Source organism: Myripristis murdjan, chromosome 21 (genome assembly GCF_902150065.1).
Source record: "Myripristis murdjan chromosome 21, fMyrMur1.1, whole genome shotgun sequence".
Lineage (NCBI taxonomy): Eukaryota > Metazoa > Chordata > Actinopteri > Holocentriformes > Holocentridae > Myripristis > Myripristis murdjan.
The window spans coordinates 13770848-13842936 of record NC_044000.1 but is presented as its reverse complement, the minus strand read 5'-3'; the positions used below and the strand labels follow the sequence as shown (position 1 = coordinate 13842936).

Sequence of the window (72089 nt, the reverse complement as noted above, 5' to 3'; positions counted from 1 at the left end):
ATAGTGTTATTTGCTTCAAAAAATCTTTTAAAACAGGTGACAGTATCTTGACATAGATCACACCACCAGTATTGATATTGCACGACTTGATATAAGGACCAAGATTTAAGAAACAAGCTGGAACAAACCGAGCACCCCAACCATCCCACCTGGAGATGTTTTTGCCGGTTTTTGTTAAAATGAGGTTAAATTGCTAAGACTGATGGTTTTTGCAGACCCGTTGCAATAAAGACAGTGTTAGGTCCAGGGTGAGAGCACGATGCAATGATTGTCTGAGTTATTTCACAACTCTTGAGGCAAAAATGACTCCACTCTTGTGTGTGCAACATCACTGACAGGGGTTCTATTGTTCAAAATATTCCCTGAGCTATTTTTCCAATCTGTTGCCATGACAACTGAACAATGGCAAAAACGGTCTTCCCACCTCCCCAATCTTATGGCCCATTGCACATGCTGTCAATTTGGTTCAGGTGAAAAATGGAATGAGAGGAAATAAAAGGAATCACTTCATGCATTTTCTTTAATTGCTTGTGCAGGAGTCGGGTTTTTTATGGCAATAAAGTGAGCAGACACCGTGCACCCATGAGAGGAGAATAAACTTAAAACTTTAATGAGACTCATTTTTAATGGGTGAGACTCCAACTTCGATAAAAGGTGAAAAAAAGGGAAGAGTAAGGGAGGTGGGAGAGGTGTGTTTCTGTATCGCTGCGAGGTCTCCCTCAGGCTACCCAGCAACTCACAGGGCAGCTCCCCGCAGGCCAGTCAAACTGCATTTCATAACACAGGTAAAGAAGACCATAAAAACATCCCCTTAATGTATGTACAACAGTGTTCCCACTCTTCCTTTAAATGTTTATGTGTGCTCTGAGTTAGGTGAAAAATCTAGCCTAAACTCACTGAAAAACTGAGGTATGTTAACACATCACATTCTTAAAGGCCCTTTCATGTGTGCCAAAACTTTTATATGTGCAAAAACCTTGACATAATCCCTGATTATTGCAGAACGCTGTCTTCAACAACAAGTCCCACTGCTGACTGTAACCACTGCAAGTTTTAGTGCACAGTAATAGTTTTAAAAATCTGAGCTGTGTTACTTTTCTAGATACCTTTAAAACCTGCTACGCTGAAAAACAACACAATATTTCAATCAAGAGACACATAGACGAATCAAGAATGAAAGTGGTTTATTATAACGGATGAGCAATTATTAAATGACAAGACTTTGGCGCTTAGACTCTACAGGGAGATTTAACCGAAGGGCGACAGCCTTGAGCGGCATCTAAATAAATCCCCCCATGGAGTCCAGACACTGGTGGTGGTGGGGTGGCGACTGATGGGGCTGAAGATGAGCTGAACTGATGAATCTGGGAAGACCAGGAGGCGATGGGGAGGTGGAGGGGCGCACGACAGCAGCATGAATCTAGAGGCACAGAGAGAGGCATATTTAAAAAAGCCGCGGTAAGCTGATAGGCTAACGAGGAAGGTGAGGCGCTAGGCCATTGGAAGATGAGAACAGCTGACGAGAACAGCTGATCGAGCTCAGTTGACAGCCCCACAGTGACAGCCGGGAAATTATGAGTGCGCATGCGAGAGAAGAGTGAATGGCATAATAACAGAGGAATAGAATTATTGATGAAAACAGGCAAAAGATGGTCTTCTTGATTGAACTTACGCTAAGCTCCATTTCAATCAAGAGACACATAGACGAATCAAGAATGAAAGTGGTTTATTATAACGGATGAGCAATTATTAAATGACAAGACTTTGGCGCTTAGACTCTACAGGGAGATTTAACCGAAGGGCGACAGCCTTGAGCGGCATCTAAATAAATCCCCCCAAAATAAAGGGGCGCGAGCCCCCTAAACACAGCCCGACACTTTACCCCCAAGAATGCTAGGTTACTTACCAACCGGGATGAAACAGGCTCAAAATTCATACAAGATGGCTTAATCTGATAAAAGATAAAACAAGATAATGAGCATAACGCAGAAAATTATAAAGCTTGACTGAGGTCAGCATTGACCAAATTAGGAGCATAGCCAGCAGTGGCTAAGGTCAGCAATGACCGGCTTGCAATGAATGGGCTTTAGCCAGCAATGGCAGTGGACGACCATGACCTGCTTGCAATGAATGGGCTTTAGCCAGCAATGGCTAATGGACAGCGATGATCTGCTTGCAATGAATGGCTTTAGCCAGCAATGGCTAGTGGACGGCGATGATCTGCTTGCAATGAATGGCTTTAGCCAGCAATGGCTAATGGACAGCGATGATCTGCTTGCAATGAATGGCTTTAGCCAGCAATGGCTGTTAGACGGCTATGATCTGCTTGCAATGAATGGCTTTAGCCAGCAATGGCTATTAGACAGTGATGCCCTGCTTGAAATGAGAGGGACTAACCGGCAGTATAGGGGACTTGGAAAAGACTGAATGATAAAGCTTGGACAAAACACACCAAAAGCGATTCAGCAATTATGAACGGCATACATGGAATTGTTAGTTAAAGGCCGTGTTATCTAGGAGAAACAATCACCACCACCAGCCACCAGTTATATGCAATTGCTTACCATAAGCTGTTATGGCTTTAGGGATCTTTGAGCTGAAATGATTGAAGAGGCATCGGGACGGACATAGGAAGCGTAGGCAGAAGACGACCATCGGCCCAGTTGTTGGAGGGATGCTGATGGGAGACCTTGCATGGCTGCAGAGGTTGCCGCGCCTATTCTAAATGAATGACCTGAATAATGCTTTGGAGAAATGTTACACCTGAGAAGAACCTGCTTTAAGTGATAACTAAACCAAGATTTGGACATGGGATTGGAATCTGGAGTCAGAAAAAGAGGAGCGCTAGGGTCAGAGAAAGGCCGTTTTTTTAGAAATTTACACATTGATTTATATGGGCAATACTGAGAATCGATGCGTGCAATGACAACGGAGCAAGCGCCGCCAGTCTTAGAGTGCTTAAGGAATAGACTGAAAAAATCGGGGTGGAAAGTTAAATCTGAAAATGAAACATCTCTTGTTGGGTCAAATGAATTTGAAGAAGTAGTGAACTCGCCACTCCTTAAAAACCCATAAAAAGCTACTAAAAATGAGCAATCCAGCAGGGAGTCAACGTAAGGAGAGAAATAACCCTGTCTCAGAACGCATAGCATTTTATGCAAAATGGAAAGAGTAATGGGACGTTTGTTATCAAGGCTGGAGGGGGAAACTTTTGAAATGCCTCTGAGTAATAGTTTAATGGATGGATTGGAGAAAAGGCTGGGGAAAGAGGGATCAGAACATCTTGCATTAAACTGGATACCGGCAACCAGACCTCTTATATATTGGGGCTTGAACTGACGTACATCCATGCAATGACAAATGAAAGCACAAACAGCACTGATTGTAACGGGTTTTAGTGGCAGATGAAGAGAAGCACAAAACATAGCAAAAATCTTCCAAGCAAAATCATAGGATTTCAGGGTAGAGGCCGCTATACCTTTCCTCATATAAAACCTAGCTGAATCTAAATATGGCTGCAAGGAGAGAGGGTTTAGTGGAGGGCTAGTGCCTCTAGAGGAGGAACTGCAGTGGGTGTCGGGCTGGCTTCTGGGCAAAGAGTCTTGAAAACCTGGAAATTAAAACGGGATAGGGAGTCAGCAATGACGTTAGCACGGCCTGGCACGTGACGGGCAGTAATAATGAAATTGTGGGTGACGGACAGCCAGGTAATGGATCTCATGAATGGCATGATTTCGCGACTGGCTGAACGGCCTTTATTGATGATGCCTACTACTGCCTCGTTGTCGCACTGAACAGCGATGCGTTTGCGTTTCCAGGATTTCCCCCACACGTGGCATGCTACCGCAATGGGATAGATTTCATACAGGGCTGAAGAGGAATCGACCTTAGGGAAGGACTTGGGCCATCTGCTGGCAAACCACTGGCCCTGAAAATAGCCCCCAAAACCCACGGAGGGCGCGGCATCTGTGAAGAATTTGAGCGAGTCAGATGAATATACTAAATCATCATAGAAGAATGACACGCCGTTCCAGTGGTTCAGCAAATGCGACCAAAATTTCAAATCGGAGCGGCAACCATCATCCAATAGGATTTTGTCACGCAGATTTGGCACGGACGCAGCCATGTCCAGCAGTCTGGAAATGAACGAGCGACCCTGAGGGACCACGCGCATCGCGAAATTTAGGTGGCCGAGGAGAGAGAGCATTTGCTGTTTTGTTATTTCTTGATATGCCGTGACTGAGTGGGTTATTTCGCGAATGCGTTCGAGTTTCTCAGCTGGAAGAGAAGCTTTCATTTCCACTGTATCTAGAGTAATGCCTAAGAACTCGAGGCGCGTAGCTGGACCACTGGTTTTCTCGTCGGAGAGGGGGACGCCCAGATATTGGAACAGGAGTTTCAATTTGGACAGCGAGGAGCCGGAATTGTCATGCGGGGGATCTAATAGCAGAAAATCGTCCAGGAAGTGAAGCAAAGAGGGAACTCTGACTCGGTTTAAAAATATCCAGCAGAGGGCTTCGGAAACCTGATTGAAAATGGAAGGACTGCTCCTACAACCGAACGTGAGGCGCACTGCAAAATACAGCTTGGATTCCCACTTGAGACCGAACAGATGCCACTGCGAGGGATGGATTGGGCAGATTTTGAAAGCATCGGTGATGTCGGCTTTTGAAAGCCATGCGCCCTGGCCGGATAGCTTGATAAGCTTGATAGCATTGTCAACAGTGGAGTAGTGAAGAGAGAAAGATGCGGGAGGAATGAGACTGTTAATGCTTGGGACTGGACCGGAGCGAGGAGCCGAGAGGTCGACTATTAGACGTTTTTTGCCGGAGTATTTTCTCGTGGCTATTCCCACTGGGCTAGTGCGAAACACGGGAAACGGAGACGAGTTGAATGGGCCAATTAGATAACCTTTATCGAGCTCTTTCTTAAGTAACTGAGATACTAAGTCTGGCTCTTGGATCGCGGACTGAAGATTTTTGGAGACGTATGAGGAGGAAAGGGACGAGACGACCCCCACCCGGAACCCTTGGGACAAACCAGAGAGCAAATGATCAACAAACACAGAATCAGGATGCGAGGACAATTCTGATGCAAGAGCTGGGACATTTATTGGAGTTGATGGGTGGATTTTTAATAAGTCTTTGAACCACGGCGATTCTGCTGCGGAGGGCGAAACCTGCGAGGGCACACAGAGCGGGGGTGCGCGTCCTTGCAATTGCTGCAGATGTGAAGGAAAATGCAATTGGGGTAAGAGCACACATTTTCATTGAAATTGTTGCAAATGGGCTGATTGTTGAACATATGCACCTTTCGGCCGCGGCTGTCGGTTTTCTCTTTCTGAAGAGAAGATGGTTCGTTGTTAGCTGCTGGGAAGGCTGAGCGCTCTTGGGGGAAAAAGGGGACCAGAGGGCAGAGAGATTCGGAATGGCCGGTGTTGCCGCAGTTTTTGCATGCCACGGCCTGCGCGCCACCCACCAGCATAACCAGGAGCTCCGTATCCAAAACGGACCAGTTCAGCCGAATGTTCGCTTGGGCAATGTAAAGCGCTGCTTTGCTGGAGAAGCCTTTGTGATACTGGTAGAAAATGTTTTTCCCATATCTCAAATTTAAATCCCCTATCAGTGCCAAATAGGAGTCCAGTTCCTGTCTGCGCTCCGGGTAGACTGAGCATATTACGTCCCGGTAAATCCCGAAGGCTACAACAAATTCACCGATAGACAAATCTCTCGCCAGTCTGGGGTCGGCGGATTTTATGACTGCTGTGAAATTTTCGCCCGAGGAAATTTTGTTACCGCACTCTGGAGATGGGAGAATTAGGCTGATGAGATTTATGTCTTTCCCCTGCAAGATTTTTGACCTTAGTCGAGGAGAGATGTTTGCCCCAAATGGAACGTAAGGCCTACCTATTGTCGGTGCGGGGACAGCGGAGGCCAGGGAATGCTGAGGCACGTCAGGGGCTGTTGCGAAGGATGAGGATGGCTGAGGAACCGGTGCCGGATCCATTACCGGCGCCGGTGGGTGCAGCAATGGCGGGACAGAAAACATGGCAGAGGAGGAGGATGAGGCTTGGGCGTTCTCCAGGCACTGGAGGCGGGCATCAATTGCATTCATGCTGTTTACCAGAGACTGAAGGGTAGATGTGAGGGCGACATCTGGTGCATGGAGAGCAGCATCTGGATGGTCAGGAGGAGCAGAGACAGCCGAGGCTCGCTTACGCTTGGCTTGAGGAGCAAGATGGTGTGTTTTCCTCGTGCGTTTCCGACCCGGAGCAGCTGCGGGGCCAGAGGATGCGGGGCGTTGAACCCGAACCGGAGTTTCGCAGACCACGCCGTTGCTGGCCAGATCTTGGAGCTGCGAAAGCTCCAGGCCCGGGGCCGGAGTAATTCCCCTAGCCCTTAGCGTCTCCCTGATCTGAGAGGCGGACTCACTCTGGGCTGCGATTCGGTTGCTGCGCCGGGAGGTTGAAGCAGCAGGAGTCGCATCCAGTAACTCGGCACTACCTGACTCCGATTCCGACGCTGACATCATGAGGTAAGATGACAGCCCGAGAACCACGAAAAATGCAAAATACGAACTCGCCATACACAACTGCACATAGACTGATGAGCGCGCACGACAGCAGCATGAATCTAGAGGCACAGAGAGAGGCATATTTAAAAAAGCCGCGGTAAGCTGATAGGCTAACGAGGAAGGTGAGGCGCTAGGCCATTGGAAGATGAGAACAGCTGACGAGAACAGCTGATCGAGCTCAGTTGACAGCCCCACAGTGACAGCCGGGAAATTATGAGTGCGCATGCGAGAGAAGAGTGAATGGCATAATAACAGAGGAATAGAATTATTGATGAAAACAGGCAAAAGATGGTCTTCTTGATTGAACTTACGCTAAGCTCCATGTGAACGGAAAGTAAATATGGCCAGGAATTCATGGTTTATATGGGTATTCATCATCTTTGGCTTTTAATCCAAATTGTTGCATTCACGCTCCATTGATTTGTGTTGCTGTTATGCTGTGTATGGGATGTGGAAAAGCCTCCAGTTTGATAGTCATCCATAGTAGAAAAAGTAATTTGTGCCTTGTGGGCTTCAGGAAAAGGTTTCGCCCTAGCCACTGCCACTTGCTTTTATTTCAGTTATACTTTGTATGTATGTTGTATGTTATCCCCTAAGCTGAGTAACACAAATAAAAACACCCGACAGACCACTGACCCCTGCTGATAACCGAGGGTCACATATTATTCAGTTTTCATGATTTTCTTATGTCCTGTGATGATAATAGACTTCCCAAAGGAGCACATAGTGATTCCCATAGTCTTCTTGGTGTTCTACTCCAATCACTATGTGCACAACTGCATATCAGCACAGCCCTCACTAGGTCTGTATGGCGTCAGTCAGGCTCACTTGATGACAAAACTGTCAGTTGTCATTTTTGATGCTCAAGAGGTTGAAATCATAAATAAGTTACTTGTAATGATCGAGTTTTATGCTTCTCTGCTCTTTTTCTGTGTTCCATTTACGCCAATCTAGTGGTTAGGGGTGAGCCAGATACTCGGCAAATCCGATTTTCTGTTACGGATAATGTGTTTTGTCCGACTGTGACTTCTGGTTGACTAATGTGGACCCAGTATCTGTATTGGGAAAACAACACAATTTTAGCTGCCTTTAAGAACAATATAGCCCATAGAAGCGCAATCAATTGAAAAAATAGAAAAAAGGTAAGAGCAGGAGGGAACAATAGGCTACTTGCATGCTGCTGTGACAGAGCAGCACACTGTCCGTCTGCTTTTTGTTTACTGCACTGTTCGTCCGGTGCTGCAAATATTTATTATGTCCGATGTCAAATCAAATGCCAAACTCTGATGATGGGTGGAAGAAAAGAGGAGAAGTGCCTCTTTAGGGATGCCTGCCTGTCGTCACCTACATTTATTAGTATCAGCTGAGCTCAGCTGCACCACAAAACAAGCTGGTGTTTTGTCTGCTCCCCATTAGCACCGCCTGGAAACAGCCTCTCATCTCCACCGGATTTCCTTTATATCTCATGATAAACTCACAAAAAACTTTGAATCTTTGTCTCATGTGAGATGTACATTATTTAAAAGATATTTAAGGAGACACTGTACATTGTGTGTGTTATTTTTTCACGCTGCCCTTTGGTATTCAAGAAAATGCAGATTTCTCAACGGTAAAATAATCCCAGTCATGGACCTGGAGTACCCAAGGACAGCTGTTCCTCCAACTCTCATGAGGCAAACCTGCATCTGTTTAGTGTTGGAAGCCAATCAAAGCCAAGTCCACTCCTGAGGTACTGACTAGATCCAACGTACATGGAGAAGGTACAAAACTACAATTTTTGTTAAATGTAAACTGTAATTTTTTTTAAAAATGTAATAACATTGAAGTTAATCAAACAAAGTAAAATTTAAACATTCTTCAGTAAATACTCTTTATTCATATATGCACATATTACCAATGTATCTTTTGGAGTTCCAGAATTAAAGCCACTGATTCTGAAACAATGTATCATTGCATGTTCCATTCTTCTATTCTCCGAACCAAATTAAAGACTTCCCCGCACTAAAATATGTGTGATATTCTGACTTGGCATAAATATGTCAGTATGTAAATGATATTTAAAGTTAAACTAAGCAATATTACATACATTTTTTTTTTTTTTTTTTTTGCTGTAAAATGACCCCTTGCAATGTGAGAGTCATATCTGTGGGTCTTCTCTCCACGTTACAATTTACAGCCTGTTGTTATTTCCTGATCTTAGCTTTCTAAATTTCAGCATTAGCCTGAGAATATGAGAATAAGCTCCTCCACTTTGACTGCTCGCTGCTTCAGCATCATTCAAAGCATCTGTGAAATTGCACATTCTAGAGATACACACTTCTAAATTTCAGATCAGTCATGTGAGTGCTTCTATCGCTGCAGCACTGTGGCAAAAAGTTCATTCAAAGCTGCTTACCTTGTAGCTGAAAGTCTGCAGTTTCATGACATTTTTCAGTTGGAGGTCAGAGATAGACTAATCTAAGTAAGTGAGCAGGGCAATGAAATGTATCACGTTCATTTACGATCACTGGTGAAAAAAAAGGCAGGAGTGATTATTTACAATTAGAGTTTGTACTCCTGACGCCCTCTAGTGGTTGCAAACCGCTTCAGCTGCGGCTTTGACATGTATTGTCATGTTAGTGTGCCCTTTATAGGCAAGGCAAAGCGTACAATCAAGATTACACACAAAGAGAGATCATTAACCAAAAATGATTTATTTGTAAGAGATCTAATGTTAAGAGCAGGTAGTTTTGCAGTGCACGCAGTGGGTATTATAGTTTTACATTGGTAACATTACATTACATTGGTTACATTTACATTGGTAATGTTAATTAGATAGATCAACAGCATTCCTTGGGTAACGCTTAGTGATTTTGGGGCCAATTAAGAGAATTCCAGCAGCCGCTCTTGGTCCTGGCTTGGCTCACTGTACTTTGAGCTTTCTGTACAGTGGGTTTCCCTCTTTCATGGAGGGGATTTCTTGTGGGGAGCTGTAGACAATTATTATAATTGCACCTCCAATCTAAGACAGTTAAATGATTTTGCATTAAAGTTGTATGATCTACCCACAACCATGGTAAGCCATTCTGCCCAAACCCCATGCCAGCCCTTTTCCACCCCATGTAGAAATGTTTAGATCTACCACAAAAAAGTGCCCTTTAAGTTTTACAAGTGTAAGGACTGGTTAACAAATTTAAAATAGTTCTTGTTATTAGGACATATTTGAAGTCTTCTAAATTCATTGCTCTTGTAGAAATATCTGTTAGTTAAATCTGGAGCTGTGTTTTAAATTCGTACATCTCTGTGTGGGTCCAAAAATGAAAAGGGACTGCCAAGTGAAGGTTAGAAACTCATGGATGTGGACGGATACTTTCTCGGCTCTAAACAGTCCAACAAAACCGTGACCTTAGTTGTCCTTCCCTTTGTGGAGGATGGTTTGAGTGAAGCTCCCTGCTGTTAAACTAGTTAGCGGTGAACTCTACGCCGAAGACATGCCAGCTTTTTCCTATTCAATCTTCTCTCTCTGTCAAACACACACTATTGGACTAACTACCCCCCCGCCACCGCCCACCCCACCCACCCTATCCCTCTCTCTCTCTCTCTCTCTCTCTCACATGCGCAAAACAGTCTTTTCTCTCCCAGTTTAATGACTCTCATATTCCGCCCTTCTGGGACAAACATCCAATCCAATGATAAAATTGAGAAATATAATGATCATAATTATGATGATCATAAGAAATGTGAAAGGGCTGAAGGGTTTTCAGTCCAATCCAGGATTAAGCACAGAGTAGCAGATACTGTAGTGGGCATACAGAGCATTTTTAACGCCCCCTCTGCTCTCCCCCAGCACACACACTTATAAACACACAAACACACACTCACACACCACCAGAGACGCATTCCAATGTGCTCCCATTATCACTGACAAACAGGTGTGCTCTTAAGCCTAAATCACCACAGAGAGAGAAAGAGAGGGGGAGAGTAAAAGAGGGTGACCTACATATGTTTAATTATAATAAAAGTATGACCTCACCCCCACCACTCCCTACATCTCTCTCTTTCGGTCCTGCCTGCATCTCTCCATTCCTCCTCTCCGTCCTCATTTCCCTGCCCCCTCTTCTCTTCCTCCAGCCCCTTTATCTCTCTTTCTCCCGCCTCACCCTTGGTCATTACCTCTATTTCCTCCCACTGTAGTGACTCAGCACTTTTATCCGCCATCATCTCCCTCTTGTTCCTCTGTTTCTCCCTCTATCCATTCCTCCTGAGAGGAAAAGTGACCCCTCTGACACAGAGTCCCCCTCTAGCTTTCTCCCTCTCACAGCGCATACTGGCATTTCTCTCCCTCTTCCCTCTAACACATAACTAAATCAATCATGCCTTTTCTTATTCGTCTCCCCGCAGACTCTCTCACCCCCTACAGAAACTCTAGCTTTGCTGCAGACTGAATTGCACCATTTTGCCAGCACTTCAAAGAACTACCACCACGCGCAGGGCGCCATGCTCTCATCGGATTGTCTCGATCATTCCTTTCAAACATTCCTCTCTCGCTGCCTTCATCCCTGTCTCCTGCGACGGCGCTTTTGCTCAGTTTCCTCTCCGGTTCTTGTTATTTCCCTCCCTTCCTCCATCTTCATCCCTGTCTCCTTCAGAGCCCCGAGGCCCTTTGTCTCTCTTCATCTCCCTGCTTCCTCCTCCCATCCATTGATATCCCTCAGTCTGTATTGAGTAGTGACCCTTGCCTCTATCATTCTACTGTCATTCCTCCATCTCTGGACCCTTCACCGACTCCCTCTCTCTTTCTCTCCTGTGGGTAAACATGACCCATGCTTCGATCATCCTCTTGTCATTTTGTCATTATGATGCCCCTGAACCTCTTGCTATATCTCTCCCCGTGTCCCTATTCTCACGTTCATCCCTCTCTTTATCTTATACCCTCTTCTCATCACTCCACAATGACGGATGCTTCTATCAGTCTCCCGCCATTTCTCTGCTTCAGGACACCCCTCACCCCTCTGCCTTTCTCCCTCTTTCAATCTTCTCGCCATCTCTGCCTCTCCTTCAAGACACAGCATCCCCTCTCCCCAATATCCATCCCTCCTCTCGTCCTTCCATCTCTCTCAATCTGCTCAACTCTCTTAGACAGAATGACCTACACATCTATCATTCAGCTTTTTTTTGCTGCAAAACCTCCCTCTATCACTCTCTCTCTCCATCCTTCACTCCTTATCTTTATCACTCGCTTTCTTCCTCCACCCGCCTCTCTCTGTGCTTCCCACCCTCGTCTCCTCGTTCCTCTTTCCTGCGAGACAGAATCACTGAAGTTGCTCTGTGTCTTGCCTCTTTTCCGAAACAACCTTTTCTTGCTTTCCCACCAAGGCGTATTCTTGTCTTGATCTTGACTTATTTTTCCTCCCTCTCCTCTAGCTCACCTTCCCACCATCCATCCATCCAAAACTTTGGTTCTTGGAGCCCTAGAAGCAAAGTTTTGCTCAGTATCTTGCACTTATTTTCTTTCCCATCGAAACTTTTGCCTCTGTCTCCATCTGTTCTTCTCCCAATCATTACACTATGAGTGTTTTTCTCAATTCCCCCATCCTTTCATCTCTCACCCCATCTCTGTACTATGAAAAGGTGTAAAAGTTCATTTCTCTCCCTCCTGGTCACTCTCTCTCCATGTAACTTTCCAACGAAAAAAAAAAATCTTTTTTGGTTCACTTTGTCATCAGCCAGTCTGTATCTTGTTGGTCACACCTCAACCACCTCTCCTATTACTATGCCTCCATTCTCTGTCCTTCATTCCCGCTGCAATTCAGGACCAACACGCAGTCGTTCCATTATTCATTCACACCCTTTGTCCTATTCTCTCTTCTTTTCAAGAGCTCGGACACTGTCATGATGAGTGATAGAGAGCATATTAGGGCACAGCTGTTATCAAGTGTTTTCAGCTTGATAAACATATTGAGGCACTATAGGTTATAAATGTGATATGTCATGGCTGTCACGGAAAAGCCACGTGGATTTTATTTTTCTGGGTTTTGGCACTGTTTTAATAGCCAAGAAGAGAACTGATCACTGCTATTTGCTACCAGAAAATTGGATTTTGATAATCAGTTTCAGTGTAAAGACTCATTCTACACAATATGGAATGATAGGATTACCGTGGCCTAAATATTAGCCCTCTGTCAAGTTTGGATCAGTGAGGACAAATTTACTTTAGCTCAGAGCAAAAAGTACCAGTCACAGACCAGCAGAAGGGTCAGTATTAAAATATTAGTGTATTCTATACTTAAAAAAAGTCACAAGATGCTCAAGAGCAATGTGGAAAATCAAGCATTTTTGAGTCATTTTAGATTTACAAGAAAACCTGCTTTGTCTTAACGAAGGCACAGAAGTGTGAGATGGTGAAATGCAAAATCAGTTGCTTCCCAAACCCTACAATCTGTTGCAAAACAACTGAAAAACAACCGAACAGGGTGACTGACATGCAGCCCATCTTTATTATACTTGTACACAATTTTCATGTGCCCATCATCATGTTCTGTACTAACGTCACTGTGACGTCTGGACTGTGTTGAAATGCTGTAACGTTGCAGTATGTGTGTATGTAGGTCGAGGTGTCGGATGTGGGAGTGGGCTGCTCTTGCAAAACCTGTAATTCTCCCTAATTATGCACACTGCTCTGATGCTGTTCCAGTAACAGGGTGCAATTTAGCATTTTGCTGCAGTGTATATTTTTTGCCTGTGAATCAAAGCGTGCCTCGGCACCAAAAAGGTTGAGTGCTAAGCTGAAAAATGGATAAGAGTGTGAGGGCCAAATCCTGTCAATTTGCAAAGGAAGATAGGGAGGGAAAGGTTAGGCACAGAGTCTGCGTGTGTGTGCCAAGCTGCTGTGTGTATTTGTATGTGTGTGTGCAGGATTATAGCATTGCCCCATTAGCCTAGTTATTTAGTTATCTGTTCCTCATCAGACCCCACCTCCCTAAACGCTTCCTGTCAACAAGAATGGGCTGACTGTAATGGGACAGAAGCCAGCAGGAGAGTGTGTGTCTCTGACAGTGTGTGTGTTTCTGTGTCTGTGTGACTGTCACTGAGAGACTATTTGCATGTTTTGTCACTAATAGGTACATCTATCTTGTGTGTTAAAATGAGTGTGTGTGTGTGTGTGTGTGTGTGTGTGTGTGTGTGTGTGTGTGTGTGTGTGTGTGTGTGTTTGTGTGTGTGTATGTGTATGCCAGCCTTAGTGCCTTAGTCTCGGCTTGAAGCGATGTCCCTGGTGAAGAGTAATCTTGACCAGATGGTGCCCAACATGACACACGCTTAAATTAAACTTACTGTTCCCCAATGTGTGAACACGCACACACACATACACACACACACGCACACATGCACACACATAATGCACCCCCTACACTGAAACATAACATGGCCTTTGCAGTACACTTCCCCCAAGTTCTTTGAGATCAGAATGGGATCTACATTACGATGCAAAGCCAAAGGAAAGCCATGGAGGGAGGATGACAGAAGGGGACTTAGTGTGTGTGTGCGTGTGTGTGTGGAGTGAAAGCTCCCCAGCGGAGACAACAATTGAGCCCCTGGAGTCCTCTTGCACAGTAAGAACCAGTACTCCTGCAAATACACATGCATGTATATACTGTACACATGCGCACATCCACACACACACACACACAGAGACACACACACACATAGCCTGTAGAACTAAGCACCACACAGGACACAATTATCTTTTTGGGTTTCTTGTATTTGTAAATACATAAGCAGTTATGTGCAACTGGACAGAGGGCCAAAAGAAAACTTTATCATCTACAACGACCAGATTTACAAACATGATTCCATCAAAACATGCAGCTACAGCACCAACGTGGCTTCGAGGTTCACTCCAAACACAGGTTCTTGAATAGTAAAAGGAGCAGACAAAAAACTTTAAACACCAAACATATACAGCTGTGGGCTTTAGGGGCACTGACATAGAAAAATAAATCAATATAAGTATGGATTTACGGTAAATTCAGGAATTACTCTGAAATGTACAATTTGACTTAGACAATACTTACACTGCAAAATACAGACTGCAAAACGCTTCATTGGGAAGCAAACAGCTTCAGCCGCTTGACACACAGATGTCTAAGTAAAATAAAAGTAAGCAGTTGTTCTGTTTCACCATTAACCACGAACAATAGCATAGGCAAGTCATTCTGCATGCTGATGACATCTTGCTAACACACGGTAACATATGATCCAGGTACATACTTTAACCTTTTAACATACATGTTAAAATACATACCAGCTATTGCAATATTTACCAGCTTATATCACAAGATGCACTCTGGTATTCTCGGTAGCCCCAAAGAGGAAAGAGAAAGCCCATAAAGGTGCACTAACTACACAACGCGCAACAGAAACCTTGTGTCCAAAATAATTAACTAAAAATGGACCCTCTAACTGCAGACTAATAAACATGAACACATATGTCTTCATATTTAAAGCATTTGAATTGAATACAAGAACAGACAGAAATTATATAGTGTAGACCTGGATGACTGTATAACCTATTTCAACCCTAAGTGGCGGGGGTGTTACATCAAATTCACCACCCAGCTACACACACAAATCCAATTCACACTGATGGCAGCGTAAATTCCTTCATCCTGGTCTCTAAAAGCCTCATTTGTTAATGTACCTGACACACTCTCTCTCCCTCTCTCTCTCTTTTGCTTTCTCTGTCTCTCTTTCTCTCTCTCCCTCACACACACCCACACCCACACCCACACCCACACTTCTACTTTCAGTGCTTCTTTACGTAATAGTGTTGTAATGGTGTGTAATTTCCCCTTCACCACAGCAATCCATTGTGGTGGGTGACACAAGAAGAGGCTGGCACTGGCAATAGACAAACAGATTATCTATTGTTTTCAGTAGATAGATCCATAGATAGACAAAAAGACAGATAGACTGGACGGATCAATGAATAGATTTATATTGACTGGTCTTTTTTGGCTGGAGAGGAACATTGGAGTCCTGATGATGGCTGTCACTGTTGTGTGTTAGTTAATTTTCCTGCAGTTGTGCAAAATGTTGGCTTTTCTCCTATTTCCTCTGTTACACAAGGCAAAATTTCATGTTCTTTATTTCTTTCTTTATTTTTTTTTTATCCCTGGGTCATGGATGCTTTATACCCACTGGAGAAATGGTGGCTTTCATTTTCAGTAAAAAAAAAAATAGACAAAAATGGAGATATGAGGACATAGAGTGCACGCTACATTTAGCATTGGCTGTAGATTGTAATGGTATGTGACTGCTTCACCACAGAGGGTCAGTTGTGGTTTTTAACAAAACCTCAGCTGAGCATTACGGAATGAATATGGCTACCGACTCGCCACAGAACCCTTGTCCATATTTTCATTCTGTTTTTTTTTTTTTTTTTTTTTTTTTTTTTTTTTGCTCTCCCCCCCCCCACTTCCAGCAGCCTCGCTGTTTACCGGTCTCCAGTTTTCTCATGACTCCTCAGACACTCAGACTGTTATTGATGAGAGAGGCACACGCTGTACTCTTGAGGGGGGAAGGAGGTTAAGATTAGAGTTTAAAGAACCATTTTAACTGGTTGAGTGCTGCCAGTTTTCAGCACACACCTCACTGTGGAAGAGGAGAAGTCAAGGTGCAATGTTACCATCAGCATTCAATTTGATGATTGTAGACAGTCAAAAATCTTAGTTTACTTTACCTTGTTCACATAGGGAGCTAGCCAGCCCAATCCATAGCAGCCTTGTCTGAAACAAATGAAGTCAGTGGGTGCTGCTTCATAGAGTGACGACAAGGGCAAAAAGGTCCTCTGACACCAAACAGTCACATCCTGGCTGGGAAAGACTTTATGTTTAAATAACTGTTTAATGCACATCTTCACAAGAATATTTCATAGCGAGGCAATTCTTGGTACCATGCGCCCAAGCCCCATGCATCCACATTCTGATGGCTGCTGTTCCCTATGTGTTGCATGGACAAAGATGCCTGTGTTTCTGGCATTGGTGTCATGGGGGGGTTATATGAGACGATACAATGCAATGATATTTTATAGTCTGAATCACGCAGAAGGCAATAGGTTAATGGATTGAAATGAAGCTTATTCTCTCTCTCTCTCTCTCTCTCTCTCTCTCTCTCTCTCCACAACAGCACACAATCTGACAGGTAGTGATAGTTGGATATGTGTGCAAGTGTATATAATGGACATTATCTGAAATGTTTTTAAGATTGTGAAATAAACTTTAAATATTGCACAGCAGTTAAAAAAAAAATATTTCCCATGCTTGACATTCATTGAATTCAGGTGGCAGCAATAGCTAATTGCCTTTATGAAAAACAGATTTTACAGAACAAAGTAATTCTGCCAGAGTTGGCTGACAATGATCACTTGCAAAGGTTCACTGGACTATAATGAGCTCTATTCTTAAGATGTTTCGAACTATAAAGCATAAAACCATAAGCGAATGGAAAAAACCGCCACAAATAGCCTCACAGCTGTTAGGGTGTATAACATGAGAGCATATGAGAGCAATTCTGAGTGTGCAGGCAATGTTCCTATCTCTAGCTGTGCGTGTGTGTGTGCGTGTGTGTGTGTGTGTATGAGGGTAAACAGCAGCCAATAAAGATGCTTTATGGCTTTTCCTGAAACACTGACCTTTACAGAAACCCACTGATCTGTTCAAAACGACATGATATACTGTGTGCATGGGTCTCAACACACATTTGTGTGCATTTACGCCTGTGTGCGCTTGGTGTGTGATGTGATATACTTACTGTATTGCCCAGCACGTTCTGTCCCACCAACCGTCATTAAGTTTGATGTACAGCCAAATGTCATTATGTATGGCTGACCGCATGATTTACTGTTAGAGATATGATAGACTAGCTATGGTAATGAACTCACTGAATGTTTGATATAATGCTCTGCTGGAAGGAGAGAGGTAGATACTATGATGAGGATGATGAAATTTTCTCCCTCACTTGCACATGCATGTAACACTTTTGGAGCAGGAGGGCATAAAGAGGGGAGGATGGGAGGACAGTGAGGAGGAGATGACAGAGAGGAAATAGAAAAGAAGATGGGAGAGGAGCAATTAAGGACTGCTTTTCATGTTCTGACATAAAATACAGGCACTGCTGGAGGGAGGCATGGTGATCATACTGTAAATAATGGATTTTGATGATGGGGAACCCTTTCCCTCTCTAAACACCCCTTTTATCGAAAACCTTTTGGGGCGGCAGGGTGTCCTGGTGTTCAAATGGATTATTTCGACCAGAAGACCATGGTGCAAGCCCCTCTGTTGGTTCACATTCTCCCTGCTTCACTGTACTTGAGCAAGTCATTGACTCCCTAGCAGCTTCCCGGCTGCTATTCTGCAGCTGACCCTGCGCTTGGACCTTCTTAGAGGGAAGCAAATGAAAAGAGAATTTCCCTTCGGGGATCAAAAAGTATCATATTTGTTGAGGGTGAAGAGGAATAAAAGGAGGAGGAGGGGATGAGGAGGATTTTTTTTTTTATTGAAGATGGGCAAAAGAAGGGGAGGAAGAAGAAATGAAGAGATGGAGAAGGTGAAAAAAGGCTGGAGGGAAAAGAAGGCAGGAGAAGGAGGGGGAGACTGAGGTGTTTTTTTTTTTTTTCTGTGGCAACAAAACCTAAACCCCTGACTACTGGTGCAATGAAACACTAAATGGAGCAATACATAATCTTTATATTCTTAGAAATATTTACAGAAATAATTATACAGTTATTTACATACCATTTATGTAAATATTTATACACTTGCAAATGTGCATCTGTTTGTTTTGCACTGCTGCTATGCACAATATTGAAATCTTTTTTAATACCACACAGCACACTGATTTTCTTTTTAGAGATAATAGCCTAAAGTTACTGAACTGAGATGAAGTCACTCCTCCGCATTCTCCCTCTCCCTTACACACACACACACACACACACACACACACACACACACACACAGCTGAGAGGAAAACCCAGTCTGACTGTGCCCCCTGATGGCAGACAGTATGAACTACAGATGCTGCTGGGTTCATGTGCACGATGCAAGAAAAACATCCTGGTGCAGCTGCAGCATGGATAACAAACTGAACTATTGCGCAAAATCGACTCTACAATATCCAAGAAGCAGAAAATCACCATCATGGAGTTTTCATCGGGTTGAGTTCATCTGGATGACCTCAGTTTGAACTTACAAAGTCAGCTCATTTGGAGCCAAACAAAATGACTCCAATTCATTCACTGTCAGTCTGTGCATGACCACAGTTTAAGGGTGAAATGGTCAAAGTAAAATTTATTTTCATTAATGTCATAAAATAGTGGTGATCATTGTGCATGAGCAACCTTTCTACACCCACCATGTGTGTAAAAAATGCATCCTCTTTTAACTTCAAGTTCAAATTTATTTAAAGCCCAATATCACTGTTTACAGCTTCAAAGGGCTTTACATGCCCACAAGTTTACAACAGGATGACAGCACCTGACATAATCCTCATGGTGAGCAAGCCCCCCCCCCAAAAAACAAAAACAAAAAACAAAAAACAAAAAACAAACAACAGACACGTCATACACCATTCAGTGTGTATACAGTAATAAGGCATGGTACAGTCAATTGCATAATTTCATAATAAAACGCTTTCCTGAGTACTGCTGACAAGAAGGTAACATGAAATTCCAATGTTTTACTTTTTTTTTAAAATCAGGAGTTAATCAGATCATGGCTGTATGATCTGGTGATCTGATTACAACATATACATATACACGTATCCTTACAAATAAACACGACAAAGTCCTACAGTGTCTCATCTGGAAGACAACAGTAAATTTGTACTGCTATTTAAATATCAAGTACAAAAATCGCAAAAGCATTTTCTTATTTACTGTTTCTACAGTACTTCTCTTTGGTCCAACAAGGTCCCCGCAGGGTTCAGCGTTGTACTGCATGGAAAATAATAATTACAAAACTTCAACAGAATCACATCAGTCACATCCCTTCTTCATGTTTTCTATTGTTCACATCTGAAAGTTTTTTTCTGCTTTTCACCACAAGAGACACAGCCTTCGTATGTATGTATGTGTGTATGTGTGTGTGAGAGAGAAAACTGTGTGTATTGCACAAACTTCACGGTCTGGTGCAATGAGAAGCACATTGTCCAGTCTTATTGTCTGACAGAGGGTACAGTAGTGTAAAGTTGATCAAAATAATGTAAGTAGTCAGTGTTGTGGACATTTGCCTCATGGTCTTTGAGAAACTTTTCCTTAAGTTATGAATACAATTAAACCCATTTCGATGGCCTCGATGGTCTCGGTGAAAATACTGCCAAATAAACCCAGATTTTAAGGAATGATCTGATTGCTCAACACTGTGCGTAGCTAGAGGTCCCGGCTGTTTTGAATGTGGCTTGGTATGCTTCTCATCACTCTTTATTTTCTATATCTGACACCCTTCTTGTCCTTTCTGCTGTGTGTGTGAATTGTATGATGGGAGTCTCCCGAGTGCATGTGGAGTCTGTCCTCCTGCATGGTCTTGGTGGTGACGTGGCTCGGGTCGTGGCTAGGATAGTACATCACATACATGCTGTGCTGCACACACAACAAATCCACCTGACTTAATTTACATGTCTGTTGTTGCTGTTGTGCCTTCTGTCCAAAATGTAAATGTAGTCCAGTAAATAAACCAAAATGTTGCAAAAGGCCTTTTTTTTTCTGACCACTAGAGGGAGACAGTGGCAACAGAAACCAGCAAGGAAAGCGTGTTTGCTCCCTTGCTTCATGGATTCGGCCACAGTGTTTAGGAAATGGGAGGGGGAGAGGGACTCTGTTTAGCCAGTAAGCAAGTGTTACATATAGCCTACGAAGTTAGCCGGCTGTTTGGCTGAACGTTTCCTCGCTAGCGAGTTAGGTGGCATTTTCACAAACCATTTCATTAACAGTTTATATCACGTTATCAGCAGGCAAACACTAGCTCAAATAATCTTACTCAACCAAAACCCCACTCGCTGTCATTAAAGATGGCAAAATCAGTAGCCAGATTAGCATGTGACAGGGGTCACATTTTAGGTTAGAAAATCTAGAATTCATCTGGAAAAATGTCAAATCCTAATGTTGATGGAAAAAAATCTTATCTCTGCTTTTGGAAGATGGATTTCTCCGTATAGGATTGTTGTCAGTGACAAAGGATGAGTCTAGAGAGAAACCCTAATTCTGAGGGACTGACAGCAGAAATCTGATGCATGTAAATTCAAGATTTTCTGCCATCAAACTCAACTGTAGCTGTCCTGCACTTACAAATGGAATTTGTGCTCTTGACACCCTCTACTGGTCAGAAAACTACTTAGCGCAGCGTTAAGTGTGTGTTGTGTCTTCTTTACAGCCACAGAATGGAAAGGTCCCACAGCAAGGCTGGAGCCAGGGTCTCCACAGGATCTTCTCCCAGCTCATCTGGTTTGGAACGCTGGCCGTGTGTGAGTCGCCCGCCTGATTCTGTGGGAGTGTACTTCGATGCCTCTCCACGGCCTTGGCAGTCTGTTCGAGGATTTCAGCAAATCGTGGCTCAGTATCGCGGGTCAGTGGGCGGGACTCCGAGGGGTCGTGGAAAAGGTCATAGACTAGCGGGGGGTTGTGGTGTGTCACGTAGTCTCCATGGCACAAGCAGACCTTGGTCTCATAGCAACCGCCGGCTCCCGGGGGAGTGAAGTTGGGAGTGAAAAAGTGCACTTTGAAGATGGAGTCACCTGGGGACACACACACATGACCAGGCAATGAACTGTCTACACTATGCACACACATACATAAAGGCAGGGTCCAGAAAAAAAAAACGTTTTAATCTTACCTAAATTCTGCTTTTTTTTATCCCCATTGTCAGATTTTTCAAATTTACTCCTCTAGCATTTGGGGTTTTACTAATATGTTTTTCATATATGTTTATGTCCTTTAGGAAATTTTCAAGACATTATAGTGTACATTTATTAATATCTGTCAAGATATTTTTCCCATGAGCACCATATTAACTTCTGACTCACATTAGTTAATATTTAACAGCATATTATTATTATATGGCAGACAGTGATTAGAATGATTTTTGCACTTTTAGGTTGTCATCTAGGCATCCAAACCCATCAAAAATAGGCAGAGCATAATGCATGTCATAATGTTATTGGACTGAAGACATGATTCAAGCAAATAATAGAAACAGTCAAAAATATGTGCCAGGTTGTGTCAAAGTCTTTGTGTTTTGTCGAGTTCAACCTCACTGTGGCGTCAAAAGATTCCAAAAATGAGAGAGAGGAAGTGTAACACTCCTTCAAAAGAGCAACAGCTATTTGTTTATGCTGCACTCACACACATACACACACATTTTATGCAGCCTTTCCGAGATACAGTCTCACTCCCTTTACTGAAATACTGAGTCACTGTTGAAGTACAGATGACTATTGATCGCATTGTGAGCCCTGCTTCCCCCAGTGTCTCTGTTTCCTCAAATGCTGACTAAAAAGTTTTTAACCTTCTTTTTAGAAACAATTAAGGACATTAGGATTAAGGTCTGGGATTTCCTGCCCTATTGTCTGTACTGATGTATGTTGTCCTTGTCTATCCTTTCAGCCCATGGACTGCATACCAACTACTTTTCTCAGGAGTGCCCATCTTGGTTTCCATTTTAACAGCTCTCTGTCCTCTCTGAAGCCTTTGAAGCTGCCTTTGTTCAGACTCTTCTGCTCTTCTGTGTCTCTTCTGCTCTTACAAACAACAGGATTCTTTTGAAATCACCTTTCTGTCCTACAGGAGGTTGTTACAAGGCAGTCCCTGGAGGCTTTGGAAAAAGTAAGATATTTGAGAAATTTCTGGTTTCAATCAGCACTGCATTAGAAGAGCTCTTGACAATGCTGTAAACAAAATCTTGATGAATGGGGGTGAGCGTTCATTGTTAGTGGTGCCTGCAACATGAAACACTGCAGACCAAAGTATTCTGATAGATCGACTGAGGCAGCAGGTATTTCAGGGTCTGCTCTAGACTGTTTCTCTTCTATTGGACTGTCAGTCTGGGTAAAAATATTGATATTCCGATTGATCACAATCTTCATTTGAACAATCTGAAAGAATCCTAAGATTGATCTTTTATTTCTGCCTTTTTTCAGTGGATGTGTCAAGAATTTTGCTAAATGTTCACTTGTGGCCGTCTCCTGAACTACTAGCCTGTGGAAACTACGTTGACCAGATTAAATGTTTTCAATGAATGACTGAGCAATGGCAGCAGCTGTCCTCCTAAAGCCAGCACCACCAAGCCTAAAGGCAGACATTTTGATGCATTTGGGATTTAATAACCAAGATGGAAAAGAAGAGTTGGACAAAAGCAAAGCTATACCGTATGCAAGCTACAAAACTGGCACAGTGACTGAAATATCCCTCACAGAATCAATATGAAATCAAATCAGAATTTTGTCAACAGGAGTCAACTTAAATTAAAGTTAAATTTAGAAAAAGGTCTGCTAAATAATCATATTTAGCCTTCCTGCTTCTCATGAGCTTCATAATTATGACTGGCATATTAGGAGTAATATAATAAAATGTTTGCCTCATCATGTTTAGCCCATCTGAGGAACACTAGAAAAATTACACAGATCTTTAATTTTAGCAATACAAAGGCTCGCCTTGACTGCTGTAATGCCCTGTTTATCTGCCTTAATCGAACAGAGGCAGAGCGGCTCCAGCGTGTTCAACTCTGCAGCAAGGCTTTTAACTAAAGCTAAAAGATGGGACCACATCTTTGCACTTTGAGTATCTCTTCACTGGTTTCCCTTTTGCTTTACAATTAATTTTAAGATTTTATTGATCCCTCAGGAGCCTGCAGGCAGCCTGAAATACTCCCGCAGGAACCTCCTGACTCTCCCAGTGTTACTAAAGGTAACAGACCTTTGCCATTGGGGCTCTGAGGCCTTGGGACAACCTACATGGCCTACAACCCACAATGTGTTCTTATATTCAAGGACCTTTTAAAATCTTTGATTTCTAACCTTTTTTTTTCTTTTATCCCTGTTGCCTTATATGTCATTTATTAATTCCTTTTGTTTTATCCCTAAGGCTAGGTCTATTCATTTTATTTTATTTGACAAACTGATAACTATAGGTCATTCTACTTTTGGTTACTGATCTGTCCCTTCTTTGGCTTTTATCTCCCTTGGTTGTGAAATACTTTGTAGCTGTGTTTTGAAAAGTGCTACATCCATTTTTTTTTTTTTTTAAAAATCATCTAACCTCCTAATTTTGTGTTGTTCTGCATATGTGAAAGATTTAATGTTTGTTTTTGAACCATAAAATCATGAATATGTCTGTTTTTTTTTTTTTGTTTTTTTTTGTTGTTGTTTTGTGTGTTTTTTTTTTTTTTTTTTTTTTTTTTTTTTTTAGCATAATAGAAAACATTGGACCCTGATGTATAAAAGTCAACAAAATTTTTGTGTTTTTGCGTGTGCATGTGTGTGTACTCACTCCCCGGTGGGTGCCAGCGCACTGCGTTCAAGTAGATGCCACAATAGTGGAGCATGAATTCGTGCTCTGATCGCTCAGCCGCTCCCTCCAACAATGGCATGAGGTTGTAGCCATCTAATAGTCTGGGAGAGGATAAAATAAGATAAGTGGATATGATGAGATAAGCATGTGCTACAAGATCAAGGGTCAAGAGAGAGCATGAATACAATGGTGAATTCAGTGAGAGAGAGACAGGAGCAAAAGAGAAACTTGACTTGAGTTCTTTAATGACAAATCTCACAAAAAACACAAGGATTAATAAATAACTAAAAATCTCCACATCTTCAAACACAAGAATGAACTTGTTAAAAGAATTTCATCAGTAAGTCTCAGGGGCGAGGTTTGGTGTCCCATCATCTACAGTAAATACTGTTCTAGAAGTTTTTAAAATATTCCAATAAAAAAGTTCTGGAGGAACCACTGACACCCACACATCTCAGCAACAATAAGAAAACAGCATATACCAATATCTACAGTCCTGGCAGCTCATGCAAGCACAGTAGACATTTAAATCATAAACTCTTCCTACACAGATTTAACTCTGCAGCCTCACAATGTTCATGAATGTGACTGCAACCTTTTGCATGAGAAAAAGCAAGCAGAGAGTGAGGGAGAGAAAGAGAGAGCGAGCGCCCCCTTACCTGTCCGGTTGTGTGTCCTGGGCCAGATATTTGAGTGTAGGGTACAGATCCATGAGGCTGGTAGGTTCGTCCACCACCCTCCCAGCCGGCAGCCTGCCAGGCCAGCGGAAGATACCGGGAACTCTGATCCCACCCTCCCAGCCCCCCATAGCCTTCCCACCTGCAGGGGAGAGGAAAGGAGAAATGACACATCATAATTTCTTCATTCCTAATAATAAAATACATTGAAAAATGTAGCTGTACATATCTCCAAAAAGACATCCACTTGATTAAACTATTGTAATCAAACCGTCATGAAACTGTAGTTTGTAGCATTCATACAGCGGAAAATATCTTTATCCTTTAGCCGGATATTCATTTATTTTTTTCATTCTGCACCGTCTTCTTAATCAGTTGTTTCTTTTTTTTTTTTTTTGGGCCAATGTCGGGGAAATCTTTAAGTCATTAAAAAGTGCTGAAACACTCACAGACTTTTTATTATTTTTCAATGCAGGCATTATTACTTAGAGGAGAGGAGGGGAGAACAGAACAAAAGAGCAAAGAAACTGCAGGGCAGGCATTTGTATTTAAAGGCTTCTTATGAAAAAGTGTCCTGAGAGTCAAAGCAAATCTTTTTATAAAAATACATTAGAGGTCCCTCACTAGAAATACAAATAATATAAATGCTGCCTCATCCACTGTGTTTTATAAAAGCTGCATTGGATTTGGGGACTTAAAACCTTTGTTATAACATACTTGTGGGCCTGAAGATGTGGCAGCACCATGTGACAGTCTACCTTTATAGATACCATTCCAGCCTCCCTTCTGGCCACGGGCGTCAGCATCCTCTATGTGGCCGCCATGGTCTGACGTAAAGTACATTAGAGTGTTATTGGCTAGACCGAGGGAATCCACAGTCTCTGTTACTTTGCCTAGAAACATAACAGAAATACAGCAGTATTAGATGGTGAAGTACATATGGTGACACATCATCTGAGATACCACATCAAGTGCTACTTATAAGGTATCATAGGAAAATTATAAACACAACTTGACTGAACTGGAATCACTGGAATCAGTACATGGTTTGCTCAGCATATCTTATAGTACATGCACTGCACCAAAAACGTCAGTAGTTGAAGAAAATAACAGCAAATAGTAACAATGCCATGACAGCATGCATGCTACGATGCATTATCATATTAATTAATATGATTCTTATGTAGGAGTATAGTATCAACACTTAAAACAGGGGGATTCATAGCCTTGAGAAAAGCAAATGAAAGAACAAGACAGAACTGTCAGAGCCTTAAGGGCCCGACATGACAGTCCAATTACATCTGAGGCTCATTAGCACATTCCTTCCCAAAGCCCTCCCTCACCTATAATCCAGTCCATTTCTTCCATGTTGTCACCATAGCGACCATGGCGACTTCTGCCAGCAAAGCCGGGGGTTTCGAAGAGGGGTACGTGGACGTGAAGCAACGAAAAGATGAGGAGGAATGGGCGATCAGCATTCCTAAAGAGGAGAGGAGAGTGGATGTGAGCCAATGATAGAGAGAATTATAATGGAAGACAAGCTTATTAGCCATGTCCGCATTAATCATGTAAATTGTTTTAGAAAAAAAATATTAGCATTGCAAATTAGATTTGAAAATTTTCTGGGCACGATATTCAGTTCAGCTTCCTATTGGAATGGATGGTCTGTGTTCTTCTACGCATCTGTAGTGATTAACTGTATGGATGAAATATTTTACCACATGTCCACTGCTTAATATTGTCAAAACAATTCATAGAATATTACAGCCTGTAAAATCTATGCTTCACATTTGTAATTAGGCTAATAATTTAAATATCATTCAAAAAAGTTTTAGTTTCAAATCAGCAGTTAAAAAAAATATTTGCCATTTTTCAAAAGGCTTTGCAGCGCCACTCTTCAAATACAAGGACAAAAAGGAAAACAATTACAGTCAGTCTATTCATGGAAAAAGAACATTACACCGGTTACAGTCAACTGCACATATTTCATTTAAGAGAAGTACAACTCCATTTAAGAATCTCTGGGTTCTAGAAAAGTTCAGTCAATGAAGAAAAGAAAATATGGAAGTGCTTTTAGAAAGATGGAAAAGGTGTGGACAACCAGGGGGGCATTTAGTGATATGGCTACATTTTCTGTTCTATTTCGTCCCTTCTGACCGCCAGAGGCGGTGCTTTAAGCACTGAATAGTCCCTTCGCGCATGCGCAGTTCGAGTATGTATACCAAAAAGGTCACCTGTGACACCTGGATGACCCGGAAAGGGTATAAGTTCCGGGGTCAACCGGCACATCATTTCCTGTTTTCTTCTCGCGTGCGAGTCGCAGGCAGTAGCAGCTCAGGCTAAGCGTTTTTTTTTCTGAAACTATAATATACCGTTGCTGGTAGCCCTGTGATCTTTATAGGTCGGAGCTGCGGAGCATTCGCCCTCCAAGGGCTGCAACGGAACCACATTCCTATTGGGATTGTTTGACGGTTTGTTGTGTTTCTTCACTCACAACCGGATTCGAGGTATGTTTGTTTGATTTATATTTATATCGCTACATTGTGGTGAGGCTGGCGTGTGCGCTTTGCCCCCCAGTATTGCATGCTTGCAAAAATATAAGTTTACTACCGAGTTAACTTTGCTTCGGTCGTTGTTTTGATTGTAATATCATTTGTTGGTGACGGCAGCGTTCGCGCTTTCCGCTCCCATTGTAAGTTCATTTCGTTCCATAATATAGTTTTATTATTACCTAAGAGGGAATTCGCCGAAGTCTTTTGCTTCGGGTGTCTTTTGTTTAGCATTGAACAGTTTTTGTTGGTGAAGGCAGCGTTTGCGCAGCCCGCTCCCGCTTGCTGATAATTGTTTGTTGCGCACTGTTGCGCTGTGATTAGTTTGTGACTACAACGGTGAACGTCTTGCAGCAGTGAGGTTAGCGTCTGTGCTCACCTCCGCTGTTGCAGATTAGCTTCCCGCTGGGCGCCTTGTAGCGGTGAAGGTTGTGTTCACGCCCCCGCTCCTGCTACAGGCTCACCACCAACGTAGGCGCTTGCGGCAGTGAAGGCAGCGTTTGCGCTCCCCTCTCCTGCTACGAGCCAGCTTCCTGCCGGTTGCATTACAGCGGTAAGTGCGGTGTTTTCACCCTCGCTCCCGCTGCAAGCCTGCACCTCCTAGAACCCCTCTGCTGTGCAGGTTGTGTGTTCGCATCTTTCCCTCAGCTTAGGTGGTTGGACCAGAGCTCTGATGATGGAGAATGCACATTATTGTGTTGACTGTGGGACTGCTTTGTCGGAAGATGACGGCCACGACCTCTGTCCGGTGTGCCTCGGCCCAGACCACCTTCGAGAAGGACTCTCTGACAACGCCTGCATGAACTGCAGCTGTATGTCGTTTGCGTCAAGGGCTGCTAGGTTGGCTCAGGTAGACCATTCAATAGGTGGAGACGACCTCCCACCATCTGGTAAGTTGCCTCCAGCCCAGTCTACTCGTTCAAAGCGCAGGAGAGAGGTATCAACTGCAGCTGCTCCAACTGAAAAGAAAAGGAAGTCGGATAGCAGGCTTGCTGAGCAGGTACAGAAGCTTTCTGCTGAACTTGCGGAGATGAGGTCCCTTTTCCAGACTCGTCAGTCTGATGCTCCCCCAGTAGACACAGAGATGTCATTACAGACCCCACCTATGCCCTTGCTGCTTCCGGAGGAGGATGTACTTTCTCTTGCGGCCTCAGCCACTGACTTTGGTATGCAAGAGGATGAACACTCCCATGCTTCAGAACTGGGTTCCCATTCTTCAGTTCAAAGCCCGCAGAGTATGCTTGGGGAGTCGGACGCCTCCATGTCCGACATACTACGCATGGCCGTGGATCGCCTACAGGTACAGATCCCACAGCCAGCCCAATCAACACCAGGGACCGCCTTCTTTAGGCGGGGCGGCGCTTCCACTTCCTTCACTGTCCCTCCTTCGAGGGATTATCTCCAGGAACTGCATTCATGTTGGCGAGACACTGGAGCCTGTTCTTGTCTCACTTCTGACGGCCGGGCACTGGCAGCTATGCATGATGCGGCAGCGGTTGGCCTCGACCGGATGCCTTCTATCGAACCGACTATTGCGTCCCTCATTGTGTCTCCCGATGAGGCAATGCGGGCAGCTGCCAGATGTCCTCGACCTCAGTGCCGGGTCACAGATGACCTGATATCAAGGGCATATAATGCCGGAGCACGGGCTGGTCGCATTGGTAACTCGCTTTCCCATCTCTTGCTGGCCCTGTCTGCATCACTACAGGACAGCAGTGCTGATGTCTCCACAGCTAATTTCAGTGATGCGTCACTACAGGCGTTTGCCTTATTGTCGAGGGAACTGGGGAGGATGATGTCATTCTTGGTGCAAGCTCGCAGGCAAGTGTGGCTTGCGCAGGCGCCCTTGACGGAGGCATGCAGGAGGGCCCTCCGTGATGTTCCAGTGGAGCCCGGGGAGATGTTTGGCTCAGCCGCTCAGGAGGTGCTGGAGCGCACACTGAAGGCTCGGCAGACCAGGGAAGAGTTCTCAACCCTGGTTAGAAGCATGCCTCCCCCCAACAGACCCAGCAGGTCCAGGGTCCCCATGTCCCGACCCTCGGCCTCTTCCCGGGTTCGCTTACCGCCACCGACTGACTCAAGTCTGCGCCGTAGTCCTCGTCGTCCCACTCAGAGGCCAGCCAGGGACTCTCGCACCACGGCCCGTTGGCCCTCTGCACGACGTGGAGCTCAGGACCCTGGTCGGCGCCCCCCCACGGCCCCTAGAGGTCAGGGGGGCAGTAAATGAGGCATCGGGGCCGGCTGTCGGATATTTCTCCCATCAGCAGCTCGGTTACTGGGCTGCTCACGCTTCGGACCCCTGGGTGATTGCCACCTTAACCCACGGGTACAAGCTTCAATTCCGACGCCGGCCCCCTCCCTCCAGCCGGGTGACGATGACCACCATCAGCGACCCGGCAAAAGCTCAAGCGCTGGACCAGGAGTTGTCCGCCCTCCTGGCCAAGGGCGCGATCGAGGCCGTAGACCCTCTGCAACAGCCCGGAGGATTCTACTCAAAGTACTTCCTCGTTACAAAGAAGACTGGCGGATTCCGTCCGATTCTGGACTTAAGAGGGCTCAACAAATATTTGAAGGTAATAAAATTTCATATGCTGGCCACAGCACATGTGTTACAAACTGTCACCCAAGGAGAATGGTTTACATCTGTGGACCTGAAAGATGCTTACTTTCACATCCCCATCGCTCCTCACCACAGGAAATTCCTACGGTTTGCCTATCGAGGCCGTCACTGGCAGTTCAGGGTCCTCCCTTTCGGACTCTCCCTCTCCCCGAGGGTGTTCACCAGGTGCATGGCAGCGGCCCTGGCACCCCTGCAGTCTCAAGGGGTAAAGGTTCTGCCATACTTGGACGACTGGCTGGTTTGTGCTCCATCCAGAACTCAAGTGGTTCAGGACACGGATCACCTTCTCTTTCACATTTCCCAACTAGGCCTGAAAGTGAACGCAGAAAAGAGTTGCCTGGAGCCCTCTCAGTCTACGGTCTTCATCGGTGTGGCATTAAACACACTGACCATGAAGGCTTGCCCGTCCCCTCAACGTGTGGACGACATTCTTCACCTGCTCTCTCTGTTCCGCAGAGGCAGATCATTGCCCCTTGTCATGTTCCAACGCCTCTTGGGCAAACTAACGTCAGTATCGGCCGTTGTTCCGTTGGGCTTGCTGTCGCTACGCCCTCTGCAGAAATGGCTGAACAGCTTCCACCTGGACATAAGGCGACACAGACACAGAAAAATCAGGGTGTCTCGGCAATGCATCCTTGCCTTAGCTCCATGGAGGGACAGGGCCTATCTGTCCAAGGGTGTTCCCATGGGCTCTATTCCCTCTCGGCGAGAGGTTGTTGCCACAGATGCCTGCCCCTTAGGATGGGGTGCAGTGTGGAAAGGCCGAATAGCTCAAGGTCAGTGGCCCGTACGAGATCAAGCCAGACATATCAATGTGCTAGAGCTGCGAGCAGTGCATCTGGGCTTGAAGCACTTTCTGCCGTATCTGAGAGGACGACATGTACTCATACGGTCGGACAACACCTCGGCAGTTTATCATATAAATCACCAGGGCGGCACCAAGTCTGCACAGCTTCTGCAGGTGTCACAGGAGCTCCTGACGTGGGCAGCCCCCCGACTGACCAGTCTGCGGGCAGTATATGTCCCAGGGGAGCAAAACCAGTTGGCGGATTTCCTGTCACGTCACAAGCCTCCACCTGGAGAGTGGCGCCTTCATCCAGAGGTGGTACGCACTATCTGGGGTCTCTTCGGCAGAGCAGAAGTGGATGTCTTCGCCTCAGAAGCGACGACCCACTGTCCCCTCTGGTTTTCTCTGATGGAGACAACCAGCCCTCTTGGCCAGGATGCGCTGGCTCACCCCTGGCCAAAGACCCTGTTATATGCATTCCCTCCACTTCCTCTGATTTGGCCGACACTTCAGAGGGTCCTTCAGGATGGTCACAGACTCTTACTGGTGGCCCCTTTCTGGCCAGCAAGGACATGGTTCCCTCTCATTCACAGACTGTGCTGCGGTACACCCTGGCGCCTCCCCTACAGGAAAGACCTGCTGTCTCAATTGGGGGGGCAGATTTGGCATCCCAATCCTCAGAACCTCCAGCTGTGGTTATGGCCACTGGAGGGCCCGAGTCGTTGCTGAGCGGCTGTCCCGATGCTGTTCGGGAAACCATCTTGAATGCCAGGGCATCATCCACCCGTCTGCAGTATGACAATAGGTGGAAGCTATTCAGTAACTGGTGTGCAGGTCGGAAGGCGGACCCAGTTAATTGCTCAATACCGACGGTCCTGGAGTTCCTGCAGTCTCTCTTGGACAAGGGCAGGTCTCCTTCAACTCTTAAGGTGTATGTAGCTGCTATTTCGTGTCATCATGCCAGAGTGGACAATAACACTGTGGGGGGTCACAGTCTGGTGTCCCTTTTTCTGAAGGGGGCCTGGAGGCTGCATCCCCCAATATCCCCGAGAGTTCCAGCATGGGACCTCTCCCTGGTGCTCCATGCCTTATGCCAGCCTCCGTTTGAGCCTCTGGCTCAAGCGGAGTTGAAATGGGTGGCTTACAAGACTGCTTTCTTGCTGGCCATCACGTCAGCAAAGCGCGTTGGTGAGCTGCACGCTCTATCGGTAAGTGCTTCGTGTTTACGATGGAACCATGATGATTCGAGTGTCACTCTTTGGCCAAATATGTCATTTCTCCCGAAGGTGCTGTCTCGGTCATATTTGAATCAGCCTATAAGGCTCACGCGGTTCAACCCCCCAGTAGGGGATGGAGGGGACGAACCGGAACTGTTGTGCCCGGTACGGGCACTCAAAACCTACATTGCTGCTACTGCAAGTGTTCGTCAGTCCGAACAACTCTTTATTTGTCATGGTGGGCCTCAGAAGGGTTCTGCTCTCTCTAAGCAGCGTCTCTCCCATTGGGTCGTGGACGTCATCACTCACGCTTACATGTTGGCTAATCGCTCTCTGCCACCTGCTGTGAAGTGTCATTCAACAAGGAGCATATCCACATCATGGGCGGCCCTGAGAGGGGTACCTCTAGGGACCATCTGTGCGGCTGCCTCATGGTCATCACCAAGCACATTCTGCAGGTTCTACAGGGTGAACGTGGCCACTCCTCCTCCATTAGGAGTTGTTCTCCAGCCAGAATCCTCAGGTTCTGCGCAGTGAGGTATTCTTTTTCGATTATGGTCCCGGTCCTCGACCTTGTTTCTGTAGCTACCAGGGCCCACAGGGTATTGCGGCTATTACCCCATCCACTGGGTGTAGCCTCCCTACTGGAGTCCTTGATTCTGCTCAATGAGTTTGTAGTTTGTTGCTTAAAGCACCGCCTCTGGCGGTCATTCGGGACTCATAGAACCGTAGTTACATTCGTAACTCATCGTTTTATGCTTAATGACAATACCACATAACAAAGTTCATTCAAATATTGTCTCTAAAAGTAACCAACAAAATCTGTCCCTCATTCACTGCTTCTTTTGTTCCTCATTATTCTAATTGTGCACGTCCTACCTCTTAATAAAGTTTTGTGCCTCTCCCAGTAGCCTCTGCGGCAGCGTCTCCACAGTCATTGGCTGTTCAACCACTTCCTGGTTCCTCATGATGATGCAATTCCAGGTTGGAAGGAGTACAAAGGGAACATACCACACAGTAATGGCTAAGACGCTGAGACAAGTCAGCGCTGCCAGGTGGCGCAGGCTGATTTCAAGAAGGCCACACACATGGACACACACCTGGAAATCCACAGCATACAGTGAGGTTATAAAGAAATGATGCACACAACAACAGAAACCTGAGACGCATCCAGGCAGTCTGTGATGCATTACTTAACCAGACTAATAAAAACAAAATCACTCTTACCAACGTGACGAGTCCCAGTCCAAGCATCAGTGACAGGTTTCTGAGCGTGTGCTGGAGGTCTGCCAGCACATCTGTCCCCTCTCCAGACACACAGTCATTGAAAAGGGTGAAAGGCATACCATAGAAGTAGCTGAAGCCATGCTGGTTGGGGTGGTGACAGTGGTCCCCTCTGCGTTCACAGTTCACACCCAAGTGCCACTTACCTGCAGACATGATGACAATGACGATATACAAACATATAAAAAGGAAGAAACATGATAAGACAATATGATGAAACAAATGGGACAGGTACACATATATACAAATTAACAACAACAAAAGAGCCATGTATTTGTTGGCACTTAGATTAGTAAAAAATTAAGCTGACTGCTTGAAGTTTAGCCATCAGGGTGAAGGCTAGGGCAAATTCTCTGCATATTGATGAAGGGAAACCAGATTGTATTATATTTTTAAAGTGAGCACCTTACGGTGAATTTCACTTTCTCTATTTGCAGATACTCGATAACCTCCGTAAAGCACTGCATAAAGGAGGGAGGGTTTGCAGATTTTCATGTCTATAATATTAGTTGCTGAGCTGAGAGTGAGGTGAATGCTTTCTCATCAGCTTGATTTGAGGTGATCTTGTGTTCTAGTGAAGGAACTGCAACTGCATATTTGACAACCACACTGACCTCAGCTGACATGCAATCAAACTGCAATTTGGATTTGTAGACAGACTGTTCAATTTTGAGTTATGTGCTTTTTTGATGTGTGCAATGTGTCTTTTTGAATGAAAGATACCAAAATTATTGTCTCACTAAAACATGTAGAATATTAATGTAATTAAAGGAGCACTTCTACCATGTCGATTTCTCGTATATCTGAATACGCTTTTTGCACCTGCCCTTCGCCCAGTATCTGGTCTTTCTTATGTGTGAATGAGCGAACATGGAAATGTTCAGAGAATTTACTGAGTGTCTGAACAGTGAGAATGATTAACCTTTCCAGACATGTTGATCTGTGCTGAAGTGCTGAACCTGCAAGCTGACCACTTTGAGAAGCGGTGCAAAAGAACTGAGATTTTTCCCAGTGGAGATCAAAAAACTCTCACATGACGTTATCTTACCCACAAGGCCAGTGGTGTATCCTTGCTGCTGCAGCCTCTTAGCGAAGGTGGTCTCATTGGGGGGTAGCCCTCCTGAACCTCCCAGGAATAGCAGCACCTGCACACGACCTGTACTGCCCATGCCTGGCATGCACACGCACATGTATGCACAGACACACGTGCATGCACACATACAGGACACAAATATATGCATAGTTAGATGTGCAATCACAAGTTAATAACATTACAAGGATGAATGCATTTATACTGTCTGCATGTGCAAATCAGAGACACAGACAATACGTCTGGGGAGTATATTGATATTATATAAATATGTCATGTCACCATATATGTCATGATATCATGATGTGACTAGATCGGGATTTCGTGTTCTCTTTTCCTGGTTTTAAAGACTACATTAGAGGATGCAAAGTGATGCAATATTCTGAACTGTTCTAGCTGTTCTATAATTTGCCTCTGCCTGCTTGTTTGTCATAACCACATTACTAATCAGTGTTTATCAAAACTCTAATATGTTATTAATGCACCAGTTGTCATCCCCATAATATTGTCACAACATCGATACTGAGGTATTCAGTCACAGATGTTGTGGTATTTGATTTTCCATATTGCCTAGCCCAAATAAAAAAATGCCCCATGCAAGCCTGTGTGTGTCTGAGCGTGTTTGTTGGTGACTCGAGTATGAGTTAAGTGTGTGTGCTACCTGAGCGAAGCGCATAGCGCCCCGTAAGGAAAGCGGCCCTGCTGGGGGTGCAGAGAGGAGCAGCGGCAATGTGCTGATTGAGCTTGACCCCCTCTGAAGCCAGTCTGTCTATGTTAGGAGTCCTGGAGGGACAGAGTACATATATTAGACAAGCAGAGTGAACAGAGGCAGAGTTAAGAAAGACATGCACTTAACATTTAACAGCATTAAATCAAACACATTTGGTTGCTAGGGATTACCTGATGGTATCATTGCCATAGCAACCCACATCACCAATGCCCATGTCATCCACTATCATCAGGATGAAGTTGGGCTTCCTGTCCACCTCTGTTCCTGTGACATCACTTCCTGCTGTCAGGAGCAGGGACAGGAGAAGTGTGGCCAGTGGCAGGGGCCTAATGGGGAAAAAAACAAAATAATAATAAAAAAAAAGATTGTAAAATCTGCATTGCATTTCCTTGGGGAGTAAAATAGGACATAATGTAACACGCTGTTGTTCCTTAACCCTGTAGACAGCACCGGTCATGTTCACTGTAGAGCGCTGCTTGTCAGTATGACACAGGGTGCAATTAGGGGATTTATTTTGTACAAATCAGTGGAGGGGTTCCAGTGCTGTACCTCGGGGCGTGCAGCAACTTGCTCAAGGAAGGACTCCTAAATTGCTAGGCCTTACAGAAAGTGTGTCTTCATTATAACAGGTGCCTCAAAACTCAAAACCCACTGGAAAGGTTTTCTACAGGTCACAGGCTCTATTTTATTTCCTTCACTCTTAAAGGTCAGGAGTAGTAATACAGCTTTGATTGCTGTGGCAAGACAAACACAAGGTCTGCATATATGGGATAAAATATACCTTTGTGCTAAATCAAAAGCCAGGATAAGACACCCGAGTTAGACCCCCTTCACTGTGGGAGAGAAGCACTCAGACCTGTGGACTTTTCACATATACACAGGACATCTGGCTGTATGACAGATTCCCTCTGCTCAGTAAGCCACCAACTACGCTCTTTGCACAACTTCACCGAATTTTTAGATGCTTTACTGTCCACAGCTGCACACACTTAATTATGTCTCCTCTCTTTGATGCCACACCAATGTAGTCCCTTACACAATGCACATTTCTCAAAGTCACTGAGATCTCTTTTGGCCAAAATAATGGACAAGAGTGGGTCAGTGATGTGTGACCCTAAGTAAGAGGGGTTAATTATTTTAAGGGCAATGCAAAGAATGCCTGGTATTCCTCATTTCCTCAACTGTCTGCTTTATTTGGGGGCTTACCTAGATATTTAGCTTGAGCGAAATACAAGAGAAGTGGGCAAACATGTTTCTTCTTTAACTTAGCTAGAAAAGCAAAGATCTCTCAGTGACAATGCTTGTGTAGCCGGTTTGTCCCGAAACTGGCTCCGCTACACCTCCTGCGTTGTGTCTGTGTGCGGTGATCGAGTCAAGTACGACGACGAGTCTGCTGCTCATCTGGTGGATTTATTTTCTGTGTAAACAGATATTTCAATATAACATCCTTCTGCGGTCTTCCAGAAACACACCTCCTCTCCATAGCTAGCGGCAAGTGAATAAAATATTACATAAGTTCAATTTTACGTCTCAAACTCAAATCAACAAAACAAAATATATCATAAAACAAACATCCTGTTCAATAATATACACAGAAACATTTTTCTTCCATCCACCAGCAGCAATTTTTTTGTATTTTATAAACTAAACAAAACAAATATGATAAAAACAAAAAGGGAGCTCACATACCTGTGTAAACAGATATTTCAATATAACATCCTTCTGCGGTCTTCCAGAAACACACCTCCTCTCCATAGCTAGCGGCAAGTGAATAAAATTGCCGCGAAGCGACAGGAAGTGACATCGCCGCGATGTCAAAGGTCATACACTTAAGAAAGTAAATTTAACAAAATAATGCTCCCTAAAATAATACAAAAACAGTTTTCATGAAAACAATAACAGCAAAAACAGATTTTCGGTGAAATATGACAAGTTAATTTACACATCTGTTACATCCTCCCCTCCTAGATTTCACCAAAATCAAAACCATACCTGAGAATAACTCTGTATACTATAACACACATGGACATCTAACCCACACTCTGAAATCTTGTCTGGGATTAACTGTAAAACCCTAGTTTTACCATCAACATTATAAGCTACCTACTGCATAGGTTCAGAGAAAACATAAGGGTGATCAAGCCTTAGCCCCTCTTAGACAATATGATGCCTTTTACACCATACAAACATCCCACTACTTTCAAACACATGAAGCATACCACATATCAAACAATGCATAGTCATGATGTCCCACAGATACATGTTCACTAAATTACAGGCACAAGAAATAACCCAAACTCATGTTCATCCTCTTAAAACAATGTAAGGAGTGACTGAGACCTCTTATGAACTGAACTTGCAAAATCTCTGAAGCCAAAAGGCTTTTGAACCATGGACTCAATGAGTCGATTTACCCTTTTACTGACTCTGCCCACTCGTGTTTTGACCACCGGCTCTGTTTCTGGGTGGCAGCCCGTGTCTTTGGGGGTCACCTGAGTAGCTGTGTCATGAATTGGGCCTGCTGGTTGTGACAGTGACTCTGGAATCAACTGGGCATTTGGAGGTACTGAAAATACATCTGACATGAGTGGGGAATCTGAGTCAGGCTCCGCCACTAAACTGTTCAAGTCACTGTCTTTGTAAGAAGAGGCTTGGTCATTTGAGGGGCACTGAACAGCACTGTCTGGAGATAACTCCTCTTCACTCAGCTCTGGAGCACCCCGACTCTGAGTGCCCTCTGATCCACTCATTATCCATGCACTGGTCCTATCCTCCGTATCCACTTCCTCCAAATAGTCCAGGGTGTTGGTCACACTTGACCCTTCCTCTGATTCACCATCACATGACTCAAATTCAGCTGTCACCACTGGCAGGAAGCTGATGTCCAATACCAAGTTGCGGTGCACTATCTTTGTGTCACCTTTGCCGTCCTCCAACTTGTATGTGTGAGTCCGCAGATTTCTGTCTTTGACCGTGTACACTGTTGCATTCCATTTATCAGCCAGCTTTTTCTTTCCTCTCTCACCTTTGTTTGCAATAAGCACTCTGTCTCCTATGTTCAGGTGAGTGCCTTTCAGTTTCCTGTTGTAGCCTTTTGCTTGTTTGTCTTGTTCTTTGACAGCATGTTTATGGGCAATCCTGGCTGCTTCATGAAGATGTGACATGAGTGTTTTAACATAGCTTGTATGATCAACAATCACCGGGTCCTGCAGTACCTGTTTAAACATCACATCCACGGGAAGCCGTGGGACTCGGCCAAACATGAGCTGGAATGGTGCATATCCTGTGGTTTCATGCACTGTCGCATTATATGCAAATGTCAATGTCTGTATTTGTTGTGGCCACTTTTGCTTCTCTTTGAGGGAAAGGGACCGCAGCATGTTTCCAAGTGTTCGATTAAATCTCTCAGTCCCCCCATTCCCCATGGGATGATATGCTGTAGTATGTGACTTGGAGACTCCGGACAGTTTGAGCAGTTCTGCTATGAGCTCACTTTCAAAATTGGCTCCCTGATCAGAGTGGACACGTTCAGGGAACCCATACACACAAAAGACATGATCCCACAGCTTTTTAGCTACTTGTTTAGCCGTCTGATTTGTGCAAGGGAAAGCATGGGCTAACTTAGTAAAGTGGTCTGTTATAACAAGGACATCCACTGAATGCTGCTTACTGTCCTCCGCACTCCAGAAATCCAAACACACCAGCTCCATAGGGGCAGATGTCCTGATGCTCTCAAGTGGGGCTCGAGCAGAGGGGTCTGGTGTTTTGGCCAGGATACACCTTTGACAGCACCTGACATGATCTTTTATATCAGACTCCATTTTTGGCCAAAAGAACCGCTGTCTCGCTAGATGCAAGGTCCTTGCCTGCCCCTGATGTCCAGCAGCGTCATGTATGCCATGTAATGCTTTTTCCTTGAGGCTATTGGGCAAGACATACTGATGTCGCTTTAGTTTGCTAATGGGGTCTTTAGTGACTCGGTACAGGACACCGTTTTGGGTTTTGAGCCTCTCCCACTGCTTGAAGAGCACCATCGCCTTGGTGTCAAATCCTGCCCTCTCACGGCGGGAGGGGCGCCTGCCGCGGATAACAAACGACATGACTGTGGAAATAGTGGGGTCAAGCTCTTGGCTGCGCTGAAGCTCCTCCAGCGTGAATACAGGGAGTGAATCTTGTCCTGGTGATAACAGGCCTTGAACAGACTGAATTAACTCCACAGCCCTTGTCTCAGCGGCAGCCTCCCAGTGTTCGTGAGCATCCAAAAGAGCCTTAACAACCACAGTATCACAGGGATATCTGAGGGGGACTGATTGGGGTTTTGAGCCGCCGCAGGCCGACTTCTTCACCTGACACTGGACCTTCAGCCGGAAGGTGTCTTGAATGCCGTCGTGACAAACACCCTCAGCTTCATCAAGTAGATGGCTGTACTGCTCTGTGATAAGCCTGTGACTGACTGTTTTTGCAAAGGGATCTCTGCTGAGAGCGTCAGCTACTATGTTCTTGGAGCCAGGTATGTGTTTCAGGTCAAATGTGTAAGGAGCGAGTTTGGATACCCAGCGCTGCTCGCATGCATCAAGCTTGGGTTTTGACATGATATAGGTAAGAGGATTGTTATCAGTCCATACTGTGAATGAATGGCCTCTTAGCCAATGGCTAAACTTCTCGCACACACTCCATTTTAAAGCTAAAAACTCGAGCCTGTGCGCTGGGTATTTCTTTTGGGAACTGCTCAGAGTTTTACTGGCAAAAGCAATGGGGCGTGCCTTCACTTGACCAGCTGGTATTTGGGACAAGACAGCTCCAAGTCCGTCTAGTGAGGCATCAATGGACAGTATCAGGGGCTGGGAGAAATCTGGGTGAGAGAGGACAACACAGTTTAATAGAGCATCTTTCAATTTACACAGAGCCGTATCACATTCTTCTGTCCAGTCAGAGGGTCTGAGTTTTCTGTAAGAGCCAGCATTGGAATTTGCCCTGACCTTTCCACGTCTCTTCTGTCCAGCAGTGAGAGCAAACAACGGCTTGGCTACTGAAGAGCAGTTAGGAATAAAGTGTTGGTAATAGAATACCATCCCCAAAAAGGATTTGATCCTCTTCACTGCTGGTGTACAGCCATCATCATTCATCAAGTCTGCCTTTGACATCTTTGATATGACCTCAACTTTTGCTGGATCCACAGCCACCCCTTCACCGCTTATAATGTGACCCAGAAACTTGACTGAGGATCTCATAAAGTGGCATTTCTTGGGGCTAAGTTTCAGGTTATGGAGCCGGAGCCGCTGGAAAACAACCTCTAATCTCCTCAAAGCCTCCTCCTCAGTTGCAGCAAACACAAGCAGGTCATCAAGATAACACAATAGACTGCTGAAATTGAGATCTCCAAATATGCTGAGCATCATACGCATGAATGAGGCAGGGCTGTTGCATAAACCTTGTGGCATCCGATTATACTCATATAATCCCATTGGAGTTGTGAATGCAGTGTATCTCTTGTCCTCCTCTGCCATCGGGATGTTATAAAATCCGGACGTCAAGTCCATGGTGCTGAAGTAGGTGCTTCCGCCCAAGGCGGCCAGGCAATCTGATTGGTGTGGCAGGGGGTGTGCATCCTTGAGGGTTCTGGCGTTTAGCCACCTGAAGTCTGTGCAGAGCCTCAAGCTGCCGTCTTTTTTCCACACCAGCACGAGGGGAGAAGCATAGTCACTTACTGACTTCCTTATTAACTCCTGTTCCTCCATTTCAGACAGGACCTGTCGCAGTTTCTCGTAATGGGCTGGTGGTACTCGCCGGTAGGGGAGGCGGAATGGTCTCTCATCAGTGAGTCGGATACGATGCTGGAAGCCTTTTGCCTCACCGCAGTCCAGTGCATGTTTAGAGAAGATGTCATTATACTTTTCAAGCAACTCAACTAATCTCTCTTTCCCCGCTTTGTCAGCATGGCACTGTTCAATATCTATGTCAGCAAGCCCAACCTGTTGTAGTCGCTGTTTGAGATCTGCAGGCTTGACATTTTCAGGTTTTTCCCCCTGCTTAACCTTTTCAGGTTGGTTGACACCTTGAAAAACCTCAAAATCTTCCACAGCTAAGCAAGTAGACACATCTGCTAGCTTACTGTTTTTCTTTAGGGTAATGGGCTTGTCTGACAGATTAGTAACTTTCATGGGAATCCATCTGTCACCCCACAAAGGAGTGATGACACGGCCGACCATGATGTTACGAGGCATGGACTTGGATGAGGTGGGCTCAACAATCACTGTGCTGCCTGGCGACATGGGAACATTCTTTGGCAACTTACCCCAAACTAGGTGCTCTTGCCTCGCTAGCAGGGTGACTGACTGCTGGAGCTTGACGGTCCCGATCACATCTGGAAGCTCCTCACCTCTCCACCGAGATGAATTTGCCATCAAATCAAGAAACTGTTCACACTCTGGGAGAAGATTTCCACTAGAGACAAGACGCCAATAATCACTGGTTATTTTCAGCTGGTGCATGAGGAATCTGATGACATTTGTGCCTACGATCAAATCATCACGCTGGCCGGGCACCACAAGGACAGGCACAATGCAACTCTCTCCGTACAGTTTCATTTCTATTTCATACATACACTTTGGTTTACTCAGTGTCCCTCCACAGCCCACCAGCACAATCTCCTGAGTCAAAGGAATGGGCTCTGAGAGTATATTCTCACTCAACATTTTCAGCTCTGTTTGCTCACTGAGTGTACAGGCCATGGAACCAGAGTCAAGCATCCCCTGCACCTGGAATGTGTTGTTTACACTGACAGGTGTGTAAAACAGTTTGTCAAAGGGACCCACTCTCTGAATGTTTTGTGCTATTACTTTAGCACCAGCTGGTGCTGCTGCACACGCTTTTATATACTGTTGCTCAATATCACCACTATTGAGGGATTCTTCTGTGCCCACACATCCCCTCATCAAATGCGGGCCAGTTAGTTTAAATGCTCAGTGTTTTGTGATGGGGAGGCACGCTGAAATCGGCTAGGCTGGCGATTTGGGCAGTCTTTCTTGATATGATTGGGCTGAAAACATGCTAGGCATAGGCGCTCTCGCCTGCAGTGGGCATGAGTGGAGTGCTCCATTGACTGACAGACTCTGCAGAATCTATGCTGAAACTGATCAGGTGGGATTGGTCCGCGTGCAGCTTGGCTGTTTTGTGACAGTGCACGGTCAAAAAGGCTGACTAGCGTTTTCAAGCAGTTATCATTACAAGGGACTCTGGTTGTGGCACTGCACTCTTCCTGCCCAGACGACTCTACTGAGTGAGATGTTGGTTCTGAATTGTTTTGTGGGGTTGCTTGAACATGAACTGTCAGTGGTTTAGGGCACTTTGACTTGGAGAGCATCTGCTCTTTCATTTCAGTCTGATGGCGATCAATAAGCTCTTGAACCTCACTCGCTGTCCACTTATCTGGTGCTTTAAATTTGAAGACAGCAGCAAGGGTGGGATCTGGGCAATGTTTCACAAACATCATGCTTACCTCCTGACAGGGATCTTCCATTTGCCGTCCTAGCCTTTTCAACCCCTCTTCTGCGGCATCAACAGCCTTATTCAACCGAAGCCAGTACTCCACAGGACTCTCTCTTGCCTGTGGGACAGTGCTGTAGAAATCAGCCATGGGCATGCATGAGTACGTCACTGCACTGAAATGTTGCCTGAGGATGTCATAAATGATTTTAGGATTTTCCTGAGGCTTCAGAGATGGGCTACTTCTCAGAGTTATTCTCACAATGTCTTTAGCTTTGCCCATTAACTTACACATTATTTCAATATGCTGTTCATTCAAGGGCGTGGCTCGTTTCCTGAAGTACACTTCCATCAACTCTTCCCACTCACAGACTGTGTTCTTATCAGACCCATCTCCCCTGAAGACTGGAGGTTCTCTCACATCTGACTGTAGGACTAATTTTGCACCAGTCAAGTTGAGGTAAGTGGGGTCACTGGGTAGCTGGCCCACACTGCTCTGAGCTTGTGTGCTACCAACACTTTTTCCTACACTTTCATTCCTCAGCTGATCTTTTATAGTCTGTCCCACTTGTTGTGCAATATGTGTTATCAGGTTATTTAAGGCTGGGTCTGTTGTATCTGGAAGGCTTGAGAGTGTAACTGCTCCACTGGCGTTAGAGGCTACATTACCAGGCATACGAGTGGAACAAAAAGCTGGTGAATCTACATTATATGCCCCTTGAACTGGGGTTTGAGGTAACTCACTGATAGGTCTCCCTCTCCCAAAAGAAAAACTGAAATTATCAGTTGGGACCTTGTCCTCATCCATTTCCCTGATTACATATGTCATATCACATTCAACTGTGCACAACAAAATATTGTGAGAAAAAAAATAAAATTGATTCTCAAATCAGGACAAAACAACTTAAATTAGAAGGTAGTTTCCAGAGGTTATTTTTCTCTCTCTTTTTTTTTTTTTTTTTTTTATACCGAGAAGTTCGTTAAAACGACCGTGTAATGTGTAGCAACGTCCGGTGACCAAGCTGGCGTTGATCCACAGCTCCACGAACGACGATGATCCAGTCTGAAGCAATGTGGATCCGGGTCACGGCACCACTGTAGCCGGTTTGTCCCGAAACTGGCTCCGCTACACCTCCTGCGTTGTGTCTGTGTGCGGTGATCGAGTCAAGTACGACGACGAGTCTGCTGCTCATCTGGTGGATTTATTTTCTGTGTAAACAGATATTTCAATATAACATCCTTCTGCGGTCTTCCAGAAACACACCTCCTCTCCATAGCTAGCGGCAAGTGAATAAAATATTACATAAGTTCAATTTTACGTCTCAAACTCAAATCAACAAAACAAAATATATCATAAAACAAACATCCTGTTCAATAATATACACAGAAACATTTTTCTTCCATCCACCAGCAGCAATTTTTTTGTATTTTATAAACTAAACAAAACAAATATGATAAAAACAAAAAGGGAGCTCACATACCTGTGTAAACAGATATTTCAATATAACATCCTTCTGCGGTCTTCCAGAAACACACCTCCTCTCCATAGCTAGCGGCAAGTGAATAAAATTGCCGCGAAGCGACAGGAAGTGACATCGCCGCGATGTCAAAGGTCATACACTTAAGAAAGTAAATTTAACAAAATAATGCTCCCTAAAATAATACAAAAACAGTTTTCATGAAAACAATAACAGCAAAAACAGATTTTCGGTGAAATATGACAAGTTAATTTACACATCTGTTACACTTGCAGACGGCCATGTGTCAGTAGATACTTAAGTAACATCACTATCGACTCAATACTCAAATGCAGGCTTATCAATCATGCTGTGTTCACACGGACATGTAACGTTAACTTGACTTCTCTAGCTACAAAACAAAAAATACACCGAAATTCACAGGCGGAACATGGTAGGCTAGCCGCTACGCAGTGTGCAAAACATCTCAAACTCAACCGTCAGGACAGTAAACCCACCGTAAGAACCCGCTGTTCGTTTTTTTTAATTTCTGGTAAAAGCGTTCAGCAGGTTTTAAAATAACTCAACGAGAGGAAGTGGCGAGTTATTTGAAATCAGATAACTTTATACTTTCCACTTTGACTCACCTCATACCGGCACAGTATCGTGATCCATAAAGTTGACAACACCTCACTGTCTCTGCAAAAGTCACTAGCCACGCCCCCTTCCGTCTACCGTACTAACTGATGAACGTACATGCGTACAAGCCGTAAACTGTCGAATAAATGCGCAAGTAAAAAAATAAAAAAAAAAAAGCTTATTGGGTATATAAGCCTAATTATTTTGCATAATTCTTGCAATTTTTATGTTCCCCGGTGCTGGGGGCGTAGAGTTTGAGATGAGGATGTGTAAGCACAGGTGTAAAGTGCAAAGGTACACTTGTTGCAGTGTTTTTCTGCATTGCTCCTTCAAAAATAATAGAGAAAACATAAGCCTTTTCTGAAATGTATAGGCTTAAGTCCAACAGAGTGTTTATTTTTTTTTTTTTTTCACTTTTTCACTATCACTTTATTCACTTTTTTGTCACTTTATCATCTTGAGAAAGCTCAGGTTTATAGTCTCAACCATTAAAGTTAATTCGGTTTAATTAACTTGGAATGGAATCAACTTCATCGAGATGTTGTTTTCATGTGATCATACCAGTGGCAGCTTGCAATGATGGGTTTGATTTATGACTTGTGTTGATGGAATGAGGTTAGCGTATGTGCAAAGGTATGTAATGAATGTTTGTGCATGTATTTGTATGTTTGTGTGTTTGGTGAGAAGGCCTTTAAAGTAGATTCCCACATATTTCTGAAGCCCCAGGCTTGTCTTTATAGACCTGTCACTATTAATCACTCTTGAACGCCAGACTCTGTGTATGTGCATGTGTGTGTATGGGTGTTCTTGCTCTTACAAATGCCTGACATATCAAGCATTTCAGGTCTTATGACTCATTATTCGTAACTGTTTGTTTTTATCTGCCCTGAGCTTGTACACACATTGGCTATGAACAAAACCAAAAACTGAAACTACAGAGACACACACACCTCACACACCTCATGACACTTCCTGACTGTCACTTTCCATCAGTGCAAATATCTGTTCTGTCCTCCGTGCACACTAAAGATTACACTATGTACATACGCAAATATGGCTCTTGCAGATCAGTGGTGACTGAAAAAGTTGAAAATTCTGTGCAGTTTTGTCATATACACATATATTAAGAAGAAACATTTTCATTTTGGTCTATGTGACGCACATCAGGTGAGGATGTGTACCAAATGCCTGAGTGCTCATCCTTTTACATCAGTGGAACAAAATGTTTTTTTTTTTTCTTTTAATTCTTAAATAAAATTACAAATGACAGTAGTGATCTGAACTTGATAGTAACATACTGCAGGACCATAACTTGATCAAAGGACCATAACTTGATCAAGGGTAACAAAATGCTTTTTCCATGAATTGTTGTCAAATGAATAAAACAATAAAACAGATAAAATGTCAGGGGATTTACATCTTACAGTTATATAGTAGGCCTACCTATACAGAGTGTAGACATCAATCAGGGACATTAAGACATAGATCTTAAATATTTGAAAAATGTCGTATTTTTATTATCAATTAAATATTTTGCAGCCAAAACAAAGTAAAGCTAAAACAAACAAAAATTAAGAATTGTGATGTCAGAAAGAGAGCATGACAGCTGAAGAGAAAGAATACATAAAATGAAATGTCTCTGTAAAAAAAAAAAATTTAAAGTTACAACTCAAAATGGCAGCAGTGATCTTCACTGGTACCAAAGATCTGATGAGTAGAAAACAGTTCATGTTGGCTGATATGTGACTGACGACTACAACAGATTTGGGGAACGGGCACATCATACATGCAGGGGGACCAGAGGGCCACATTTTGGGCCTCAGTGACGTCCATCAGCTCCAGACATAAGAATCATCTTCTCATCTGCAGTCAAGACAGAGAAACTGAAATCTCCGTCATCAAAATGACAATATACAATTTTAAACCATGACTCTATTTATCATCACAAACCTGAATGGCTCAAATATCATTTGTGACTTATTACCTTATAGCTCCCATTTACTACAACTGAAAAAAGGCCTGAAGTGTATTTCACATTGAAATGAGATGCCTACATTTTGTTTTTGTGTTCTGTTTTTGTTTGCTTTTTTAAATCTAGGACTTGTAACCAACCTGTTCATCTGAACACACTGCACAATGCATGACGGATCTGATCCTGCCCTTAAAGGTCCCTGTTGGCCACGCAGCCATTTCATAGTATCTGACAGTCACTTCAACATAAATTGTTTAAACGCTTGGCTAATGGTAAGCGTCACATACCAAGAACAATTTCCTGATTTAATTTCATATCCTTCTGACTGAGGCATCTTCAAACATTGTTTCACATCTGCTTGTCAACAGAACTCCCAATACTTGTTTTCTTGAATAAAAAATTATTTTCTATATTCAAACTTAACAGCCATATATGGCATCAAATCTTGGGCTACACATGCTCGTGGTGCCTAGACGGGTAACTGGCGTTAAGATGGAGACGTTCACTCTGCACATGTCTTTTCTGCTGGCCTGCGTGCTTCAGCAGAGCACATGAAGTAGATCTGTGAACATTTTCAATGAGAATCAAGTTTTGGCACCTTTAAAATAAACACTCGCAAAGAAAGTCCTTTAAGTGATGCAGAGTCACATTTATGCATAGACCTGAGGCCACAATGTTCTGTGGAAGCCAAGGCTTCCCACAAGCAAACCAAACACACTGAGGAAAGAGGCCACACCATTATTGTCCTGTTAAAGGTGACTGCACATTCAAGCTTTATACCAACACTGAACAGTGGATTTGGAGTTCAAGGCACATTTCCTTCACTAAACAGGAAATTAAGAGGGAATATTCAATGATGATGAATGTTTCCATGTGTCATTCATCACTGACCTCTCTGGAAGAAGAGTCACTGCCATGTTTAAGCTCAGCATACTTCTGTGAGCACTGTCCGTTTGATGGAAATGAGCAGGAACTACCCAGTATTAATCAAACTTTGAAATACTCAAGTTTTTTCCTTGTTTCATTTTTGCTCATAACACCAACAAAATCAAAACAAATAAATAAATAAAATAATAATAACAATTCTTCTTCTTCTTCTTCTTTTAGTATAGTAGTGGTAGTAGTAGTAGTAGTAGTTTTCTTGTTTTTCTTTTCTGTAAAGTGACTTTGAGTATCCTGAAAAGCGCTGTATAAATGACATGTATTATTATTATTATTATTATTATTACAGTTATAGTAATAGTAGTAGGCCCAGTAGTTGCATTGATAATAATATTATACCTTATTTATTAACATGAGTCAATGCTGACTGTCATTATCATTATTCTTCCTCTTATTTTTATTACTATTGTTAGTAGTAGGATTTGTATTATTACAGGCTTATTACCATAGTCTTATTATTCTGAGAGCTGATTTAATCACTTTAGTCCATGTTATTGATTGATTGATTCTGTCCTTCTTTGCCTCCTTCATTCATTCATTCATTCATTCATTTAGACCAAGGCAATTCAGTTAGTCCTGAGCTGGGCCAGATTTTAAAACCAGTCAATGTAGATGGGCCAGATGTGCTCAGCAGCCTAATGAAGATCTTTTTTTTTTTCAGCTTTTGGTAATGACAAGTTTTAAACAAATGCAGATGAATGTAGTAAAATTAGCAATGTTTATTATTTCACTTTTGAAAAAAAAAATTTTTTTTGTCACAGTGTATCTGACAAAGGCACATCCCCAAGAGCAGAAAAAGAACCAATGACACACTAAATCTCTATATGGTGGTCTTTAACACTATGGATGTAATGTATTTTTGTCCACTCAGAAGCGTTTTGTTAGTAACGTATCTGTTTCTGTCATCAGACAGTTGCACAACCAAAACTTGAGCTAATATCTTTTGTAACTCAAATGAACTATTAACCAGACACAGACAATAAGTAGACTGGACAGCAACCCCCACAAAAACTTTTTTATTGACTCCTCAAACATTATTTACACAATTCAAAAGAAAAAAAAAATCAAACAAAACAAGTGCCAGATGGTATTTTTTTTTTTTTCAAAGTTAAAAAAAAAGACAGAATAATTAAATATAAAGGAATAATCCTATACTAAAACATCATGAATTGTCTAAATATGTTTAATGAATCAAGATGTATACAGGATAGGAAAGTGCTTCTCCCAAAAAGATTGCAAAACATCTCTGCTTGTTTCATTGCTTCTTTGTAATGATAATATTGTTCAAAATTTTCTTCTCAGGAACATTCAAGAGGCGGTGTGCATGGACTGAAGCCACAGTTGAAGCCCTAGCATTATCCAGGAAGTGCACTTCAAGAGCCAACGAGTCGGTGATTCCTTCAGATACTGTACATTCTGGTTTGGATGCTGTGCTCCAAACGTGTGCCTCTCTCTCTGTTTTGTTTACAAGGAATCTGACTGCATGGCTCTCGGTGAATATTGTTCTGGGCAATAAACGCAGGACTGGACAATAGCAGAAGCAGATACTGGGTTATGATGATTGTGTGGTGGCAGTTTTCACTCTGATTGGTTCAATAAGTCACTGTGCATGTTTAATAGCCCAATACCTTACTTTTTACATTCTTATTGTCCAGTCCTGATTATACTTTCCTTAGATTCAGTGTCAATTTCGTTTAGGCAGAATCAGTCTTTTAGCTCTGGTGGACATTTGGCCTGTGTGAGCATACTGGAGGACTGCAGACATCAGGATCAATATTAAGATTAATTTTCCAGTGTAACCTTACTGGAGGTCACAGGTAAGACCTGCAATTAAAGGGGTATTTCCAGCTTTAAAGGGGTAAATAGCAATGCCTGAAAGTGTTTATTGTCTATTTAGTAGATAATTATAGTGTATGTAGTACGGTATGAGCTTTCAGACACACCATTTGATCAGTTCCAATGCGCCAGATCAACTCAGTGTACAGATTAAAGATCATGCAGGGATTTCAAACGGACTTTAAACCCAGGGTGTGGCCTTGCTCGTATGTACAGTAGGATTTAGTAATATTTGACATCACAGACTATTAATCTCATTCAGCTTGAGGCTAGGCTGCTAGCAACAGTCTCTGTCCTGTATTACAGCTATACGGTGCTTTATAAGTAACACACTGTGCATTTAAACTGTGGTACAATTCAACCTCAGTAACCCTATTGGGCATTTAAAGGGGGAGGAGCAAGTTAAAAAACTGTAAAGTGTAAAAGAATAAGGCAACAAAAAGACATTCCCCAGCTGATATTATTATTGTGCTCTGACAAGGAAATAGGGTTGGATATTTTCTTCTATAAGGTCACTGCTTCTGAGGTGTTCTAACCACAAAATACCACAGCAGATGAATCTAAAAACTGGTCTGTGTCAGCCTTTGAGGCACCGCTGTTATTATGCAAATGACATGTAAATGATTCATATAAAAGTCACAGGAGTGATATTTGTAATGTGGAAAAATTAGTAATAAAAAAAACAACAACACAGTAACAGCAACTGGCTTGGTCAATTACTCCGCAGAGACGTACACTGGAGAGAGGTTTGCCACTGAAGTCAACAGAGACTGAAAGAACGATGAAACAAACGCAGAACTGGAAATAAAACCGTAACACTACACACAGACAAACTGACCCACTGATAATGGAACAGTGTGAAACATATGAACAATTTGAAGTGTGCTCAAATCCAAAACATGGCTTAAAAAACGGAAACTTAACTTTTTGAATCAAGGTACACCGAAGTCTTCCCTTTATACTGGAAACATTCATCTGCTACTTTGCCTGTGTCTTCACCTAAGCGTCCCAACTCTTTTCAATGTATGTCTCTGGATTGGTCAGGCCAGGCTGTGTCAGTGTAAGGCACTATAGAGGAGAAATTACTGCATCACAACTAAATTGACATGTACTAGATCAGAACAATATCTAACAAACTACTACGTGATCACTTTAAGTCTGTCTATTTCAAAGGAACATTCATCCACTGACAGAAATGGGGTTGGACTTCACTTCAACTCACTTCAGTAAATTTAGGAAGGGAATTTCTCTCTCTCTCTTTGTCTTTTTTTTTAAAATATGATTTTGATTATATAAATTACAGATTTTGAGGACTTGAATTATGTTGTGACACACTGATTCATTTTGGTTAAGTCATTGAAAATTAAATGATTACTGAAGTGTTCACTTTTTATGTTGCATTTCTTATGAGAGCATTTGGATTTATTCTTTTTTTTTTACTTGAAATCTGTTCATTTCAAATTACTTTCCTGAATTGACTGAGGAGAAGTGGTAGTCACCCCATGAGGATTTAAGACTAAGCCCCGTCACCAATCAAAAGACACACACACGCGCACATGCACACACACACAAACACGCGCGCGCACACACACACACATACAGTGACATCATTGGTCCACTAAACAGGGATTGGACCATGTAACAGCATCTCCAGAATCCAGGAAATACAGTGGTAGTCATATAAAGAATGAACTCCCCTATCACGCATCTGTCCTGCATTAGTACTGCAGCAGCCACAGTTGACAATCATTTGTGTAATAAGAAGAGTAACAAAAAATGTGACTGGTTGCCAGAGGATTTCTCACTCCTGTTGATGACAAAATTCAAAATTTACACTTTTGGATTTTTTTTTTCCTGCAGTCTGAGCAAAAGTGCAGCAGGAGTGCGAAAAACATGCAGTAAAAAGGCAGGACTTCCACAGCTTCACAAGGCTGTAGCTCACAACTACGAGTGCTACTCAACACGTCTGGCATACATTCACTTTGTATGAAGATGACTGGATTACTGGTTCGCACATATAACAGATTTTTCTACTGTTTTAGCCTTTGTTTTAATGTATGACCAGGGGGGATTAAATGTCCTCAGTGGGGAAGATGATGTCATTCAGTTTCCAGGTCAGATTTGGTTTAAAGTTGAAAATGCATTACCCATCAATTTAATGGATTCTAATGATGTAACAATCACAAAATCCCTGTTTCTCACACACATTTACTTTTCTTATCTACTCTAACTGCTTCCCCCCCACACATATACACTCATACACAAGCATGCACACACGCACGCACACAGGCATGCTCACACAACACACACACACGCACACACACACACACACACACACACACACACACACACACACACACACACACACACACACAGCCCTACATTGGGGCCTCACAGTAATATCGCTCTATAGATGGTAGAGCCTAACAGTGAGATCACTCCTTTGCTTGACTGTGGTTGGTCCAGGCAGTCATGTGATCGCTGTCGGTCTAGGAGGAGTTCAGCAAGTTGCTAAGAACTGTAGACACAAGGTAAACGCACAGATGTTAATGCAAATCAATTTGGAAGCAAATTTAAGTAGGCAAACACACTCATTTTCAATATATGTGTGTGTGTGTGTGTGTGTGTGTGTGTGTATGTGTGTGTCATACCCTGGGGGTCTGACTGGGCCTCTGCTGCATCAGCTTTGCGGGCTGCTTCTGGATCGGCTGTTGATGAGATTGACAGAAAGATAGTGGGACACACACAGAGTCAGACAGAGGCAGACAGGATACCGCTTATTAACCTGACATGCATTAAGCTAATTAAAATAGTTTCTCTTACTTAAGATGAATCTCTTTATGTGATATACTGATTTACGGCTCCACTGAGAATTAAGTAAGAATGACAGTCAGAGCATTCAGGAGGATTTTATGAGCATACTGATATTTATTTATTTATTTATTTATTTTTTGGCTGTAAAAGTTCATAACTATTTGTATGTGTGTTCAAAAAGCTCCCATTCATTGTCAATGGAGAGGCTCCAGGATGCACATATTGATGACATCCTCAATTAAAATCTTTATTCTCTAGTTTCTAGCTAAAACTAATCACTCATGTTCGTAAATACTGAATGAACTGGAAATGTCTAAAGGAATAAGCTGTATAAACTTCTATAAAACATCATGAGAGGTGGCACACTCCCCTTGGGTACGCTGAAAAACTGCAAATGTGAATATGCACAATACACCTTTGAATCTCAGTTTGACTTTTGCCCTGGTTTGTTCAAGTGGAACGGCCCATTGTTCAGTTAGCGCCCTGTTGACTGTAAATTCAAACTTAGCTAAATCAGCAGTATCGGTATGCAGGATGTGTGTGACTTGATTGTGATTGACAACACTCTCCACGGGGTAGAGCTGAGTTGGCGATGTCTCAGAGCAGGACTGCTGACCTCCAAAATTTCCAAAATGGGCTTGCTTTTCAGAGCAAGCGCCGCCCGTCTTGCACTTGAAGCTGACTGAAGTGAACTTTTAAAGATGCTGCTTTTGTTTAGGGGCCGAGATTGAGTGGTGAGTCTGAGTCAAGCATTTCCTCTGCTGCATACACTCTTATTCTGTCTATATAGTCTGTTATAGTCTGTTTGTCTGTTTGTATACTTTTATAAATATATTCCATTTGACTTGGTGAGGTTGTCAGATATAGTTTGTTGGCGTTCCTGGGCAGTAAATAGTTCCTACCAAAACTCTTTACACCGTAAGGGCTGTGAATTATCCCAGGTATCCATGTCAGTGTTTTTGGAAAGAGCTGTTGCAGTTTAAATTTTCATATGTAAATTTTTCACAGCTTAAGCTCCACAAATGAAAACCCTCCCAGCCCTGTTGGATTTGTGAAGCAGAGAAACAGGCAAGGTCATAGTCAAGAACAGGAAAGACAGCTTTACGGGTAATTGGGAAAATGTCTTTTTTTGTATTTGGGGTAAACTGTTCATTTAATGTGGGATGGGTCAGGCATTTGCTCTTCCATAGCCAAGACCAGTATCTCTCCCATATTTCAAGACAGGGATATAAATAAGTAATATAAGGCATAGTTGTGACTGAACTATGACTCAGGAAAACATTTTGTGGCTTCTCTTGTCAAGTGGGTACCTGAAATAAGCGTCACCCAAAAAATACAAATAAATAAATAAGTAAAAAGGGTGCCAATCTATCGTTTGAGTTTGGTTAAGACTACTGTTGAGCCGTTGAGGTTGGCAGATTGCCAACTTGATGCTTGATGCAAATTTTACCATCTCTATTTTTGAAGCAGAGTTTCTTCTTCTGATAGGTGAAGTATCCAGTGACGGCGCCCACTATGGCCACACCCACACTACACAGGACGGCTGCTAATGAACTGGAGCTGCCCTCTGCGGGAAACAAATAAAAACAAGAGCATAAGTCACAGTGCATCAGAGCATCACAGCTTGAAGGCCTTCAGCTCTGATTTCCCCTTAACTTCAAAATAAGAAAATGTTATTTTTCCATATTATATGACATCACAAGTGTGTGTATCTGCTGGTTGCAGTACTTAAGTTACATCGCATTTATATTGAGTAAAATATTCAAACCCAAGATACCATTGTTTTGTGGCCACACTATTAAATCAAAGAGAAAATATCTAGATATCTTGTGTGCCATTTCCCTATGACTGAGCAGGACATATTTGGTGATATTTGGTTATCTTTTGGAAACCCTGGGATCTCCACTACAATTTAAAAGAATGTTCTGTGGATTTGAAAAAAGTTCAGCAAAAAAGCTTGAGTTGAGCTGAGAGCATATGAGTTCAGCTGTGTTTTGTTACGTGTGTGTTAAATGTGGTGTGCCCAATAATGTGGCTGCACCACATTATCCTGCCAGTTGTGGCTTTTCAGTGCAATCTTGCTTCTTGTGGTGTAGTGTTGAGAATCTCCACCGGGTGGCACTGACATGCATTTGTCACATGTCTGTCTTTGTCTGTGTGTTTGTGTGAGTCCCGGCGTGTGTGACATAATCATATTCAAGCATTTTCGGATCCCACTTCACTCAGATTTCCCATGATTACGCTGCTGGAAACAACAACAGTGATAGTGTAGGCCTGTCAGCACCTGTGAGCCAGTTACTATGACAACAACTATGCGACACCTCAGACTAGTTTTTTTGTGTTGTGTCACAGCATACAGTACATACCAATCATCGCCAAGTAGAGAGAAAAACACACAAACACTGTCACTTGCAGGCACTCACAATCAGACGCCGACACACACACACACACACACACACACTGTGGTGGTAAAGAAACACCTTCTATAGATGCTTATTACTTTGCTCCCACAGACATGCACGCACCCTGAAGGCTAAATGTTTGCAACGTCTTATTATGAGTAATCAACATATCTTCTGTGGTTGGTTTACACAGCGCACGCCGATATACACTGTCCTAAACTGGATCACCTTGCCAAGACGACATGAAAGCTGTTGATGAATCCTAATTACACACTTCAGGTATTACACACATGTTTTAGCCATGTTTAGAAACTCAGTTCCCTTGCTTTGACATGTATGTTTACTGTATGCCTATTGTACGATATTCAGTTTTATATTTACTGTATTTTTTATATTTACTGCCATTTTATCATATTAATCTTTATTGTACGATATTCCATATCATACAATCCATATTTTTGTTATCTATTGTATTTGAAATATGCAGTAATTTTATCCTGTTAATTTCACTTCATATAAATAAAGTTATTATTATTATCCTCATTATTATAGTTGTTGTTGTAATTGTTAGTAGTAGTAGTAGCGTGATCATTATAATTAGTGGCTTGTAAAGGTTTCCTCATAAAGCTTTAAATGCCTTAAGCATTTTGAAAAAGGCTGAACTCAAAAACAGATGTACAATTATCTTGACTAAAATCAATTCATTATATAGATTGTAATGCTAATGATGCATGTTTCAAAGGGGGAGGAATTACAGGCCAACAACTCTGACTCAGTGGATAGGAATTAGCAAATACCTCCAACCACTAAATAAACATATAAATAAATAAACAAACAAACAACAACAAAAAAAACTTTCCATTCAAGGCCTGCCTAAGTGTTTTTATGTTGTCCAAGTTGTTCAGGAAAAAACCTCCTCAGCCCCGGAGTGTAAACTGACACATTTAAATAATTCATTTGGTTGGAGGGGATAGACAGACAGGCACTACTTGTGATTTATTGTTTTTCTTTTTTTTTTCTTTCTTTTTTTAAATTTGTAGTTGCATTAGTATTTTGTTTCCCTGTAAAATTCCAGAATCACTTGAGGCAAAAACTTGACAGTTAAAAGTAAAAATATTGTCCCCGTGAGGTCATTTCTTGCTGTTGTTTTAACTGGGTGAGAATTAGGGTAAACCTGGGAAACTGCGTTACAGCAGATCAGTGGAAAGACTCACCAAAACAGAGTCAGATCATTTGATGTGTCATGTATATGTTAATGAGTAAACAGCAAAATGCTTCAGCCTACAGTCCTGATACTTATGACTGTGTATCAGAAATCATTACTATACTGCACTCAGCAGTTGTTTTGATAGCTCACAGGGTTCACTAACACAACTACAATAGTTAATACCATAACCTTAACACACTGAAACAGCAAATGGAGGGAAGGGTTTTACACTCAGCGACAGTACTTTGTGCAGGGTTTCACAGTTTGAGTCAGGGCCAATGAACGCATCTCACTGATTCTGAGCAAACTCATGCTTCAGTTTAATAACTGTATTATACTACAAAGGCCCTCTCAAGTTAGATGAGGTAGGCAGAATAAAACCTTGCAGACAAGAGGTTTATCAGCCTAAAATGGAGAAAACTTCAACTAAATTCAGCCTGCAATGCCACTTGTTTTGTAACTAGATGTAAAATGTGAGGATAAAAATGTAAAGTTGTTGAATATGCTTGCAAGCTATGCTGCTCTAGTTTCCTCATCGCTCTCCTTTATATGTCTTCTAATGAGCATTACATCATTGTCCCGTCGGTGGTTTCACTCAACACACAGCAATAATGACGGGATCTAGTGGAGAGAGCAAGAGGGAGGGAGGGAAAGGAGTGGAGATTTAGGCAGAGAGGAGTGAAGCGATGAATCAAAAAGTACAGTAAATCACCATGACACACAAATTGAAAGGTTGAGAAAAAAAATGGGAGCAAGAGTATGAGTCAAAGAGTTAGCAGGTAGCGTGACTCAAAACAAATTAAAGAGACAGAATGAGTCAGTGAAATTAAGAGCGGAATAAATAGGAGAGAAGTTAGTGAGTCAGAAAGAGGAAGCATAGGTGGGTGTAGGGACAGACACACACAAACAAGGGCACCAAATATGCCTGGCACACAGTGGATGTAGAAGTATACAGGGGGACAGAGTACATAAGTACATTTACTCATATTAGTGGAATGAAGCTTTTATGTGCTTCTTAATTTTTTTTTTTTAACTACTTTTACTTCAGTACATTTTTGCATATTGTACCTATGCTATGTTTTAAATCATGTCAACTGCAAAGGATACTTTCTGTAGGCTCACTACAAGCATCTGGACCACCGTTTGGAGCCAATATTCAATTAAAATAACTTTATACTCTTGTCCTTTTGGAATTACATGGTATTACGTGGAAATAGCATTTTTTTTTTTTTTGTAAAGTGGATTTTGAAAAGTGCTCTATAGATTGTTATGACTGTGATTATTATTATAATGTTATTGTCTCTAAAAGGTAACTGAGCATTTTTTACTCTGAGTACATTGAAAAAGAGCTGTGTCTTACTTTTACAGCAGTACTTCTACCTCTACTTAATATCTACTTTTACTGAAGTGGTTTTTGCGGTGGTACTTCCACTTCTACTGAACATGTACCACACTTACTTTTACTGAAGTGATCTTTTGAAGTTCCGCTTAGGTTAAGTATTAGCAAAGTAACAGTACCTCTGTTTGCGTGCTCTTTCCACCACTGGTATAGACACACACATATGCAGCAAAACACATTCAGACACAGACAAACTGACAGGCAAATTGCCAGATAAGCCATATACACAGAACCACACACACACACACACACACACACACACACACACAAGAGAGGTGTGTGTAAGCGTGGCATTATGCTGGGCATCCACTGATAGCGGATGTCCCTCACAGTGTCTTGTGAGCCTTGCCTATGGAAACAGAAGCCTATGGGAACAGCATGTGCTAGGCAGCCACCACCCCTATTGCATTTTCTATGTACTTATGTAGCTGAGGTCAGAGGAAAACCTAGTATCTCCAATGTGTTATGTTTCAAGGGTTTCCATTACAGCTGCCATTGCATGAGAAAAAAACACAACTCACCTTGAGCCGCAGGTGTTCCTTCAGCTTGGAGCGAAGGACACAGGAAGACACACACACACAGAAACACAGAATTAGTGACACGCAACAACCATTTCTAAAGTGATTTCATTTTAAGGGAAATTGCATGACTGTATGTGAACAACATGGGCATCCCACACACTTTTAAATGTGTAAGAAGAGAAACGGGCGCAAACCTGAGCCTGACTTGCTATTAGTTTGATAGTTGGCAAGCCGGCACCCAGCGATTTGAATATGAGGGAGAATTTCCAAAAGTAGATATGGCATGCCAACCCCAGACAATTCATAGTAAACCGTTTCAAAGGAATGCCAATTTTAAATGTTTGTTTGCACAATAACAATAGGGAGAGGCATTTTCCATTGAATCTTGTATCCTGTTGTTATCAGCAGAAGCATGCCAGTAATATCCTGTTTCGCCGGGTTTTACAACAGCAGGGGTTTTACTGCCTCCAATGGGGCTGCCAGTGGTTTGTGCGCTTTGGACTCATGATGGTGTGGTGATGTTATGTGATGTTGTGATTTTTTTGGTGGTGAAAAGTAACATGCTCACCCTCTCCTGTGGCCCCAGAGGTTTCCGCTAAGGTGAGAGAGAAAGAGAGATGGAGAGAAAAGTCATTGTCATTACATATTTAAATGGGTATGTGATGCAAGTAGAGGGTTATGTAAGAAAGAAATGTCAAAGAGAAAAAAACAACAGACTGATAAGGAAAGAGAAAAAGAATTGGGACAGAGAGAGTGAGGGAGAGAGGGAGAGAAAGAAAGAGAAAAGAGGTTATTCTCTTTGTAGTAGTTTATACCTCGGAGGCATTAGAGTTCTAGAGTTTCTGTCCTAACCGGTTTGGAAGTGCGCGTGAACAGACACACACACACACACACACACACACACCCACACACACTTTTATAATACTATACACACAAACACTCCCTCTCTCTCCATCTATCTGTCTCCCTCTCATTCTCCTCTGTGATCTTTGAAGTGTTCGCTGTGTATCTCGCTCTATGGTGCCTGTCTGTAGCTGCCTGTGACATCATGACTGTACCGCTGTACCTGCCACAGCTTGACAAAGCCACTAATTACAGAGCGCTATAGAATACAGCCTTTCACTAGATTATAATGATTACAGCGACCTATATGAGTCAGCTTCCAGAGGAGGAATAAAAGATGAACTCAGAGAAGTTTTTCTTTTTTTCTGTAAAAATCTCCTTTTCCCTCTCTACACAGTCACATTGTCTTAAAAAGTTCCTTCAGGCACATGTTCTTAACCTTTCTCAGTCCGGGACCAAAAATGAGCACATTCAGTGTCTTGCCATGGGAACCAGACTCATTAAAAACATAGCCTTCAGAAGAATGCTCATGACCCAATTTGTGTCTCAAACCACAGTTTATGAGGCATAGCCTTAGGAAATTGCTGAATGCTACAAACCATTTGGTATAAATATTTAGGTGCAGACTAGAGCCAATACACTGCTTCCATAAAGATGGCTGCCTCATGATTTGATGCTTTTACTTTTTGGTACCTACAGTGTACAACAGGTAAAACCAAATATCACAATATGTTTGAATGGAAACCTCAAAATCGATTTTGCGACAATATTGTAAGGATGACTATTGGTGCTTTCAAACCTTACTTACACACAAGAGAAAATAATGTCTCCCTTTACTGTAATACAAACTTCAAAAACAGAAAAAGACATCACCTCATGATATGATGCGATATCCAAAATACCAAATGATATCTAGTTTCATATCGCAACTTTGGTATAACAGATTCACTGTCGAGTCCACGTGTAAAATCTGTAAGCATCAAAATTCAACAACAGCCTATATTTGCACTTTCCGAATGTTGATTAATGTACATTGTCCATAGATAGATAGATAGATAGATAGATACACAGATACATAGATACTTACGGGCACTGCGCTGTCCTGGATTTTGTTTGGGAATATCTTTTTCTAGGTTGTTGTCTCCAGCATCTGACAGGTCAAATACATATGGAAGAATAATTGTATATTAATAGTGATAATAATGTGATATGTCTTTGATGCTTGCCAGGAAATTCTCTTCCTGTCTGTTGCACTCTATAGGTAACTCAGCGACAGAATAGGAGCCCTGAGCTTGTAAGGGTCCATTGTCTTGCTCCTCAACACTTTGGCATGTCAGATGCTTTTAAAAAATGTTAAAGGGTAGACTCCCTACTCCACCTCCCTGCTGCCCCATTAAACCATGCAGTGATAATATGAACCATCCTGTTACCTGGCCTCATTCATTCAATAACCCAGGAAGTATCTGCCCTTCGGAAGTGCCCTGGATCAGGACTCTAAATCCCTACCAGCTCCCAGGGTGGGACACTGGCTGTATGAATCACAGCTGACTTAGATGAGAGGATATCAAACTATCCTTATACTAAATCCCTTATGATAAAAATCACAATGACTCATATAATGTGTGCTAGTCATTGTAAAAACTGTTCTAGCCTAGGCAGGGCAAGGCAGTTTCATCGAATTAATGCACGGCTGATGAAGCCTCAGAGGCGTAATTATCTAGTGATTAATTCATTCACCTCACAGAACTTGCCTGACAATAGATTATATAGAGTAGTATTTCAGCTTTAAATAAGGCAAACTGTATTCTGAGCAGGAGCCAAGTGCCACACTGGAATGAGGCACTACGAGCATATTTTATAGTCTGTATTCTCATTATTCTGTGTTCATTTTTTTCTACTGAGCCATAGGATTTTGGTTTTCTCCTCCCCTGCTGTCCTTGCCTCTGACCTTTCCATTCACTTCATCACCTCTGATCTCTTTTCCTCACTTCTCTCGCCTAGCTTTCCGTTCCCTCTGCTCTGTTCTCCTCTCCTCTCCTTCTCTACTCGTCTGCATGATAATGAGAAAATGTTCCCTTCACAGTTACCATTTTGGGGAGAGAAAAAATGACTTTATCCTCAACACTGATTACTTCCCTTAGTGTTGACAGCATTGGAAGTAGCTGAGAGAGGACATAACATTAGTATTCCTCTTGAGTGATGGAAAAGCAGATGTCCGGCTTGTAAAATAGCTAAAGGACAACAGCAATGCTTAAAACCCAACCAAACAGAATAGAAGAAAATGCGTTTTTTAGTGAGCTGGATGTTTAATTAAGAAGACACAAAGGTGGGAGGATGGGTGAGTGTGTGTGTGTGTGTGTGTGTGCACTTCATGCTCTATGTACAACTGAGGATTGATTAACACAACAATGGTAATTTGAACAGCAGATAGTATGAAACCTTAGGGATACTAAATGACCTTCAAGTAGCGCTGGGTTCTATAATGAATACACAGCAATCAGACTATTAAAATCTTTCTTAGCGTGAGATGGTTTGTGTTGGACAGGGTCAGACTGTCAGGAAAAACACATGCAGAGTTGTGTTCAATATATGCACTCCATCCAAAGTGGTGTTTCAATAATTCTCTGACTGTTAGCTGACTGTTCAGTGGTTTTCAAGTTATTTCCCAAATGGTGCAAGTGGTTAGAAGTAATGTACTTTTTAGCCCCTGTTTCAAACTGCTACTGTGTGGGAGGTTTTAGTACTGAAATAACTTGGAAATGTTGTTCACACCGTGTAGGCAAAACTGATTCTGTGGCGATATTCAGGCTATTTAGAGCTGTGGTTTTCAGCGAGCATGGAAACCATGTGTTGTGATAGTGATTGCCAGAGTGACTAATTCCTCAGCAATCAAGGCCGTGTGACGTATCACACCTGCCTCATTAAAATGCTGTTTATTGATCCCATGATAAAACCTTTTTCCACAGGTTGCTGCAATTTGGGCCATCCATCGACTCAACTTTGCTCAAGTTCATTTATATAGCAGCTTTCATACAAGAGAGATTAAAAGAACACAGACAAAAACAAACCTACAACAATAAAAACTATATAAATCTTAAAAACTAATAAATAAAAGCCAAAAAATAAAAATACTAAAAATAAAATAATAAAATAATAAAAATAAAATAAACACAAGGATAAAAATAAATATGAAAACCATAACGTATAACATTACTCCAAAATAAAAGCCATATTAAATAGATAGGTCTTTAGTTTCCTTTTAAAAATAGCAAGGGAGCTTTATTTGTCATTCTGACATCCAGGAGCAGCATATTCCACAGTTCAGGAGCATAAACACAGGCAGCCTCACTGTTATTTTTATTAACTGACCATTAATGTGCCAGCATTAATTAACTAAGTTAAATTCCTTGTGCTCTTGTTATACCAGGTGAAAATAAGGTGATTTGAGCTGAAGTGTGATTTGACCCCAGACAGACATACTGATTTATATGCTGTCTCAGTATGTTTAATCTGATGAGTAATTGAGGTGCTGGGATGAGAGATTTTATTTTACCTTTTGGAGGCAGAGTAGCTGGGTTTTCTGGATCAGCGGCTGGCAAAGACAAACAACAGAGGCACGGTTAGAATTAAGAAACTAAAGTGCACTTTGCAACATGGAAGCAAAAACAGAAGAAACTCATCACTGCTGGCGACAATCTTATTGTCCTACTGAATAATCACTGAACACTAATCTGTTACTTCACTCTTCGGTAGAACCACAGGGGCAATAAATAATAGTAAAATAATGGTATGTACTGTATAACATCTTCCTATCACAACAAAAGAAATGAAGGAAATGACTTTTTAACAATTCAACAGTTAACATAATAACATGCCACTTGTTTCACATGACGAAATGTCTCCAAATTTTTTTAATTTAAAATTTCAATTTAAATCTTAGTTTTCACAGTTTCTTAAGGAATGTTAAATACACCAAATTTACATGGAGCAAACACAATTCCAGCTAAAAAAAGGGGGAACCATGGGACTGCTCAGCGGTGTCCCCTGTCTATGGGCTACAGAAAAATGTTTTTCCTCATAGCATTATTTGAGTCCTAATACTCAGCATTTCTCATCATATGCAAGGTCAGCACAACAAGACATGACTTAATTAGAAAGAATATAGCAGAACATGGAAAGTATTCAGCTGAAAGAAGTTTGTACGCTTTCCCTAACCACACAAAACCCACATACGAGGGCATGCATACACACAAACAGACTGAAGCACACACACGCACGCATGTACGCACACACGCGCGCACACACACACACACACACACACACACACACACTCAAGAGGTGAGCTCAACTGTGCCATACAAACATGTGGTTTGCAATCATGCAATCATGTTCATGTATGGCAGCGTATTGCTGCCAGAGAAACGGATCAATATCATGTTATAACTTGAAAAGTTTATGATTGACTGTAACAAGATGATTTTCACGTTATAACAAAATATTTTAACATTAGAATGACAACTTTTCATGTTAATGCGACATGCAAACTTATGACCTTATAACAAGAAACTTTTTCCCGTTTTAAGAAAACTTTAACAAATCTGGATTGCTGTGCAGCCATCCTCCTGCCATGGTGGAAAGCCTGTACGCAGGCTGTGTATTGATTCCATGATAAAACCTTCTTCCACAAAATGTTGCAATTTGGGCCATCTATATGTCAACCTAGCTGTAACCATGCAGCCATAGGCATCAACTGTGCCAGCACTGCTACAACAGCAAACAACAACATTGCATTTTTGTTAAACACTCTACTCTGTCTTGTCTGCATGTTGAATGTTTGTCTGTTACTGCAACTAGTGGGCTAATCCAGTGTTTTTTAATTCAACTCAATCTTACTCAACTTCATTTATATAGCAGCTTTCATACAAACATACAGCCCAAAGTATTTCACATTGCAAGATTAAAAGAACATAGTCCAAAATCAAATCAAATAAAAACAAAAACAACAGACAACAATAATAATTGTGCTGGACTAAAAATGACAACAATTACAACTATAAAGTGTTATAAAGGCAGCCTCACTGTTATTTTTATTAACTGACCATTAATGTGCCAGCATTAATTAACTAAGTTAAATTCCTTGTGCTCTTGTTATACCAGGTGAAAATAAGGTGATATGAGCTGAAGTGTGATTTGACCCCAGACAGACGTACTGATTTATATGCTGTCTCAGTATGTTTAATCTGATGAGTAATTGAGGTGCTGGGATGAGAGATTTTATTTTACCTGTTGGAGGCAGAGTAGCTGGGTTTCCTGGATCAGCAGCTGGCAAAGACAAACAACAGAGCCACGGTTAGAATTAAGAAACTAAAGTGCACTTTGCAACATGGAAGCAAAAACAGAAGAAACTCATCACTGCTGGTGACAATCTTATTGTCATGCTGAATAATCACTGAACACTAATCTGTTACTTCACTCTTCGGTAGAACCACAGGGGCAATAAATAATAGTAAAATAATGGTATGTACTGTATAACGTCTTCCTATCACAACAAAAGAAATGAAGGAAATGACTTTTTAACAATTTAACAGTTAACATAATAACATGCCACTTGTTTCACATGATGAAATGTCTCCAAATTTTTTTAATTTAAAATTTCAATTTAAATCTTAGTTTTCACAGTTTCTTAAGGAATGTTAAATACACCAAATTTACATGGAGCAAACACAATTCCAGCTAAAAAAAAAGGGGGGATCCATGGGACTGCTCAGTGGTTTCCCATGTCTGTGGGATATAGAAAAATGTTTTTCCTCATAGCATTATTTGAGTCCTAATACTCAACATTTCTCATCATATGCAAGGTCAGCACAACAAGACATGACTTAATTAGAAAGAATATAGCAGAACATGGAAAGTATTCAGCTGAAAGAAGTTTGTACGCTTTCGCTAACCACACAAAACCCACATACGAGGGCATGCATACACACAAACAGACTGAAGCACACACACACACACACGCGCACACACGCACACACACACACACTCAAGAGGTGAGCTCAACTGTGCCATACATACATGTGGTTTGCAATCATGCAATCATGTTCATGTATGGCAGTGTATTGCTGCCAGAGAAACGGATCAATATCATGTTATAACGTGAAAAGTTTATGATTGACTGTAACAAGATGATTTTCACGTTATAACAAAATATTTTAACATTAGAATGACAACTTTTCATGTTAATGCGACATGCAAACTTATGACCTTATAACAAGAAACTTTTTCCCGTTTTAAGAAAACTTTAACAAATCTGGATCGCTGTGCAGCCATCCTCCTGCCATGGTGGAAAGCCTGTACACAGACTGTGTATTGATCCCATGATAAAACCTTCTTCCACAAAATGTTGCAATTTGGGCCATCTATATGTCAACCTAGCTGTAACCATGCAGCCATGGGCATCAACTGTGCCAGCACTGCTACAACAGCAAACAACAACATTGCATTTTTGTTAAACACTCTACTCTGTCTTGTCTGCATGTTGAATGTTTGTCTGTTACTGCAACTAGTGGGCTAAGCCAGTGTTTTTTAATTCAACTCAATCTTACTCAACTTCATTTGTATAGCAGCTTTCATACAAACATCAATCTGATGAGTAATTTAGGTGCTGGGATGAGAGGTTTTATTTTACCTGCTGGAGGCGGAGTAGCTGGGTTTCCTGGCTCAGCAGCTGGCAAAGACAAACAACAGAGACACGGTTAGAATTAAGAAACTAAAGTGCACTTTGCAACATGGAAGCAAAAACAGAAGAAAGTCCCCACTGCTGGTGACAATCTTATTGTCCTACTGAATAATCACTGAACACTAATCTGTTACTTCGCTCTTCGGTAGAACCACAGGGGCAATAAATAATAGTAAAATAATGGTATTTACTGTATAACGTCTTCCTATCACAACAAAAGAAATGAAGGAAATGACTTTTTAACAATTTAACAGTTAACATAACAACATGCCACTTGTTTCACATGATGAAATGTCTCCAAAATTTTTAAATTACACACACTCAAGAGGTGAGCTCAACTGTGCCATACATACATGTGGTTTGCAATCATGCAATCATGTTCATGTATGGCAGCGTATTGCCGCCAGAAAAACGAATCAATATCATGTTATAACTTGAAAAGTTTATGATTGACTGTAACAAGATGATTTTCACGTTACAACAAAATATTTTAACATTAGAATGACAACTTTTCATGTTAATGCGACATGCAAACTTATGACCTTATAACAAGAAACTTTTTCCCGTTAAGAAAGATTTAACAAATCTGGATTGCTGTGCAGCCATCCTCCTGCCATGGTGGAAAGCCTGTACGCAGGCTGTGTATTGATTCCATGATAAAACCTTCTTCCACAAAATGTTGCAATTTGGGCCATCTATATGTCAACCTAGCTGTAACCATGCAGCCATGGGCATCAACTGTGCCAGCACTGCTACAACAGCAAACAACAACATTGCATTTTTGTTAAACACTCTACTCTGTCTTGTCTGCATGTTGAATGTTTGTCTGTTACTGCAACTAGTGGGCTAATCCAGTGTTTTTTAATTCAACTCAATCTTACTCAACTTCATTTATATAGCAGCTTTCATACAAACATACAGCCCAAAGTATTTCACATTGCAAGATTAAAAGAACATAGTCCAAAATCAAATCAAACAAAAACAAAAACAACAGACAACAATAATAATTGTGCTGGACTAAAAATGACAACAATTACAACTATAAAGTGTTATAAAGGCAGCCTCACTGTTATTTTTATTAACTGACCATTAATGTGCCAGCATTAATTAACTAAGTTAAATTCCTTGTGCTCTTGTTATACCAGGTGAAAATAAGGTGATATGAGCTGAAGTGTGATTTGACCCCAGACAGACATACTGATTTATATGCTGTCTCAGTATGTTTAATCTGATGAGTAATTGAGGTGCTGGGATGAGAGATTTTATTTTACCTGTTGGAGGCAGAGTAGCTGGGTTTCCTGGATCAGCGGCTGGCAAAGACAAACAACAGAGACACGGTTAGAATTAAGAAACTAAAGTGCACTTTGCAACATGGAAGCAAAAACAGAAGAAACTCATCACTGCTGGTGACAATCTTATTGTCATGCTGAATAATCACTGAACACTAATCTGTTACTTCACTCTTCAGTAGACCCACAGGGGCAATAAATAATAGTAAAATAATGGTATTTACTGTATAAAGTCTGCCTATCACAACAAAAGAAATGAAGGAAATTACTTTTTAACAACTTAACAATTAACATAACAATATGCCACTTGTTTCACATGATGAAATGTCTCCACAGTTTCTTAAGGAATGTTAAATACACCAAATTTACATGGAGCAAACACAATTCCAGCTATAAAAAAAAAAAAAAAAAAAAAAAAAAAAAAAAAGGGGGGGGGGGGGGGGGGGGGACCATGCTCAGTGGTGTCCCATGTCTATGGGCTACAGAAAAATGTTTTTCCTCATAGCATTATTTGAGTCCTAATACTCAACATTTCTCATCAGATGCAAGGTCAGCACAACAAGACATGACTTAATTAGACAGAATATAGCAGAACATGGAAAGTATTCAGCTGAAAGAAGTTTGTATGTTTTCACTAACCACACAAAACCCACATACAAGGGCATGCATACACACACTAAAGAAATGTGCCATACATGTGGTTTGCAATCATGCACATGTGCACGTATGGCAGCATATTGCTGCCACACCAGAAAAACGGATCAGTATCATGTTATAATGTGAAAAGTTTATGATTGACTGTAACAAGATGATTTTCACTTTCTAACCAAAAATTTTATCATTAGAATGACAACTTTTCCTGTAAGAAATCTGTATCGCTGTGCAGCCATCGTCCAGCCATGGTGGAGTAACCAGTGGTTACTATGGAGACTGAGTTACTAGAATGCAATGCTACATTTTTTTAAAAGAAACTTTCCTTGTTTTGGTGTGGGACTACGCATATCACAATATCGTCCATTGCACTCAGTAACCGCAGCATCTTGCTATGTCTCAACTCAGTGTAATGAGCCAATCCTCAATTTATTGGTTCCCCTTATCTGTTCTCATTGCCTTATACTTTGTCGCGCACCTGTGCATGACGATTTGAACTCTCAACCCAGTCTCAATAGTTGTGAACCATAACTAACTTCACAAATCCGGTAATTACAAATGTAACAGCATAATGCACAAAAAAGACCACAAAGGTCTGATGCAGCTTCAAGCCTGCTACTTTCTTCTTCTTTGTCGTGGGAAGACAAACCCACAGATCAGCAGAGACATTATGAGAGCCGTTCACTCATAATGTACAATGTACAATGCACTGCACACAGTTAAAATATTGCCAATGTCCTCACCTTCACATGGAAGGACCACACTGATGGGTAACCTACAGTGTCACTCGGTACTGTGAACTTACTCCGTCTACAGCCTACAGCCCTCAACACATGGATTCTCAGATGTGCTATTATATGAGTTATACACTACTCACAAAAAGTTAGCGATATTCGGCTTTCAGGTGAAATTTCAGGATGAACATAAAATGCATTCTAACCTTTACAGGTGAACTTAATGTGACCTTCTGTAAACTTTTCAATGCACATGTCCAACTGTTCAATGTTTCAGTACTTTTTGCACAAGTTGCTGTTCTCTAACAAGGAGTTTAACAGCAAAATTCACATCAGGTGTTTGATGCTCCAGCTCATCGAGGTCGTATCATTAGGGAACGGCTGCTGGAGACTGGGGTACCTCAAATGGAGTGGTCTGCACTTTCTCAGACCTGCATCCCATAGAAAACCTATGGGATCAGCTGAGTCGCCGTGTAGAGGCTCGGAGCTCTGTACCCCAGAACCTCAATGTCCTGAGGGCCGCCCTTCAAGAAGAGTGGGATGCCATGCCTCAGCAGACAATAAGTCGACTTGTGAACAGCATGAGACGTCGTTGTCAAGCTGTAATTGATGCTCAAGGGCACATGACAAGTTATTGACACTGACATTTTTTATTGTGGTATATCCACCACTGTTGTTGGCTTTTGTTTCAAGAAATTGTTTGAGATGAGGAAATCACCAGTGTATGCTTCTACTTAAATGCCCTACTTTCATGATATAATATCACTGTAGTGTGAACATTTTCCATTTTCCATAAATTTCACCCAAAAGCCAAATATCCCTAACTTTTTGTGAGTAGTGTATGTCTATACGGTTCATTACAGCCAGCTTGGCATCGCATAAGCCACATCCAGACATCTCACTCTTGGCTGCAGACTAGAAGAATCAGTCCCACCTTCAGCAGCCTCCTGGGCTGATGGTGCAGCTTCTGACTGTCTCATGTTCCCCTGGCGGTGCAGCTATCTAGGCCAAGGTTTCCATGATTTTGCATCCAACAACAAAATCTGTAAAAGCTTTTTGTGTTGTGTATACTATGCTGGCTGTGTGAATGGCTGTTGCAGCTGGTCACACAACAGCTTTTGATGGCCATGATTTACCAATGGCGACAAAAGACCTCAACATACACACTATGCCATGGTGGTGCTACCAGTGGTTGCTATGGAGTTACTAGAATGCACTGCGTGACGGCATGTGCGAGAACTTCTTTTTTTTATTAAACCATATTAGAGTCTCATGCTATAACAATATGAGTTATCTTGTTATGAATGGACCGTTTCACATTATGACAGGATAAAGAGTACATCGTTGTGACAAAAAGTTTCTTGTCATAATGTGTAAATTACTTTCTCTAATAGGAAAAACTTTCTTTCATTTTTTTTTGGCAGCAATACACTTCCGTATGCACGTCTACAGCTTACACACTGTGCGATTCTCACATGCTTAAGTATGTAGCAATGGACAAGTTTACTCCCTTTGTCTTACTGGCCCCATCCTTTATGAATGCAATGGTTGTTAAAAAAAAAAAAAAAAAACACATAAAAGCAAGCATGTGTGCACTTGTGTCAGGTTTCACCTTTTATGATCTCACCTTCTGCAATCCTATAGCAGGAGGTTCAAGGGTTTGAGGCAGGGAGAGGCTAATACCAAGAGGAAATCCATGCTGGCATGGAAGAAACCTGGATTATTGGTGCTGGGAGCCACACCACACAGCTGAACCCAGTTTCCTTGCCTGAATGGTATGTGTGTGCATGTATATGTGCCTGTGTGCATGTATTCTTACCTTGTGGGGAAGTAGTCATTTCTTGTTTTGGATCTGATGTATCCTCTCCTGCAGCTGGAGGCTGTAATGATGATACAGCACAAGTGAACGATACAGAAATTATTAATACAGCACAATAAGTTTAGTAATTACTCCCATGCGTAATGGATCCTGAATAATGTCCACACCGTCTGCATGATAACAGCAATAATATTCATCAGTGAGTTTAACTTTCATGCCAGCAGTCCTTTTGTCAGAGTAGCTGGACAGCGCACTCTGGAATGAGTGCTTAGATGTTGTTTATCAGGCCAAGACCTTCTGCTACTAACCTCTTCTGTTTCCTGAGGAGGTGCGTCAGTAGCTTCAGCTTCTGAGGCAGGCTGCTCCTCTGCAGGTGCTGGTGGAGTCTCTGTGGCCTCGGGAGCAGGTGTTGTTCCTGGACAGGCCAGAGAAAAGAGACAAGGACACACGCTCTGTCACTGAAGTGTTTTGACTTCTATTTGTCCTGACTGCTACGTTATGATTTAATGCGGCTCTGAGTGTTGTGTGGTTTAACTGAGCATGTTGAGAGCCAAGATTTATCAGCTTAACATGTGGCATTCATTAACTCAAATGGTGTTCACTTACATGTCTTTTGTTCATTCGTACATGTTTTGTCCTTTTCCCCAGTTTCTTTGTCTTTGAGCTGCAATGTTGTTGAGGACATTTCTCAGCACTGATCAATGACATATGATGCATAGGGAAGGTGAATAGTTACCTTTCTGCATAATCTGTCATATACATAAGATGAGGGGAATGAAAGAGATGTGTAGCAATTCTGTCTGAGCTATTCTTGTTATTTTGAGCAGAAATTGTATATATATTAGCATTTAATCTAGATTGCAATGTATTTCAAGTTTCTTCTGTTTACTGTTATTTTGTTTTATTGTGTCTTGTTTTGTTGTCTATTTTTTCTGGTTTTTCCCTTTCTTTTCATTTTTTGTGCTTTCTCTCCTATTCTCACACAATCTTCAGTTTTCAAAATAAACCTTTTGTTTGCATGGCAACTTTTGCTGTAATTTTCTATTTGCATGTACAACTAACTACCCCTTGAAGTGCCAGGGGAATGTGAAGGATAAAGCTGGTAAACATTCAGCACTGTATTTGTACCTGAATTATCTCTATTTTCTTAAATGTTCAAACTCTGAAAGGTGCTGAAATATTACCACCAGAGTTTTGCTTTTTTAACAGGCAAGTTCAAGTCTGAGTTCGTCCTTTTACATTGAAACACAGAGAGACTGGTAGAGACTTTGTGCTGACTAGTTTGCATTTGAAATGATAGTGAGCGTGCATGTTTGAAATATTTCAGATCACCTGCTGGTTCTGGTGCAGGTGTCCCCGCCCCTGTGTCTTTCTCTGTGTCTGAAGCGGACGTTGGCTCAGGGGTGTTCGCCTCTTCTGGCTCAGAAGTCGTAGACTCAGACTGTGGCTCTGTTGTTGGTGTTCCCTGCATTCAGGACAATTACCACAATATGTCAACAGCGCCCAACAAAAATCTCATATCTCCAGAAATGCCACAGTTCAGGAACAGAGGGCTCTCATATGATGTAAGGCTCCCCTTGTCTAGCATGGACATTACACATTTAAACTAGAGATACACTGGTTGCCTTTGACTGATCCAAAATGGCAATTTTCTAAAAGCCTGACTTGCAGACACTGATCTCAAAATTCATTATTCTTTATTTTGACATAATTAACAACCTTTAATTACTTTTCACACTTTTAAACTTTATTTTCTTACACTTAGATGTTTGTGCATACATAGCAAGGTCTTGCTATTTAAGGGTATGTCACATTAAAACAAAATGACCATCACATGACACTTACATCATGTGATGTGCATAATCTTTCTCTCTTTTTTTTAATTTTAGTCTTTTGGACCTTATAGAGGCCTTTTTTGAACAAAAAAGAAAAATGTAAATACAAAAAACAAAACAAAAAACAAACAGACAAAGAAACCATTTAGTTCAAGTCACTGGCAAATCCATCTATGAGCCCCTAATTTAGACATTATTTTCAGATAGCAAATAGAGTGGTGAAGTCCCGCCCTTCCACTTCCGGTACATGGGTCCTCAAAAGCAAAAAGTTATCAGTGTGATTCAATGGGTAGAAAAAAATTATTTTCTGGTCCCGTTTGAATTGTGCCATGGATTTCACATATGTTGTTTGTGATATTTAAAGATAATATTTCACGCAAAGAAGACTACAATTTAGCGCGAAGAATTTTGATAATGTTAGGTTTTGTGTGAGCCCGCTTTGTGAACT

The 72089-nt window shown here is 42.3% G+C and overlaps 3 protein-coding genes and 1 long non-coding RNA gene across 4 annotated transcripts in view; all 4 read right to left on the bottom strand.

Moving 5' to 3' along the window:
* Window positions 1-3376: 3376 nt before the first annotated feature.
* LOC115380206 (uncharacterized) lies at window positions 3377-6528 on the bottom strand. Its single transcript, XM_030081297.1, has 3 exons — window positions 5907-6528; window positions 5311-5387; window positions 3377-5179 (listed from the first exon to the last, which is right to left on the bottom strand). Exons 1-3 carry the CDS (start codon window positions 6526-6528, stop codon window positions 3533-3535), a joined length of 2346 nt encoding a protein of 781 aa, XP_029937157.1. The 3' UTR covers window positions 3377-3532.
* A 12469-nt stretch (window positions 6529-18997) lies between these two features.
* On the bottom strand, window positions 18998-44795 carry arsh (arylsulfatase H). The gene is made up of 11 exons (XM_030080573.1): window positions 44650-44795; window positions 35231-35386; window positions 34992-35113; window positions 34289-34411; window positions 33184-33386; window positions 32836-33056; window positions 26127-26263; window positions 25542-25676; window positions 24766-24925; window positions 24086-24207; window positions 18998-21336 (listed from the first exon to the last, which is right to left on the bottom strand). Exons 1-11 carry the CDS (start codon window positions 44652-44654, stop codon window positions 20948-20950), a joined length of 1773 nt encoding a protein of 590 aa, XP_029936433.1. The 5' UTR covers window positions 44655-44795; the 3' UTR covers window positions 18998-20947.
* A 6910-nt stretch (window positions 44796-51705) lies between these two features.
* On the bottom strand, window positions 51706-58363 carry LOC115379731 (uncharacterized). The gene is made up of 5 exons (XR_003930269.1): window positions 58303-58363; window positions 57735-57758; window positions 53656-53772; window positions 52043-52099; window positions 51706-51909 (listed from the first exon to the last, which is right to left on the bottom strand). It is a non-coding gene; the product is annotated as an uncharacterized LOC115379731 (long non-coding RNA).
* A 2761-nt stretch (window positions 58364-61124) lies between these two features.
* The window catches only part of LOC115380205 (predicted GPI-anchored protein 58), a 20220-nt gene continuing 9255 nt past the window's right edge, over window positions 61125-72089 (bottom strand). The window contains exons 3-8 of the mRNA XM_030081296.1: window positions 71139-71271; window positions 70115-70221; window positions 69807-69867; window positions 65263-65301; window positions 62131-62169; window positions 61125-61129 (exon numbers count right to left, since the gene is read on the bottom strand). Of these exons, the coding sequence (XP_029937156.1) occupies window positions 61125-61129; window positions 62131-62169; window positions 65263-65301; window positions 69807-69867; window positions 70115-70221; window positions 71139-71271 (384 nt within the window). The remainder of the gene's footprint in view (window positions 61130-62130; window positions 62170-65262; window positions 65302-69806; window positions 69868-70114; window positions 70222-71138; window positions 71272-72089) is intronic.

What these genes read in the sequence shown, in the direction of transcription:
- LOC115380206 (XM_030081297.1), bottom strand. Translation starts at nt 6,528, where the DNA reads ATGTCAGCGTCGGAATCGGAGTCAGGTAGTGCCGAGTTACTGGATGCG. An exon ending in TGTCCCCGCACCGACAATAG is followed by an intron (nt 5,388 to 5,906) that starts GTAGGCCTTACG and finishes TTTTCCCCCAAG; the next exon opens with AGCGCTCAGCCTTCCCAGCA. An exon ending in CCGACAGCCGCGGCCGAAAG is followed by an intron (nt 5,180 to 5,310) that starts GTGCATATGTTC and finishes GTGCCCTCGCAG; the next exon opens with GTTTCGCCCTCCGCAGCAGA.
- arsh (XM_030080573.1), bottom strand. An exon ending in ATACACCACTGGCCTTGTGG is followed by an intron (nt 33,387 to 34,288) that starts GTAAGATAACGT and finishes TCATGTCTGCAG; the next exon opens with GTAAGTGGCACTTGGGTGTG. An exon ending in GCGCTGGCACCCACCGGGGA is followed by an intron (nt 21,337 to 24,085) that starts GTGAGTACACAC and finishes GTGTGTCCCCAG; the next exon opens with GTGACTCCATCTTCAAAGTG.